This window comes from Protopterus annectens, chromosome 5.part1, assembly GCF_019279795.1.
Source record: "Protopterus annectens isolate FY-2018-M chromosome 5.part1, PAN1.0, whole genome shotgun sequence".
NCBI classification, from domain to species: domain Eukaryota; kingdom Metazoa; phylum Chordata; order Ceratodontiformes; family Protopteridae; genus Protopterus; species Protopterus annectens.
The window spans coordinates 190,881,440-190,953,528 of record NC_056736.1 but is presented as its reverse complement, the minus strand read 5'-3'; positions in this window follow the sequence as shown (position 1 = coordinate 190,953,528).

The window sequence follows — 72,089 nt, the reverse complement described above, 5'->3', positions numbered from 1 at the left end:
GTCCAACAGCAGCAAGGGAAATGTACGGTATCTGTGGACTGCTGTGGTGTCTATGTCTGTGGAAGCTGTACAGGTGACTACTGTCATGCTGCGACACAGTCATGATGTTCAACACATCTTATATGGTCGAATTAAGCAACACCTCCAGAAGCTGTGCACAGGCTTTTAGGATGTCCAGTGTTCCACATCAACTATATAACCATTCAACAAAGGCTATAGTTGGACCATGTGTGGACAATGTGCAACAGGGTTTATACACATCACATCTACTGTGTGTTGCTACATGTCTCTGGACATCCTCCACGGCCATGTGTGAACATGTGTTGGCCAAATGTTTGTGATGGCCATCTATCTCACATGTCTGTGTTGTCCCATATGACATACACCCATAGATGTCAGATATGTCACTGTCCACAGGGTTATGCAGACAAAGGGTTGTATGTTTGGTCTGTGGGGTATGTTTTATGGGATAGTGAGACAATGTTGCAGCCAGAACACTACATGTCTGGAACATGTCAGATGACACATCACAATGCGTGCACCCATTGCAGGGGCATATTCCACAATGGTGAATCCTGTGGGCTGCTCATATCCCAGCTCACTGTGTGGTACTGTTTGCATACCACACATGTGTTGTTCCAAAGTATAACACATATTCCTACATTGAACAACACCTCCTCCATTGTATGCACAGCTGTCCACACATCTAGAAATGACAGATACTGTGGTTCATGTCGGTGTTTCAGTTAGTTTGTATATATTGCACATGGGTAGCCAGTGTGATTGATGACAGATGCGACCTGTATATCGTGACTGGACCATACTTTATGCATACATGTGTTAACTGGCTACATGGCAAATAAATCTATGCATTAACATGCCTGATACTGATAACTGTCTCACCTGCAATGGACTGCTGTCTGTGCGGCACGCCAGAGGTACCTGTATAGGGGTGACACAGCAGTTTGATCATTATCCATGACTGTATGACAGCTACAAGATGCACTGTGCATGTTAACACATTTGCCTGTACAATAGCATATAGTATGTACATGTGTGCATACACAGGGTAGCATACTATACTATGCGGCATGTGTGTAAACATACTTTGCATATGATGTTACATTACATATTGTACAGTGACACATGCAACTAAATGGGATATAATAGTTATATGTGCAGTAGTGACTTACCAGAAAACTCCAGGCTCGATGGTTGGTAAACACCCACCTCCTTGATGGCAGCTAGTGTTTGTGGATGCTGTTCTGAGGGTGTCCCCAGGCTAGCCAGTAGCTCCTCGGTAGGTGTGAGTGGGGGCTGGGTTGGTGGCCCACCACCTGTTCTACTTTGTTCCCTGGTGATTGCGTTGGCAAACTGTTTTGCATGTCGTATCAAGTCTGTGCAGTGTCTGCGCACCTGCTGGTAGGTGCGGATATGGCCACCCACATCATTAACCCTCCTGTGAAGTTTCTGTCACAGGTCGTCATGCTGCTGGGCATGCTGTGGCACATGGCTGAACAATAACTCATAGTTATCATGGAGGTATGGTATGAGGGCATCATCCTCCAGGCGGCTATACGCTGGCAGGTGTGAATAAGGCATTATCTGGAAGACATAATGATGGAGACAGGTCACAGTATCACAGAGATGTACAGAGATACAGCTGCACATACATTTGTATTAAATCTAGTACATATGAACAGTTATCTGTGCAAATTGTAATGACACTGACACGACTGACATGTTTGTGTCACACACATGTAACACCCGTTGTGCATTGGATATCATCACCATATATGTCTGTCACCTCATTACATTGCTCATACTCCATGTGAATGCTGTCTTGATGTGGGCATGCCTGTTTGCCTGTACTGGTGTTCTTACCTATCAGCACATGCCTGGATGTGTCCACAGTAATGCTGTTGACCTTGATGCTGTGTATATGTCACATATCAACACATACACTGTCTTAATGGACATGAGCAGTGACAATGCAGACATGCGCACGGAAACCTTTACATGCATGTGTTTTGCCATATACATCTACACGGCACTGTACAGCCATTCAACATCCTGCCACGTATCGGCTGTGTTGCACATGTGATACACATGGGACAATGGCTAGCTGGACGTTATTCGCAGGGATGGTTATTAACTATAGCATGTATGGACAAGGTCATGCAGTAGTGTGTATGCCCTGGGCCATGTATGGGCATAGGATGTAAGGCTTTCTAGCTGTATCCAACAGCCATTCTGCCTCCGGCAGGTGCATCAGTGCCACATTACTGATCCAGACAGTTAATGATAGATCTACCATGTGGTCATCGCATCATGTATGACAGAGATGACATGTGCAGCTTTGATGGACAGGGTTGCATGGTATGGCAGGAGGATGTAACATTTATGGCACAGGGATCTATCCAGCATGTTGCGATCCTTGTAGTTGAAAGGTGGCTGTCCATGACGTATGTCTTTCAGATCAGGATATATACGTGTACCATGTCCAACATCACAGTCTTGCACATGTCTTTATGCAAGGTAGCCAGCATGCTGCATAGTGGAGGTGAGGATTGTGAAGGCTGGTGTCACCCATCCATGCATGGCCAATACCACTTAAAGGTGATATGTGATCCGATATTGGTCACACAAGTGCTGAGTATGCCTGTCCTATGATCTCCATGCTCATGGATGGCACCCTGTCATGACTTGGGTGCCTCGTATGACTACCTAATAGGCCTGGAGACGTCACCAGTTCAGGGAGGTAAACTTCACAGCACTATCCCTTACACACAGTGTCCATAATGTTGACCACTGCCTAGGTGGTAGTTAATGGGTACAGGGTTATTAACCTAGTGGTGACAATGTTGTAAGCAGCTGTCAGATTGTGCACATATGTCATGCACCTCACCCATAAAGCACATTCTGTATGTTGTTCACAACACTGAGACAGCTATTACTCCTAGGTCATGGCCATTCACATCCTTACATATTGCAGATGCCTCCCATTTGTCTGTGTGGTATGGGCTACATTGAGGGGGGAGTACAAAACATTAACCCTGTTTCACTGTAGCTGCCAATGGTGTGATATGCACATGTCACTCAAACACCTTTTGTACTGTTGCTTCTGTTAACAGGCCACTGGTAGAACACTCCTGTGACATACGGAGGTACATCTAGTATACTCAGTGTAGCTGGTACACAGTATGGGTGATGATGTCCTATAGCCTGTCACAGGTATGCTTTGCAGTGTGAAATCAACCGTACTGTCATCTACATCTGTACTGCTAACATCTACGTTGATAAAGGTCCATGGACTTGCAGACAATACTCAGCAGGGTAATAGTGCAGTGCCGGCCATTATGACTGACGTCTCCACTTGTGGGTTGCAGTGGGTTCATATTATCCAACATCCTATCTGTATTGCATAGACCTGCTCAGCACTTGTTCAGAACATGTAAGCACCTCATGAGCTACTAATTACTATAGCACTCATTCCAACTCATTTCCTACAAGTACACTGTCTGTCCTTACATTTCCAGCTTGCTTACAGTACAACAGCTGTTGTACAAATGTACCTCACATATCTTGTGAGACATGGTTGAATATACAGGCATGTCCAAGTGTCAATTACCAGTGTTATTGTCTGTCTATATGATGAATATGGCAAACATGAGGCAATATAGCAATTGTCTCATGTACACAGTCAATGCTCACCTCCCAACATACAACACTACAGCCTGTGGGAGATGCACATATGTAGCCATGCTGGGGGTAATGCTCTCTCCAACCCAGACTGAACCTAACATTCATGTGGGGATGTTAAACATTTGCAACACACCCCACTCATCACATAGTCTCACTAGATCTCCACCACCACAGGCCACACATAGTATGACTACGACATTTGCAGAACCTCTCCATACTCTCTGTGTAGGCAACAGAGGCAGCCCCCATCACCAAACACAACACCAATTACTTATAGCCCACAGACTCATGTGTGCCCATCAACTACAGCCAATAGGGTGTTATAACATACCCAACACACCAGTCATAGGTGACTCTGTAGGCGGTCACACTGATGTCCCACTCAGCAGGCTACACAAGGTGATAGTCACTTACATCTGGATGTCAGGTAACAGGATACACAACATAACCTATGCACTCATGCCACAACTCACCAGGTACAATTTGACTGTCATTCTCCATGTTAGTGTGACTGCTCTGAGATGTAACTTCTGGGACTACATGTACAGGGACATGCAATAGCTCTCCGGTCTTGTAGCCCAGGAAGGTATCACCAAAGCCCTGAGAAGCATTCTGCATTCATCCAGACTGATATCACTGTACAACAACTGAATGTTTCACTTCAACAGTTGCCTATGCTTCTGCTGTCATTACACAGGCATCCAGTATCTGTCTGCTTTGAATGACATGGTCAACAAAACACGATGCTTTGGCACAGATGACCTGCACCTGGGATTACGGATAACATGTAAGGCTCTTTCTGCTCCTATACTGCCTGTCTTGGACAGTTTCCAATAACATATTCACCACCAGAACAGGAACAGGCAAGCAAAACCTGGGGTAATGTTACTGAATGCTTGACATCTTCATCTCTAAAGCACTCAGGCGAGTCACTCCTTATAATGGACTACTTCGATATCTCTGCAGTGACTGGGACCTGCCTCTAGGCTCCGGAGAGCACACCTGCACTGACAGGTTATACGCAGCCCACACCTTTCAGTCATGTAACCAGGACCAGAACACCCACGGTGAAGGTGTGTCCATATTTCACAAGGATGTACACACCTCCAGGCTGGTTACTTAGCACAATGCATCAGAGGTAATCCACGTGCAACTAACTGTGGCCAGAACTGCTATACACATTGTAACTTGCTACAGATTCCACACCATACCCCACGGTTACCGGCCCTCATTTCTTGGTGTACTGGACAGTAGGGTTCAGACAGGAACTACTGATGTGAGACTGACACTACCCTACACTTAACTGGGATACCTACTCATGTACCGACACATTAAGCCAATGCTTTCTTGGATTCATAACCTCCAATTGGCTGGATCAACCCATACACACCACCACCAAGGCCAACAATTTCCTAGACATGGACATTACAAACATGTGACTGGTGTTCCACACCTGGGGTTATCCCCTCGTTGGTAGTTTCCGAATGTATGCTCATCACCCTTGTTATCCATATCCCGGCACCACACCCTTCACGGAATACACAGTACCAGATTTCTACAAGGCCTACTTCAGACGTCTTATGACAGCGGTAGTAAACGTCTTGATACCCATGCAGATGGACAATGTAGTTACAAGCACTGAAACATACACCACTGCACTTCATTAGCACTTACACGACTGCATGGATCATGCTATCCCAAACAGAGCCATGATGGTACCCACCAGATAAGGAACGCCACTCGGGGGGGGGGGGTCCAGGTCCATGGACATAATGTACAACAAAAGGTGGAGGCTGTTGCAAAGTGGAGTACAATCCCATGGGTGGGGTAGCTCCCTGGTCAGCCTCAGTAGGAATCTGGGATCCCTTATCACAACCTCCAAAGCTAGCTACGTAAACATTACTACGACACATTCCAAGGACTACCACAAAGCATTATGGAGGTATGTCAGTACTCGATGGCAATACCCACATCTGCTCTGACATACGACAGTTAGGCAGGAACATTACAGAACTGACTGATATTGGCAACATCCTGGCAGATAGGTTCAATGCTAACTTTACACAGTTCCAACCTGCACTCTCTAAGGCCTGGAACACAGACTCCATGTGACCGTCCAACATCCCAGGCTGCGATTTACACAAACCTCAGAACAACATGGCTCCTCACTTGGCCACCAGATTCATTAATAGCCTTGTATCAGGCATTGTGGCCCCTGAATGGTGCACAGCAACAGTTATCACACTCCACACAGGTAGCGCCACAATGGACCAGAGAGACTATTGCCCTATACGCCTGACTGGACTGTTCTGAAAGGCTATGGGGCACATCATCATGGAACTGATTCACAGAGACATTGGTGGGCTCCAGACCTTTGATACCACCCAGGTTGGATTTGTTAGGGCCACACCATGGCTCCTACACCTGGTGAACTCCTTTGTTACAGTTGCCAGGGTATTTGATGATGGTAAGGGGGTTCACACAGCCTGCCTTGTCCTCTCATTGGCTTTCAGCACCGTTCTCCATTCTGGTATTGACAACATACACATCCACCTGCACATCGACCCCTACGTCTTGAGATGTTATACAAAGTGACTCACGGACAGGACCCACACAGTGAGGGTAGCATACCATAGTATCTACTGTAATTCAGTTACACTTGGCGTACCCCAGTCCTCGGTCATAGGGCCCCTCATATTCGGTATATGCTTCCCTGAGGTACAGGCTAGCACAGAGGGACCTTCCCTGAATAGGTTTCCAGACGACTGCAAACAAGGAGCCATGATTGATCCACTAGCTGATACAGACACCCTCCATAAGGGTGTCACTGTGACTGATACCTGGTGTCGATAATATGGCCTCAAGTTGCATGACACAAGGTGCATAGACATCCCCTTTGGATTACACCAATCACCCACTGACTATCACATAGGTGGTAGTCCCCTACATACATGTGACATTATACGGGAGCTTAATACACATGTATATAGCACCCACTCCTTTGATAACCATATTGCCAATGTGGAGTGGATATCCTTTTACGTGGCCACCCTAATCTGTAATGGATTTGTAGCTGGAATAAAGGCACCCATTGTACCTCTATACTCCTGACATATGAAACACATTCAAGGGTATAACACCCCTTTTGGGGTGTACCTTACAGAACAGCAACGACTTTACATACCACAACATTAACACACCATGGGGATGATATGACCTCCAAAGGATGACGTATGCAGCACAACTACAGACACCACAACTGTACACATTTGCATACTGCATACTCAGGGGTGACATCTGCTGAACATACAGGGCCCATATCCACAACAATATTGATGGATATACTCCACATAAGCAACATAAGCAAAAGCCACTGAGAGCAACATGCTCAGGGATATGTACACAAACGCAACGATAAGTGGGACGTGCTTGAGGAATACATTCCTGAACCGGACACTCACCATGCTTTGGAATATGATTCCTATGTACATCAAGCAGGGACCTTCACTAGCACTCTTCATGAGATACCTCGATGGGTGGATGGGTGACAGACATATACGCCAGGGATCACTGCAGTGGCTGTACTGTACACAGGTGCAAGTAACAAATGGCTCTGCTGTTCACAGACACAGGACACTACCCTAGGGAGGTGCCGGCGGTGAAAGCACTGTAGTTGGGCTTACAAATGTACTTGGCCAGACAACATAGTACCTAACTATGAACCTGTGAAGCTATTACATCTCCTTTGTGCATGGATAATTGAGTAGCTCTTCCATTTCAATTAGCTATCATGCTGTTACACTGTCCCGTGACTACAAGCCATATGTATCCTGTTATTGTGTATTGTACATGCCAATAGACATACCTTTTGTTTGCATGATATAACAGTTATGCTGTGTAAAATATCTGACATATCTACCTACAATATTGTACATTACAAATATGTTAAACATTATCCCATAATGCGAAGCATACTTGCACAGCAGGACCACCTTAGGCATGTTATTCTCGTTATATGCCCATACACATGCCTACTGTGACAGTATATCAACATATACTATCCCCTGTTATGGCACGTACTGGTTGGACAAACCCTACCACTGATGGTGGTTGGTGTGGAATTGTGTTTAAAGCCCTCATGTAGCATCCCTTGTGGTGTATGAGATGTTTACCTTGTGGCCCACAGCAGGACACACAATTTCTACAAGCGTTACTATGCTCAACAAGACATCACTACATAATACCTTTTCCCACTTTATGCATTGCGTACACTTTCATTAATACATAACAGGCTCTACATACACTAACATACTGAGTGTTCTACATACCTTGTTAGCGTTCCAAATCTTCGTAAATATCTCTCTTACACCTTTCTTGTTTAAACGGTTCTATGGTATGAGCATACGGTTTGAATGTCTGGCAAGGCATCCTTATATACGTAGATACCTGTAACATGTGGTATCCTGCCGCCAATTGGTGTTCCTGAGTAAATTATTACATGAACATCAGCTGTGCAGCTACTCCAATCGCCAATTATGTGGCAACAGTGGGGTATAATTGAATACTTCACTTAGGCGTTGCCCTTTTGCCCTACTTTCGAGGGAGATGGCCTGTATGTGTTTTGTTGTGAGGAATTGCAACTGCTATTTGGAGAGACACGGATATTTTGAATTCATGTCCCCTGTGGATTGTGTGTGATGGCTAGAGTATGTGGTTCTACATGTGAGTGTACCTGTCATCTCAACCATCTGATAAGGGACTATTGCAAACAAAACCTGTAACATCGCCATCTGTTCCATTATACAACAGCTATGATTTCACATAGTGCCATTACAAGTGTGTCTCTCACAAGGTATGTTAATGCTTCTGCAGATGTAATTGAGTGAGTGGATGTTTGTGATGTTATTACAGACTGTATTGCAATTGTTTTGGGTGTGGGGGAGATGTAGGTGGGTGTACATTGCATATACAGGTTTGTGGGGACTGCATTTCTACATATTCCATATGTGTGTGTGTGGGCTCCTTCCCTAATTGAAGACCTATCATTTAGTAGACTAAAACTATGGTTGTTGCAGGCTTATACATTGTGCCACTGTTAATTGGTTCCTATATAGCATGCAGGTGAGGTTGATACTTCAATCCCTCTGGAAATACAGCGATATGTGAGGGAATGTTACTAAATGACAGCTGTCTCGTGTATTTTTTCACAGATATTTGCACTCATTGCCGTTGTGTTGGTGACTGAACCTCTTTGGCTTGGGTTGCCAGTGCATCTTTTCAAATGGCCATAGTGGGACATTTGCAGGACACACATCGGTGTTTACAGGCCAACACATACCCACGGTCAGTACACAGGACAGAACATACTTTTATCCTAAATACATACTTATTCTTGTAGCACTTTAGCTACTTATCATGTTTCTTGTAACATTTACGTATTTTAGATACAGGAATAACTATTTAATGCAACTATTACATAATATATGGGACATAATTATGTCCTATAATCTAGGACATTTGCCCTTTTTAACATTTGTTGTCAGGACACAACTGCCCAAGGAGGGGCTGTCCCTCTTAAAGTGGGACAGGTGGTAACCGCATGCCTACGGCCAGCTATGACCACACCTACCGTAATGATCTACCTCCGAGTTAGCACTAACAGACACATGATGCAAACACACACACACACATTACAGTCCCATGGTAATGCACACGACACCGTCAACACACACTTACACAAACTACAGCAATCACAAACACACTTTAACACAGTACCTACCTGGACCGCAGCACCGGCAGCGATAACTAAATGTCCCTTAACATTGTGATAATATTACTCGCGGTTCTAGTGTTCCGGTACTGTGGTCTTTCGGTCTTTAAGCCTCATGATTACACGTGTCAGTATGTAAGACATTTGGGTAGTTGGCAGTATCCTATTTATTTGTACCTCCATGGTTGTGTACATGTCGTTGACCTATCTATATATTTGCAGATATAGGTGAATCCTTATATATCGACATATAGGTTCATAGGTTCATATATCTCTCTATCACCCTTTCTAACTCTATTTTATTTTTTTTATATATATATATATATATATATATATATATATATATATATATATATATATATATTTATCTATAGGGAGAGTGAACACACCTTTCGTTGTGTACATGGTGGTGTATACTGTTTCCTGAACTCTGCACGTTTGTGTTTTAACCTGTCACAATACACATCTGCTGTTGGTACATCTCGGGTAGCTTAGTGTTAGGTGATTGTGTACATGATTGCATGTTCTACTCCTGGCAGTGGTTGTTTTACCTTTCAGAGCAGGCACTATTAGTACAGGGGAGAATAATGCTAGTTTCACCTGTTCTGGACATTGTTGACTGTGATCTGCGTGATATTCAGCAAAGCTTAGCCCTGTTTCTTGCATATCTGTATAGTCATGTTTAAACGACGCTTACCAGCACTTGCCAAAGCATAAACCCGCTAACATGTGCTAAACCTGATCTGATGACCTGCATCCAACATCCATTATTCGTGTCTTCGCGATTACGTAATGGCCTGGCCCTTGCAGGACATGGAACCGGGAACATGCATGACAGTCAGTGCCTTTACCACTTGGGCATCTGTGATTTGTACACGTGTTATGGTGATTTGTATGTAGACTGTACTACGGCTGTTACTCCATACTGCAATCAAATGTGTAACTCAGTTAATTTACATATGGATGAGACTTATTAATGGTATGTCCAAGTGATGTTTAATGGATGTGCTCCAGCATTGGGAATGTATGTCACAGTGAGCCACACACTATAATGTGCTACACCTTCACACAACCATAGGTGGACATGCTGGGGTGACAGATACCTGTCATGGGTACTCCCCATGCTTTGCCACTACATCCCTGATTACATTATATGGAGCCCCTCATTAACACACCAGGGAATCCATGCAGAGTGTGTGGGGAACAGTGATTACACGCATGGATCCCGCAATTTGCTGTGCTCCACTGAGGGACAGTTGGTTAATCAATGTGGTGGTGACAGCAGACACTGTTTGCCTCAGCTGATGACTGGCCTCTGACAATCGGGCATGTACCTACCGATGTACCTAGGAACCTATACATACAGTATCAACATATGCTGTTAGGTGTGTGTACTGTTCAGGTGTTGACTTTCCTTGTTCCACTAGCTGTTGTGTGTGCAATGGTTGAGGGCTGCCTACGTAGGAGTCACACAGTAGGCCACCTATACATTACAATTTACAGGTGGTCATGTGTGTGTGTCATCCAGTTTACTATGTGTGCAGGTGGAGAGGTGTGTCAGTCCGTAGGGGCCTACACTGTCAGTGTATGTGCTATATGTTCCCTCTTTGCCAAGGCATCGGCATATTGGGCATGCCTCCGTCTGCCTACTGGGGCTGGCACAGGGTGTTCATGGTCTGAATCCCTCTGTGCCTGTGATGGCCTTGGCAATTGCGGTGGGCTGTGAGGGCCTTCACCATTTTGTCCCTGCTGCAGCTGTTTCCGCAGGATCATATTATGTAGCATGGCACATACTATGAAGATGTGGGCACATGTGCCTGGAGAGTACTGCAAGGCTCCACCAGATATGTCCAAGCAATGGAACCATGATTTCAGCATCCCAAACACACGCTCTATGATGATTCTGGTTTGTGCGTGTGCCTCATTATGGCGTTCCTGCATGGGTGCGTGTGCATTTCTGATGGGAGTCATCATCTATGGCTCCAGTGCATAGCCAGCATCCCCCACAAGGTGGCCATATGGGATGCCCCCCCTGACAAATACCTGATACGGCTGTGAGGCATGCCAGATGTGGGAGTCATGGTAGCTTCCAGGGCTGCCAGCACACACATCCATGATAATGCCCTGGGCATTGCACATGACCTGGCAGTTGATGGAGTGGTATCCCTTGCAGTTTATATAGCACCTTCCATGCTCACTGGGTGGTGACTTGATATGTATGTGCATGCAGTCTATCCCACCCAGTACCTCTGGGTAGTGTGCCACATGGTGGAAGAGACGCATATTGCTAGCCAACTCCTCCTGAGTTCGGGGGAAGTATATATGCTCATTGGCATGTGGTAACATGGCATCCAGGAACTGGTGTAGTACCCTGGATGCTGATGTCTGTGAGATCCCCATTATATCTCCAGTTGGCCTTTGAAAGGTACCTGTGGCTAGTATTCTCAAGCTTATACATACTTTCATGTCCACTGGGATGGGTTCCCCTCTGTTGTTTCTGGATCTCAGGCGTGGCTGGAACAGCTCAACTATTTGCTGTAAGATGTCCCTGTCCACCCTGTAACGCTCTACTATCTCCAGATCATGTAGCCCCTAGTAGGTTACCCTTGGTCTGAACACTCTTCTCCTCCTCCGGGGCCTGCGGTGGTTGTCAACATCATCTTCCACAACACCTTCAGTCTCCAAAACATGGTGATGAATCACATCTATGGCAGCTCCCAACATGTACATTGTAAAAGTTCCCCATCTGTTTACACTGATGGTGCAGTGTTTGGGAATACACAGGTGTGTGTGAGGTGCCTTCACACTTTATACTATTGTGGTTTGAACACGGATGATGTCATAGGGTGTGTATTTACAATTGGAGCTACAGGGTATCTTATGTGTTTTACCACAGGTACTGCTATTGTGGTGCCTTTGGTGTTGAATTACATTTAGCTGCCGTGGATTACCTCTCGCCCTTCCCTTAACATTTCTTAACATTTCCCCTCCCATTTTCTGGCATGCATCCAGCAGCCTGCTTTCTTTTGTACTTTCCAAAACCTGGCTTATCTTGCTTAATGTGTTTTATGGCCAATCTACTGCAGGTTTGCTTTGCTCTGCTGTGACAGTTCTCTTTTCTTTGCAATCCAAAACCTCCCCTATCCTGTTCTGCAGGTTGCTGCAAGCAGACTTGCTAGCTGCCGTCAATTGCCCACTGTGAGTTAATAGGTGTTAATTGCTCAGTTGTACTCCAATTACCCTACTGTGACATTTCCTTATTTTCTTCCCCTAACCTTCCTGTTTGAGCTGTGGTGCGCGGCGCGTGCGCATCCGCTTACCGGGTTTCGGGCACGTTTTCATCCATGTACACATGCGCTTTCGGGCACCATGTGTGCTCTCAGCTAAATGATGCTATACCTATATCCCCACCCCTATCTTGCGGCTTTGCTTAGCAATGGGCATCCCGGATGTGCATTGCTCCAATGTGCTTACAGCTACAGTGGCACACCCCACTGCTGATGTCATGTATACCTCCAAACGACTCCTCGGTGTTGTAGCGCTGTGCCGTATGGTGCATCCTTAGTCCGGCGGGACGTTTGCGATTCACTATTACTTGCCTCATTTGCATAGCATTGACTACTAATACATAGTTACCGTGCCGAACACTGTCACAGACCCTTAGCAACCCTTGCAGCTTGGTTGTGGTGTACCATGCATAGCATTGAGTATTATGGTGAAATCATGATTTGTATTACATTGCGATTTTATGACATTTGTATATATTTTCCTTGTGTTCCCATTTGCGCACACATGCCCTGCGGTTGTACTTTGCGTTACTGTAGACATGACATTAAATGTTGTTTTTTAGGTGTTGTGCATCTTTTCTTATGCCATTGCCTGTATATTTAGCCACTGGCATATGTTAACTTTGTAATACATGAGTCTGGTCTGCCTTCATAGCTCCGATGTTCTGTTTGGCAAAATGTAAACCGTTTTTTTTTTTTTTTTTTTTGGTTTACATTTCTGTAGGCTTATGCTATGCCTGCACCACTTAATGAATTGCTATGTACCTTCATTGCATGGTGCAGTACTGCGCATGGGGTGATTAGCATACCTGATCCGAGGGTTGCGCAGATCTGGCATACGCTGGCAGTGCTCGTGGAATTGGACCGTACCTGAATTGCTCCGCAGCCATATTTGGCATTATACAGCCTACGCTACGCCTGCGCCTGGCGCAAGCTTCATGAATTCCAGGGACACGCGCACACACACACACACACACACACACACACACATATATGCATATATGTAGTATCTCTCTCTCTCTCTCTCTCTCTATATATATATATATATATATATATATATTCGTGAACTCACTTATGTGAAAGTGCATTTTTTCAAAAATCCACTTTCGTGAAAAACCTAAAACAAAAAAAAAAACAAAAAACAACACACCAAATACAATTATGCAGTGGGGCAAGCCCCCCTGTGCCCCCACAACCCCCTACTTTAAATTTCTCACTCCGAGATCGCACTACAGTGGGAAAAAGGGAGTATTCCCTTATCCTTACTGTAGCATGATCCCGGCAATAGTTTGTTTAGTTGTACATCAACACTAAACTTTGATGTACAACTAAACTAACATGCAAACTGCATGCTTTTATTTCATTCCTGTTTTTTTTTCTGACTATGCGAATTTACATTTCGATGAAACGTAAATTTGCTGGATCAAATGGGATATATATATATATATATATATATATATATATATATATATATATATATATATGTCAAAGGAAAAAACTTCAAAGACCAATACACGTAAGGTTCAGTTAAGGCACATTTAATAACTTGCTGCAAGGAGACAAAAACATGCAAATACAGGATTTTGCCTAACTACTAACAGGAAACATGCTATTCTTATACTGTTTTACAAGACATGGCCTTCTATGGCTGACGTAATCAAACACAACTTTCAGTATTGTTCTACAGCACATGTTACTCAGATTTTCTGCTGACATGACTAGATTTCTGAGAAACTTTTGAGAAAAACAACCTGGCCTTGGTGGGCACTAACCCGTTACAGGCTTCTGTTGTACAGTGTTACATTTCAAGGTACTTTTCTAACTCAGATACAAGCAGATACTGATTGCAGTTCATATTTTCAAGCAGGCTTTGTTCTAATTATCTATAGCTTCTACAGCTGTGTATTTTCTCACAGCACAAACGGAACTTCTTGTCTAAGTTTCATAACATTTATACAAGTAGTATTGTTCTATTCTTTATTTTCCTAACACAGGCAGAAATCATCTGCTTCTCAGTAAATTTCCACACATAAGAAAAGATTTTAGCTGACAATACAAGATCAGAAAGCATCTGCAGTTTTTACAGATTTATGCAGTATGAAATAGAATAAATGTGTTAACCCTTTTCAAGCTCTAAATACACTAAGCATATTACTAATTCAAACATTAATACATATTTTTCTGACATTTCCCCCTATTAATACTTTTATTCTACTTTCAAAATAAACATAAACAGTTTGTTTTCTTCTCCTAACCTCTTCCCACTCAGGATTTGCAGTTAAGAGAGTCATTCAGTTTAAACTTATGAAAGCATTTTCAATCTTTTAACAGTTCTTCAAACTCAGTACTTTGATATAAGGTTTCAGAAACTGACATGTCTATAAAGTCTTTAATCAGTCTTTTCATGCAGGGGATACCACAACAAACACATACTCCCAATAGGAGCATTCCTACACAAATGGCAATCAGGATGCTCATTAGGATTGTACCCCACCCCCCAAACCATTTCTGGAAAAAGTCCATCAGTGGGTTTGGGCCTGGTTTGGTCATGGGTGACACTTGCTGAATTACCTCAAGATGATTGTCTATCTTGTGTTTATGGTCAGGAATATACGAACTGCATTCTTCTTGGATTAAAGCACAAGTACCACCTCTCGCCGCTAGAGTGAAGTCGAGAGCCATGCGGTTTTGATGCACTACATTTCTCATGGCATTCAGTTCATCAGTCACCAATTCGAATGCGGAAAAAGTTGCGTTCCTCATTACTTTGAGAAGTTTCGACAGTTTTCTCAGCTCCCAGATTGATTTCACTGCACCGTATGCTGGTAATATGCCTGCCCACAATATAACCCTATCACTCAAGTCCATGTGTGTCAGTCCTTTGCCTATAGAATGATGGTCTTTCCAATGCGCATCAATTTGTCCCACTGGATTTACAGGTTTCTTGATGACCTCTCAGACATTTCAAAATTTTTCTTGGGGCAAAACTGCAGTGTGTCGTATGGCCAGAACCAGGTAACCCAAAAAACAACTGCCGGACCAATTCTCAAGTAGCCATTTGTATGCCTTTCTGCCACACTCAAAATAACAGTCCTCTACTTTAGTAGTAACCTTGCTATGAATATACACTCACCCTGCATGAAACATATTTCTATCAATTATAGACAGTTGCTTATAAAGAACAGAATTATGTTTTACTTCATCAATTGTTTTGTGCATCAATCCAAGAAATTAATCATAATTTGTATTACAATAAAAATCTACATTGTTACCTTTAGTGTAACATTTATAATGAACAGTCACATTGCAATTGCTCCAACCCACCTGAACAGTATAATTTTTATAAAAACACACAGTTCCCTTTTGTGGAACAGACAAGTGCAATGCTATTTTATCTTGTGATGTAATGGTTGAGGTATCATAAATCAAGTTTTCCCATGTCTCATTGACCCCTAAGGGGACTGTAGTCATTAATAACTCCCTGTATGCTGTCGGCAAAGCTGTGCAAATCCAGCAATTTGAAACATTGAAAGTCTCAGCATACAACATATTTAATTGCCTGGTAAGTGTTAAAGTTTGAATGCCAGTCTATGAGTAAGGCTTCAGTTCAGTCTGTGTGGCTGGGAAAAGGAAAGGCCACAACAAAAAGATTATTGTCACTAGTACAGTTAACAGGATGATTATGCAATACTTCTGAGGAAATGGTTGTTCTGCATTCCTGTTTCTTCTGGACTCTATCATTTTTACTCTTGGCATGTGACAAGATTTTTGTCCAGTTCAAAGTTTTTCACTAGTTTGCAGTGCGTCAGGTGGATCCAGGAGGCACGCTCCACTATCTTGACTGCAGTGGGTGTCGACAGAAGCACTTGATATGGACCTTCCCACTTTGGTGATGCCCAGTTCTTTTTCTTTACTGTCTTCTCCCAGATCCAGGTACGCGGGGGCACTGCCACTTCTGACGGTCTTGTTCATTCTTTATCTGAAACAGAATTTGACTGCAACAAATGTTTATAATTTAACAGGTTTCTCATATACTCAGCTAGTGTACTGTCAGCTTCCTGGTCTGCGGGCATGAGAGATTTCCACTGAGGTATATAATAAGCCCTTCCAAATAGTTTTTCAAAAGGAGTCAATCCTTTTGCATTCGGAACAGTTCTCATGCTCAACAGTGCCAGGGGCAAACAGTACACCCAATTTCTCTGTGTTTCTACTATTAACTTCCTTAGCTTATTCTTTAAAATCCCATTATGCCTCTCTACTAGCTCTGCAGATTGTGGGTGATACGCACAATTATTTTTTAAAGAAATACCAAAATGTTTACTTAACTGTTGTATGGTCTAGTTTGCGAAGTGTGCGCCATTGTCATTGTAGATCCTTTCCGGAATGCCGAATCTAGGGATGATTTCTTTAACAAGAACTTTTGCCCAGGTTGCAGCATCTGGATTTTTAGTCGGAAAGGCTTTCATCCATCTGGAAAACATATCTACAATGACAAGACAATACTTCTTATTTTCACATTTGTTCAATTCTATAAAATCCATACAGATAGTATGAAATGGATACGGTGGTGTAGGGAAACTCCCTTGCCTGGGCTTTAACCCCACCCTTGTGCGTGATGTTTATTACAAACATGGCACATCGAGCAGAATTTTTTAGAGTAATTTAAGAATCCATATGTCGTGAACACTTGGTTCACCAGCTGTAACATCGCCCCTGTTGAGACATGGCACTGCCCATGGCTCAACAAAGCTGCATATCTAAACAAAATAGATGGCAATATCGGTTTTCCTTCTTTAGAGATGTACAGCCCTTTTTTGAGAATTGCTCCTCGTTTTACCAATCTTTGTTTTTCAACTTGCGTAGTAAGTGTCTGCATTGTTTTTAACATTTCTAAGTCTAAAATCTCAGAGGGTTGTAATTCCTCATTCAAAATAAATACTTCTGAAGCTGCATGCTTTGCAGCTGTATCAGCTCTCGCATTACCTTTTGAAATCCTGTCCTGTTGCTTGGTATGAGCTGTGCATTTACAAATAGCTACTTTCTGAGGTAACTGAATAGATTCGAAAAGATCTAAAATAAACTGTGTATGATTGATCGGTTTGCCAGTAGATGTTATCATTCCTCGATTTTTCCACTGTTGCGCAAAAACATGTACAGTAGAAAAAGCATACTGGCTGTCAGTAAAAATGTTCACACATTTACCCTTTGCTAAGGTACATGCCCGTGTCAAGGCAATCAATTCTGCTGCCTGTGCAGATAAATTGTGTGGTAAAGATTTCGCTTCTATAATGTCAGTATCAGAAACTACTGCATATCCTACTAGGTTCTGTCCTGCAGGACCCCTTTTGCACGAGCCATCCACGTAGTACGTCACCTCGGCATCATCCAAGGGGACATCCGTGAGATTTTTTCTAGGCAGTGTCTTTTGCTCAATCACCTGCAGACAGCTGTGTGGTGTGCCATCTGCAGGGGTTGGGAGCAAGGTAGAAGGGTTCAAAGTCGTACATCGCTCAATTGTCATATGAGGTTGGCTCAACAATATAGTCATACAGGAAAGATGCCTAGCAGGGGAAAGGTATGCTACCTTCTCTTGCAGTAAAATAATCGCAACTGCATGAGGCACTCTCAATGTGAGAGGGTGGAACAAAACTACTGAGGCCGAAGCCTGTACTGCCATTGCAGCTGCAACTACTGCTTGTACACATTGAGGTAAAGACCATGCCACTGGGTCCAATTGTGATGAATAATAAGTGATAGGGGGTTGCTTGTCCCCATGCTGCTGTGTTAAAACTGATGTCATATAACCTTGCTTACAATCTACAGTTTGGAAAAAACATTTATGATAGTTTGGTAAACCTAAAACTAATGAGGACGCTATTAACTGTTTCAGTTTGCAGAAAGCAGATTCTGCTTCTGGTGTCCATTGTAACAAATCCTGTGCTGCCATAGGCTTTTTATAAATCAGGTTAGTCAGCGGTGTAGATTCCAAGGCATAGTTTGGAATCCAGCTCTGACAAAAATTAGTCGTACCCAAGAAGGACATCATTTCCTTCTTGGTAGTGGGTTTTGGTGTTTGCAAAATCGCTACTTTTCTGTCCGCATCTAATGTCCTACCCTCCTTGGATATTAAATATCCTAGGTATTTAACTTGTTTTTTCCAAAGCTGCAGTTTATTTTTGTTTACTTTATGTCCTTCAGTGGCTAAAAATTGTAATAGCGCTATGGTATCTTCTTTACAATCTTGCTGGGTGGGGGCCGCCAGCAGGATATTATCAACATAAAGCAAAATCTGGCTACCTCTTGGTGGGGTAAATCCCACCAAGTTGCTTGCCATTTCTTGTGAGAATATTGCTGGACTTTCACAATACCCCATGTGGTAGTTGTGTATATGTATACCTTTTCCCCTGAAATGTGACTGCAAACCAATACTGGCTGTCAGGGTGTATCAGTATCAAAAAGAATGCATTGCTGATATCTACCACAGAAAAATATTTCTGTTGAGGTTTTAAATCATTAAACAGGGTGTGTGTGTCTGGCAATGTAGGTGCCCTTGGTATTACTGCATCATTTACAGCTTGTAAATCTTGGACCATACGCTACTTTCCATTCGCTTTCTTAACAGGAAATAAGGGTGTGTTACATGGTGAATCAGGAGATTCCACCAGCACCCCTTCCTTAAGTAAAGCTGCTATAATAGGTTTGATTCCCACTGTATGAATAAGTCCTACATCTGACTTTCCCGTTGACCAGAGAGTTTCTGGTATATTCTGTAAGGCATTTTCTTCCTCCTTCAATAGGAGTGCTAATCAGCTGTCCTTGCTAGACTGCAAGTGTACAGCTGGGTGGGTTTGAGTTATCCAATTCAACTTCTTCATTTGTATTCCATGTTCTGACAGTTCTAACTCTGTCTGTTTTTCCCATCTTGTGACTTTTTCTCCCAAGTCTACCCATTTTACATTTTTGTCCTTAGTTAAGCTAACATGTGGTAACCAATTAGATTTATAAAGTGCAAAGAACTCCTGGGGCAATGAACAGCTGACTACACTGTTCCCTTCTGTGTCCCAGTACAGATTACGTAATATCAATCTGTTTGCATGATTTCTAAACAATTCTTGCTCATATTCCTTATCAGGTCTGGGTGTGTTACAATAATACAGAGTACAGTGCAACGAATGTTGTTTATCGATGTCAAGGGAGGGGAACTTGCTGATGGCTATGTTCATCAATTCTTTGGTCACTGCCCCTGGACCAGTCGTAACCAAGTCCTGGCTGTACCAATAAAACATTTTACCCTCTGTTTGCACTGCAACGGTATCAATTTGTTGCTGTGCTTCCATACCCTGCATAGTCGGAACTACTGCTATACCAAATAGCTGCATAAGGTCTCTGCCCAAGAGATTTACTGGGCATTTTGCAGAAACAACAATTTTGCTTTTCTGGATCAATCCTGAAACAGGATCAGTTATTGCAATATTATGGGAGAGGGGCTCCCGATACAGCTGTCCATTAGCTGCTTTTATTAGTATGTAATCAGGTGAATCTGAGTTCTCTGGCAGTTTGGAGGGATGTATCAGGGTCTGTGATGCCCCTGAGTCACACAAGAATCTGACTTCCCTCCCTTCTACCAGGAGTGTAACTTCTGGTTTCGTGTCTGTTAAATAGAGCTCTAAGCTCAATAAAGCCAAATCCAATATCTCATTTTCTTCACTATCCGTGACTTCCTGCACTTCCTCTGTCACATCCTCTACTCCCTCTATCACATTCTCATTTGTCCTTTCTCTGCTATCCCCTTCTAGTGATTCCTGACTATCATATAGTCAGTCCTCACCCTCCTTGTCTTCCGTGGTTGCCTTCTTGTTTTTCTTGCAACCCCTTGGCAAGTGTCCCTTTTTACCGCATTTAAAACATTCACCCCTTTTCTTTCGCCCTTCAAAGTCCTCTGATCACTGATCAGATTGTTTGTTTCCCTGGGCATTTCTCTTGCCCTTTTTCCCAGACTGTACTACATAAATTTCTGCTCCATCTTCTACAGAAAATACTTGGGCTTTCTTTTTCTTTTTGCTATTAAAAAGCCTTTGGCATGCCTAGCATATTCAAGTAATGATTGTAACCTACTTGTATGATGATCTACCATGTGCTTTGCGATAATGCTGCTTATGGGTGCAATACTGCCTTTCAAAAATGCATTCTTTAACTGCTGCTCATATGGGGAATCGTGTGTCTGATCTTCAGGAACTTGCATTCCACAGTGGTTATTAAAACATTCTAACAGTCTGGCATAATATCTGTCAAAAATCTTGCCTTCTTGTCGGATGCATTGATTAATGCAAGTCCAGTCTGCCCTAGGCTTCCATTTCTCAGAGATTCGGTCTGTAAGACCTTTCACTCTGTTGTATAATTCTGTGCTGCTATATGGGAGGGGCCTGAGTGCAGTGTCACGGGGATTCCAGTCGCCACTAATCATGTGCCAATCTGGTCCCACAATTTGTCTGACTACTTTTTCTACCTCTTCTCCGTTTAAATTATAACTTAGCCTCATTCCTTGCAAATCTTCTAAAAACTTTCTAAAATTAACTTTTGGATGGGGAATTCCCTCAGTGGCTTTCCGGATGTCTTCCGGAGTCCAGGGTCTATACACTAGGATAGTTGGGTCCTGACCTTCTTGCCCTGCCTGAGGATTAGGCACTTCTATAAGAGGGCATATTTCTTCTTCACTCATAGATCATGAATTCCTACCCATTTGATATAACTCAATGTCCTCTTATGAGTTACCTGCCCGTGTTCGAGACCTGGTGTCGACGGGATCTCTAATAAACGGTTTTGCTTTTGTAGTGTCTCTACTTACGGTAACAGCAGGATATCGTGGGGGTGGACTAACTTGTTCACTTGCCTCATATTCTGGTAAGGGAGGCGGAGGGGCCGATGCTATTAGTAAGTCATTTGTCCTCCTTATCTAAAAACATTGCTTTTGAATTATTATTCTTTTGTTCCCTACGGTTTACTTCCTCAATCCACCTGTGTGCCTGAGGAATTCCTAATTGACATTGCTTTTTTACCCGACCTTTGGAATCGGTTTTAAGCTGTTTGACAAGTTTGACAAGCGAGGATTTTTCTAATTTACCGTCAAATTCATACTTATTAACACATTTTGAGTAGTATTTAATATTATCAGCACACTGTGACTGCATGTATTTCGCGTCTTCGGTTAACGGTGGATTTTGGGGTCTTTTTGTGCAATTATTACCCATTCTATTCTACCCTTTTAATCATTATGTAACTCCTTATTTTTAACGTGGTACCACGGATTTTGTTATAGTCTCTTCAGAATGACTGCCTACCTGTTCTGTTTCCCTGATCTATGACAAGACAGTAATCTTTTTGTCCCTGACTTGTATAAACAAAGTCTTAACAAAACAATACAAATCTAGCCCCTGATCTAAAACAGAAAAAAAGGTAGATTCACTTTACCTGAGCCTTCGTGATTGATCACCTGGTTCGAGTAAACCCGTCCTTCAGTCGCAGATCAGAAAGTGGCTGGCCTTTTTTGTACGACAATTCAGTCGGAGGGTTTTTCAAATAAGAAGAACCGATGTGGTTTCTTCCCCATATGGTTTCAAGCCACCTGGCCTGTCTGATCCGAGGCAAAGTGAGGGTTTCCAGTCTGAAGGACCAATCTGTCAAAGGAAAAACCTTCAAAGACCAATACACGTAAGGTTCAGTTAAGGCACATTTAATAACTTGCTGCAAGGAGACAAAAACATGCAAATACAGGATTTTGCCTAACTACTAACAGGAAACATGCTATTCTTATACTGTTTTATAAGACATGGCCTTCTATGGCTGACGTAATTAAACACAACTTTCAGTATTGTTCTACAGCAGATGTTACTCAGATTTTCTGCTGACATGACTAGATTTATGAGAAACATTTGAGAAAAACAACCTGGCCTTGGTGGGCACTAACCCGTTACAGGCTTCTATTGTACAGTGTTACATTTCAAGGTACTTTTCTAACTCAGATACAAGCAGATACTGATTGCAGTTCATATTTTCAAGCAGACTTTGTTCTAATTATCTATAGCTTCTACAGCTGTGTATTTTCACACAGCACAAACTGAACTTTTTGTCTAAGTTTCCTAACATTTATGCAAGTAGTATTGTTCTGTTCATTATTTTCCTAACACAGGCAGAAATCATCTGCTTCTCAGTAAATTTCCACACATAAGCAAAGATTTTAGCTGACAATACAAGGTCAGAAAGCATCTGCAGTTTTTACAGATTTATGCAGTATGAAATAGAATAAATGTGTTAACCCTTTTCAAGCTCTAAATGCACTAAGCATATTACTAATACACACATTAATACATATTTTTCTGACAATATATATATATAAATATATGTATATATATATATATATATATATATATATATATCTATATATATATATATATATACACTCACACACACACACAGACACACACAGACACACACACACAGACACACACACACACACACACACACACACACACACACACACACACACACACACACGAATATCACTTTCCCTATTTTCCTTAATTAGCAGTTGGCTCTAAAAAGGAATAGATGACTACAAAATTGTATGACTTGCTGTTGGTAATTTTGATGTATTTGTTAACATTTCAGATATTTTAAGTATGTTTTCTCTTACCTTTGCATGGGGCAACATCATAGTAGGTGTTGCAGTACGCCTTGCAATGCAATTATTAACAATTGTTGTTTTACTGTACTGAGAGCAGGATCACATTCTTAAAGCTGTTACTAGGCAAAAACATGCAAAGGAAGGTGTAATTGTGTGGCATGTTACATTGGGCAACCGCTGAAATCATTCAGTTGGAGATCATGTTTAAGGAAAAATAGGTTTCTCATGCAAACCCTTGCAATAAAATATTGTGCTAGCCTGTAAAAAGTGAAGATCTGATGTGGCGTCTTTATCTCTAGATTTACTGATGGCAGCTACCTTAGGTGAATGAGCAGTCAGAATTTAAACCAGTTAAGTCCTACATCTAGCATGTGAGCACTATCAGTAGCAGTAATAAGGCAGGATTTTATGCCATGTTACTTTGCTGGTTTCATAAGCTAGTTTATGACTGTAGATATTTATGACAGTTGCATGGTTCAGCATTGAAGCTTGAAAGAACAGGAGTATTATTTAGTTTGTTTAAAAGTTTTCATGATAAAGAGTTCTTGTCTCACGTTGGAGAGTAACATAAAATATTTGTTTTAATATATTTGAAAGAGTCTAAATTATTGTCAGGGTACATGAATCTGGTAAAAATGCATTTATAAACTACTGTGGGAACTGGAGCTGTAATTAACAACACAGAATTTGTTGCACAATGCAATACTATACAATGCAGTGCTCTCCCTGTCTACCTTGTGTTGCCCTTCTTGAGACTGGAGGGGTGATTGGAATATGTTTTATTGATTAGGCTCGTAATGGCCTGTAAACTGATTGCCTTGTACTTATATATTAACCAGTGCATGTATGCCACTAATGCACATAAGCTCTGCTGTTTCGTTGTAGATGTTTATTTTTTTATTAAACAAAACTTTTAGAAGCTCAAGAAAAGAAAAAAAAAACTAAGAGTTGCATGTTGAGTATGCAGATAGCACATTTTTTGGTCTTAGACTCATCACATCCTTGCTCCCACCCACCCTGAGTGTGTCAATGTTTATAGGTGCACCTGTAGACTAATTATATAATTAGCTATTATTTTCTGTAATCCTAAAGCTGTAACCCATCTAAATGCCGAAAGTGTCTCTTACAGAAAGAGGCCGATGGTAAACTTTTCCTAACTAACATTGGATGGGTATTCATAAATTCATCCTCGGGCTGGCCCCTGTGTCGCTTATAGACATAGGCCGACAGTAAACATTCCCCAAACTAACATACTCTACCAAATAACTTTTTAGCAACCTCTTAATAAATATACCCCTCCTAATAAACATACCGACCCTCAATTAAGGTGCACATGTTACAAGGGGAAGCAATTGGGCTATGTTGCATGGCTAGGCATGTAAAGGCCAGGATGGTCATTAACCTAATATATACCTATGAGCCTATGAACTTATGAAATTATAAATCACATATTTGCATTGCCTATTAAAAAGTGCCAGGATCCACCAAGAATACCAAATTTGATCAAACATTGAATACTTTAAACAAGGTTCATATTTAGCACCTATAGTAGAGAGGCATTGCCTCCACAAAATAAAGTTGAATTTATCTGTTATGGTTCTGGTTTGTACTCTGTAGCAAAAATGACTACTTGATCTAGTTTACCAACTAATAATAGTTTTGCTGTTTTTTCACATTTCTACTGATAGACGACATTGGAGATGCAATTAGCAATGCTACACCTACCATTTCTGTGCCACTGGATGGCAATGGGTATACAATTATTTGTGAAATAAGTTACAGTGGAGCTGAATGAAGAACACCAGCTCTGAGAATTCATGAATGAGCCAAAAGGAACATTTAATCTCAAGAAGATGAAGTGGCATGAATGACTTACAAACCAGGAACTTAAATCAATATGTTCTTTTAAATATCATTTAAAGTGTTCATATTGAAAAAGCAGTCTATTTTTTTATGATGGGGAGGAAGATACATGGTTGTCATATCAAATGTCAAACCTGAAAAAGACAGAGTGAAACATAACCATTGTAGGAATGCTATGGATATTAACTAGAAACAGTGAACTGCTTTATATGTTAGCATATTTTCCAGTTATTGAAACTATACTCTCTGAAAATGGATTAATCAAAGATTCTAGGCATTAATAATCAAATAAACTACTACAGATGCCTATTAATAATGACACTGATTTCCTGCCTTTTCTCTTTAGTTTTCAGCAAATTAATTATACATATCAAGGTAAGCGCACCAAGGGCACCAGAAGCAGTTATTATGGTTCTCATGTTTGGTTGATGTGTCATGGCAATATCATGAAATGTTTTATTAAATAGTGTCATTACTGAAGATATATCCAACATATAATGAAAGAAAATTAGGGTAAGAACACATTATTGGGTATTGGCTGGGCTACAACATGCCCCTCCCCCCGACATATGCACTGTGCACATTTTAAGAATGATTTTGTCTTTTCCATTACTGCTTATTTAGTCTTTTTAAATGTTGAGAAAGGGGTTATAGGTTAAATGCGGTAGGAATACTATGCAATCTCTAACTGTTTATGTAAATGTAATACAGTGGCACTCCCAACCTTTGTTTAATTATTATTTGCTAGTATCTTAATCTGCAACAACAACAACAACAAAAATATTTGCCATCCTTTTTTTTTAACATGTACTCTTAATAATGCTCCTCATGGCCATTTTTGCACCACTAGACATTGCCAGAGACACATTTTATACACAAGAAGTCACAGTATAGTTAACTGCAGCATATCAGCAATGAGGAAAATGCCAAACTAAAGCATTTTCTCAGAGAAGACAACAGGAATATCAAATACAGCAAGGTAAGACTTTCAGAAGTAAATGATTGCTGGTCAGTCTGCTGGCACAGTTACTGCAAGCAGATCTTTATAACAATGTATATTGTGCTATCATGTTGTGTGTGTGTGTGTGTGTGTGTGTGTGTGTGTGTGTGTGTGTGTGTGTGTGTGTGTGTGTGTCTGTGTGTGTGCGTGCATATGTGCATATTTACTTGTGTAGGTGTGTGTGGGCTTGTATGCATTTTTCCATATTATATGTGTGTGTGTGCATGTGTGTGTGTGTGTGTGTGTGTGTGTGTGTGTGTGTGTGTGTGTGTGTGTGTGTGTATGTGTGTGTGTATGCCCATACATGTTTGTGTGCATGCATATTTATGTCCATGTGTGTGCATTTGTGCATATTTACTTGTGTGTGTGTGTGTGTGTGTGTGTGTGTGTGTGTGTGTGTGTGTGTGTGTGTGTGTGTGTGTGTGTGTGAGCATGCATGTACTTCTGCTTGTGGTTAGTAGGGCTGACGTTGCATATGTGAACTAGTGCAGACACGTCACTATATAAGTGTCAATAAAAGCACTAGGCATGACTTCAAATACAAATTTTAAATTATTCCGTGGAAAAAGGACAAAAAATGGAACCAGTTTTATAATGGTGTACTCAAAAAGAGAGTGATGAAATATACAACAGTAAATGTGTTGAATGCATTAAGAAACCTACCTATGAAACTGATAGATAAATAGATAGGTAGGTTGATCGGTAGTAAGTAGAATTCAGTGTACAACCTGGTAAATCCTGAATCTATTTCTACAGCCACTTTCAGTAACAGATTAAATAATTTAACCTGACAAAAAATAGCATTATACGGAATAGAGGAGAAAGTCACTGGATTGCTTAATGGAATATTATTTTAGAAAGTATTACTGAGTGTCTGCTTTCGGTCACAACTCATTGAGATAGTTATTTATGAAATGATGAATACATAAGCAAAAATGAAATAACTGAGATACTTATTTTCCACAATTCTACCTGAGTGTCAGTTTGTGACAAGTGAATCCTTTGAATTTGTGACCATGTGATGTGGGATGTGTTCCAATTATAAGAAGGCATTCTGTATAGGGCTAAGTCAGTAAATGAGTGAAGCAAAATGGCTGAGACAGCAAATGTCAATTGTGTCATTTCTCATTGTTTCACCTTACTTTCTTTTGGAAAACTAATATAATGGTATGATCCTTTTTTGAGCATATTCTTCTGCAAAGTATAATAAAAATTGTGAAAAGAGAGAGCACGAAAAAAGTGAATCGCAAATTAACATTATTCTCAGTTGAGTCTGGTGAGACTGAGATAAAAAAAACATGTTATTCTATTAGAGTGAGCATGGGAGTTAGCCTGTTGTATTCATTTACAGATGTTCAATGAATTTATAGGCTACAGCATTTATTAACTTTCTACTTTACCGAGATTGAATAACAATAAGAAAAATATATTTGACTTGTATATTCATTTACTAACATGTTAAGTAACTAGATATGCAGACTACTTGTAACATATTTTAGGTATCACATGGACAGGATGATGACACAAAGAATGGGTGATGCTTTAAACATAGCAGCATTACATTACTAGAAGCATAGATTCAGGACTCCAAAATCTGAAGTGCTGTTCTACACAATTTCTCCTGTCTCATTTTTCCCCCATGTCTGTTCACCACCAAGCCACCTAGGAATTGGCCATGGCCTATTCCTTCCCCATACACTGGGAAATTCTCCCTTAAGCCTGGGCTAGAGTTGTTCAATTAGCACCTTATTCAGGTAGCTCTACTTCAATGGAATCATGGTAATTCTGGGTTTCCATAATGTCACCATTGAGTTGACATGCGATATGCATCACCACAAAGGTCCAAATTTCCTTTGACAAGAAACTGCATGATCCTGAGCATCCACATTGAAGAAATCAACCTATTTGGGGACTCGCAAGCCTATCACTCACTTCCAGGAAATGTATTTGCATCACAGCCCCTCATCGACGTGATATGTCCAATATATAACTGGTTGTGCCCTGTACTTCCCCTAGCTTGGGCATGGCCATCCTCTGCCGCCATATACATAAGTTGCCTGAGCTGCTAATGAATCATGGATTGCCTGGGAAAAAGCCAGGGCTTTAACACTAGATCTGGTATGTGTTCTGCACATGTTTTCAGTAATCAAGTTTAATTGTGTGTTACACACATATACACAAATCAAAGTTAAATGTGAACATGCTAATTTTAAAGAAAGGTGCTTTGCAATATTATAAAGTGCATAACTGTGTTGTTCATCTCTGATGGATATCAGTTCAGTCATTTGTTTGAAAAGCATACAATCTGTGAAAAGGCCTCTTGTTTAATAATTTGTAATATATTGGAGTGTTCATTGCCTGACAGAGATCACTCCCGGGGGCAATCTCCCTTCCCGTGAGATACAACAATCTCAGAGGTAATTATGTTAAACAAAAAGTAATCCTCACTGCTTGAAGGCTGACACCTCTCATTAAAACTTGCATTTGTGAAGTGGCCAGATGCTATTTTAGATATTTTGCTTTAGACAGAAAGGTATTTGAAAAGTGCTCTTCATATGGCTTACTTAGGCTCCAGTGCTGCCATTTTTAACACTAGGTTTTACATTGCATATTCTCTTGTTCCTTCATATACACACACACACACACACACACACACACACACACACACACACACACACACACACACACACACACACACACACACACACACACACACTAAAATTCAGACACACATGGTTCAGTGTCATATAGTTTTTTTAACGTATATCCAAAGATTATGAAAATAAATAACTTGATACATTCATAATACACCAATTAACCTGTGAAAGACCAGCCTTCAAATTACCTTATCCAGGTCCGAGGTTCAGAATTCCTTTCCCCTTATTTGGAATTTGGCCTGCTTTTCAGCAGAATTCCATGTAAAATGATGACTACATATCAGTTCGGCACACACAGTAGAATAACTCATAAAATGTGTAAGAGTATTTGTAGCTGAAACCTGTCAATTCTCTCCATTTCCACTGAAACCTGTCAATTCTCTCCATTTCCACAAGTAAGAACATTCTGCAAATCAAAAAATAATGCAGATCTGACTGTACGTTTTTAAGCAAGTACTGTTAGGTTGTATAGTTGTCTGACCTTCAGTAAACTCTAATGGAAAAAGCTGGAAAAACAAATACGCATTTGGGAGTGGGATCAATACTTTTCATGACTCATCAAGAAGGGCCCTGTCAGACAATAACATACAGTAAGGATGTATCCATTATATATAATGCCAATGACTCAATCTGATGGGCCATATGCTAGTTTAAAACAAGGAAACAAAGAGAGGGAAACTCACTTGACTGATTTCTGAAAGACAAACCTCCCAAATATGGTGTGATTCATGCAGTTATGGTCAAGAAAATAATGTTCTGTGAAGTTGTGCAACAAGGAATAAGTGACCCTCATGCAAATGCCTGCAGTGGTCATATTCGTAAAGCAAAACCTGCTATTTTGTTTTGCTGGCTGATGGAAACAGATGATGTATTTATTAATCAAGGTGGAAGGTTTCTTGTTTCAATTGCAAACCATTCCCTCACTTGACCAAAGGAGATGAACAACTGGTCCATCTCACTAAACATGATGACCCTCACCAGATAAAACTTGGCCAATTGATAGATTTCAAGGCAATGCAAGGCTGTTTATCCCTTGGTTTCTGTCATTGCCAGGAAAACTAAAGATTGATGAGTGGTTCAGAAAAACATCCAGAGCCATTGCCAGAATGAAGTGATGGTTCAGGAGAACTGCACCAACAGACTCAAAAAAACATGTTTATTTCATCATGGTTTGGTGTTTCCTACATTTTAACACCACTCTGGGACTATTTACAGGTTATTAAATATTTTCATACATAATTTCTGAGTCTGACCACATGGGGTCTGGCATCTTGAAGTAATTCTGATTGTTTAGTCTGCCTAGAGGTATCCCATAAAGCACTGCTTGTCTGTAAAAAAATTACATCATGCAGGCCTCTTTCTTTCTAAAGCTCCTGTCACTGCACTGATTTTACATGTATATACTTCTGTCTTTCAGTCATTTAGTTTTAAGTAACATTTCATGCCGTTCAATGAGTACTTAAAATGCAAACAGTGCAAATGCCAGAGAACAGACTTTCAAAGTGCTTTTTACTGCTGCTTCTTTTTAGAATGGCTAAACTGCAGTCTTTTGTGAAGCCTGAATTTGACTCATCTCCCATCCCCCTTTACAACTAACTTCCCTAGCTGTCAAAGTTCTGAGGGTAATTTGAGCTATTACCTACTGTAATTGACAGCTCACAGCTGCAGACTTGACTCATGTACAGTTTCCTTGTTCTAGCCTTTACTTTCTGTATGGGTAGGGGAAGGACCAGGGAGTTGTGACATCACAGCATTGGTGGGTTTTTAGGACAGTAGTGATGATGTCATTTTGGGGTAGGAAATGACCAGAAATCTACCTGTATCCAGTGGCCTTGATGACATCAGTGAATTGGAGACTTTTCCAGGGTGGGACAAAACTTTTTTGAAAGTTAAACTAACACAGTACAGTAAGGTACTGTTAGTGGAAAGAAACAATCAATTTAAAATATTGTAAATGCTGTATTGTTGTTTATTCATAACAGGGACAGTAAATAGGGAGAAAAAAGTAAGAAAAGTTGAGCATTTAATAATAGAATCTCATTGTTGCCCTTTTGTCCTTGGGTACATACCTCCCAACTTCTTAGAGCAAGAAATTTGGACAAAGCCATAAATAAAAGTGGGACAAAGGCCCCAAAATAGGGAAAATTTTTAAATATTGTACTTACAAACAGAGAAAATTGAGAGATTAACATGTTTTGTATTAATAAAATCAAAGTGTAGGCAAAAGTACACAAAATGAATCCAATAAAACCATGAAAGGTGCACTGAAAGTGACCCAATAAAGCAAGGCAACCAGTATATGTAACATTTTATTAAAGAATAAATCACACTAAAATCACTCCATCTCCATTAACATTGTTTGAAAATCCATTTTCGTTTCATCACACTTCACCAGATGTAGGTTAGAATGAAAGACTGCCCTTTTATACACGATCAAACTTATAACAACAAAAAACTCTGAGCCAATCAAAATGAATTTCTAATATAAAATAAGTTAATTAAACCTTTCAAAATTGTAATAAAACCTTAAAAAGTATTTATATTAGTATTTATTACCAATAATAACTGTAGAATGAATTAAAACACACTTAGATTAACACGGGATGTTCAAGAGTGTAAGTAAATAAATAAAAGTTAATAAAGATACGTTCCTTGATTCATTTGTACATCAATATCCATGCACCATCTGCTGTTTAATATGAGCGTATTATATAAATAGATATAAAAACCATGGACTGTAAATGAGAATCTTTTCATATTTAAATAATAGATAAAATAGTAAAACACTTGTTCCAGAACTTTCATTGTACATAAAAATACACATCAGTATAAAAAGTTATACAAAGTTATAAAACAAATGTGAACATAAAAATGTATGTCAGTGTAAAAAAAGTTGTAAAATATATATGAAGGCTATAATTTAGCTGCTTTCAATTTTAAAAGTGGGGCAAGTGATAAATGTTCATTTAATCCTTGTCTTTTATTGGCCTGCAAAGTCACTTGCCACCACAATTCTCTATATTCCATGTTTTTTTTCCCACATGCCACCACGTCCACCTATATTTACTTTTTCTAATACAAAGAAAAGAAAGAAGGCATTTGGACATTCCAAAAAATGCTTAAATAAAGCATTATTATCTTTTTTAGTTTGAATGTCATAGGAATGCTCATAAATTATTTTCTTTAACCTTCTTTCACTTTTCCCTGTATAGAAAGATTGGCATTGGCGGCATGTGGCTAAATAAACTAAACCTGCTGTTTCACAATTACTAAATTCTTTGCATTTTAACTCAACTTTCCTACTTTCCAAAATACAAAATTCTTTATTCAAAATCTGTTCACATTGTAAACAACGCCCACATTTAAAAGTTCCATGTCTCGTTCTACCATATCCTATCTGAGCGTTGTTAGTATTATTTTGTAATAAGTTTTTCAAATTCCTTGCATTCTTGTAAACTACTTTAAAATTATCTTTGTTAAGCATTTCAAGATCAGTGAAGGAAAGAAATGTATTCCATTCAGTAGTTATCACATTCCTAACCATAGAAGATGTAGCATTATATTCCAAAATTAATGCCATATCAAAAGTTTCACCAATATTTGCATTCTCTGAATAGATGTCATCAAAACTTAACCCTAAAATAGGTTTATATCTACCAGTCCTCTCTCTAATTACTTCTTTCTCCATTTTCAAAATGAGTTCATCTGGATATTTCCTTTCTTTAAACATTCGATTTAACACAATTAATTCTTTAGTAAAATCTACTTCGTTGGAAGTCATTGTACTAGCTCTAATAAACTGTCCTTTCACTATATTACGTTTATAGTGAAAGGGATGTGCACTAAAAAAATGCAAGTATGAATTACAATATGAAATCTTTCTGTATATTTTGGAGTTAAAAACACCTTTATACTTATATACTTCAACATCTAAATATTCTAACTTATCCATCGAAAATGTATAAGTAAATTTCAAAAAATTAGTACTATTGTTTAAATATTCAATAAAATGTATTTCTTCATTAGAAACAATCCATAAAACACAAATGTCATCCAGGAATCGTTTGCAAAGAATCCAACAGGTTTTATATGTAGAATCAAGTACATATTTTTCTTCCCACCTTGCCAAAACTAAGTTAGCATAACTGGGTGCACATATTGCACCCATTGCTACACCTTAAGATTGATGGAAAAATTCCCCTTTAAAACAGATATAATTATATTTTAATACTAATTCTGTAAGCTGTAAAAGTACCAAACATTCATCATTTGTCAAAGTGCCATCTTCGTATATTATTTCCTCTAAAAATGCAAGTTCCTCTTGATGAGGGATACTTGAAAAGAGGTCAATTACATCTATAGTTAAAAATCCAATATTTTCCCTATATAAATCTTGTTTCAAATTCATAAGCAAATCCCAAGAATCTCTTAAAATATTTAGTTTTTTCATCCATAATCTTTTAAGTTTGGTGTCCACATATTTAACCAAGGGTAGTGTCTTTGACCCATCAGCAGACACTATAAGTCTTAGGAGTGGATCCATTTCATTTTTATGGGTTTGCAGAATCACAAATATGATGGGTATCCTAGGTTTCTCAACTGTCAAAAAGCTTTTTTCAACTTTTGATCTATTAATCCTTCCGTCAACAGATCATCCAGATCCATATCAATCCTACTATATGACCGGTTTATCTCATTCTTAGAGACACATGTATATTTATCTGTGTCTCTTAACAATTCATTCATTTTTGCTTCATAGGTCAATGTATCCATAAAAACAACCCCCCCCTTTATCGGGTTTCATTACCCTTAAATTAATATAATTCCTGAGTTCATATAAAACTTTAATTTCATCTTTATCTAAGTTGTCTTTGTACCTAACTTTGTTAAAGTTATTCCTAATCTCATTTTCCGCTATGTTTTCTAAATTCCTAAGTCAAGGGTGTAATGGTGGGTTAAAAGTGCTTTTCCTGGTCAAACCTGTGGATGTATGAATAGTATTTTGTTTAAAAAGTACTTGAAAACTAAGTTTTCTCATGAACATCCTTACATCTAATAAAGTCCTAGCTAAATCCCTTCTTTTGTCCGGGCTATATTTGATACCGTTCGATAAAAACTTAAAATGCTCCTTCTTTAAAACCACTTCACTAAAATTATAAATAAAAAATGAATCATATGTGAATTTGAAAAGGGTAAAACCAGTATTCATAATGGTTAAGGTGTCATTATCCACTTCAATGTTAATTCCTACTTTGGATAATTCACTAGCACTAAAATCACAAACATTGAAATCCAAATCAGGGTGAGTGGTTTTTAATACCCCCCTCCCCTTCTTCCTGCTCCCCGCAAATTTGTATAATGTTCCTGATATTGTTCTTTATTTTTAATCCTTTCTGATCTCCGCAAGGGAAGGTATTCAGAGACATCATCTAAGTCAGAAACTTGTTCCCCTATATGTGCATATTCTCTAGGAGGATCTTTGGAACTGTTATTATTATTAATGTAGTCCCTATTCCCCCTTGGGTTGTTGTTTTTCCAACCACCATCATTAACCTTTGGTTCTCGGTAACGTACACCATTTTTATACTCGTTGATATCTCTCTCTAATTTTTTAATTTTCCTTTTGATCAATTCTTTTCATTGTCCATCAATGTCAGACAAAACATTATCATATTTTTCTCTTTCTGAGGGAATAGTATATATCAAATCATCCTTTAAACATTCATTCACTCTTTCAATTTCTTTTAACAAGTAATTTTTCGCTTTTACATTTTCATCAATTATACATTTCAATACTTCTAACCCACATCTGTTAAAAATATTAATCAATTTTTTATGAAAAGTACTTCCTGGAATCATGTTGTTTGGATATTTCCAAATTCTTAGACCCTTGGGTGCAATTTTTTTACCTAAACATTCTTTCAGATAACTGTTTTCAATATCTATTCTTTTAGCCTTATATAACATCTTCTGAAAATTAATTAATTTATTATTATAACTCTCCATAATTGGTCCAGGTTTAAACAATTTATTTTTAAAGTCATTAGTAAAACTAACCTGTAACCAATCTTTCTGTTCCATTTTTTTGTTGTTATTATTTGTTTGGCTAGTCCCACTAGCATGAGCATTCTGCCCAGCCTGTATAGCGTTTCCAGTGTTATTGGCAGTCTTGTGAACATTCTCCCCTTGTTTTCCCTTTAAAATCATTGGTGTTAAGCCAAAGCCCGTAATGGTGACATTGGATAAGCAATTGGCATCATCATTTACTTTGTGAATGCCATTTCTGGTGACGTTAGAAATACCAAGCCATTCTCCTGCTGCCATTTTCCTGGTTCCGCCCTTTTTGTGCTATAGTGACCTATTTTAGGGTTAGGTTATGTTGACATCTATTCAGGGAATGCAAATATTGGTGAAACTTTTGATATGGCATTAATTTTGGAATATAATGCTACCTCTTCTATAGTTAGGAATGTGATAACTACTGAATGGAATAAATTTCTTTCCTTCACTGATTTTGAAATGCTTAACAAAGATAATTTTAAAGTAGTTTTCAGGAATGCAAGGAATTTGAAAAACGTATTACAAAGTAATACTAACAATGCTCAGATAGGATATGGTAGAACGAGACATCGAACTTTTAAATGTGGGCGTTGTTTACAATGTGAACATATTTCGAATAAATAATCCTGTATTTTGGAAAGTAGGAAAGTTGAGTTAAAAAGCAAATAATTTAGTAATTGTGAAACAGCAGGTTTAGTTTATTTAGCCACATGCCGCCAATGCCAATCTTTCTATATAGGGAAAACTGAAAGAAGGTTAAAGAAAATAATTTACGAGCATTTCTATGACATTCAAACTAAAAAAGATAATAATGCTTTATTTAAGCATTCTTTGGAATGTCCAAATGCCTTCTTTCTTTTCTTTGTATTAGAAAAAGTAAATATAGGTGGACGTGGTGGCATGTGAGAAGAAACCACTGAATATAGAGAATTGTGGTGGCAAGTGACTTTGCAGGCCAATAAAAGACCAGGATTAAATGAACATTTATCACTTGCCCCACTTTTGAAATTGAGAGCAGTTAAATTATAGCCTTCATATGTATTTCACAACTTTTTTACACTGCTATACATTTTTATGTTCAAATATGTTTTATAACTTTTTATACTGATATACATGAAAGTTCTGGAACAAGTGTTTTACTATTTTATCTATTATTTAAATATGAAAATATTGTCATTTACATGCCATGGTTTTTATAGCTATTTATATAATATGCTCTTATTAACCAGCAGATGGCACATGGATATTGATGTACAAATGAATCAAGGAACGTATAATCTTTATTAACTTTTATTTATTTACTTACACTCATGAATATCCTGTGCTAATCTAAATGTGTTTTAATTCATTCTACACTTATTATATTTTTGGTAATAAATACAAATATAAACACTTTTTAAGGTTTTATTACAATTTCGAAAAGTTTAATTAACTTATTTTATATTAGAACTTCATTTTGATTGGCTCAAAGTTTTTTGTTGTTATAGTTTTGAGTGTATATAAAAGGGGAGTCTTTCACTCTAACCTACATCTGATGAAGTGTGATGAAATGAAAATGAATTTTCAAACAGCATTAATGGAGATGGAGTGTTTTTAGTGTGATTTATTCTTTAATAAAACGTTATATATACTGGTTGCCTTCCTCCGTGGCTTTATTGGGTCGCTTTCAGTGCACCTTTCGTGCTTTTATTGGATATGTTTTGTATTAGCATGAATTTTCTGAAGGGTATGAAGCTTGAAACTGAAATGCCCGTTGTTATTTTCTACATTCAATATTAAATGATTTGCTACTAGTTTGCCAGAAAACCACAATTCTATGAAAAATGGACCAAAAATATGAGGTAAAAATCTGGACATTCTGCGAAAATCTGTACAGTTGAGAGGTATGATTGGGTAATAAAAATACGGTTTACTGCATATGAGATTTTTAATCTTTCAGTTGCATGACACAAAGGTTATGGCCAGCAAATAGAGTGTTTTGCAAGAAATGAGCATCAATGCTGTTTTGGTAGTACAATGAAACAGTCAGAGGGTAAGCCTTTCTACCATGCAGATTCATTCAAAATTGGAGTTAAGAGTCCTTTGTGAGGCATAAAGATGCAGCACACCTTTACAGAATGGCTTCATCAGTTATTATTGGGCCACATTCCTATCACTGAAAATATTATAATAAACAAAAATAACCCATAGATTCACCCTGAGCATACAATAACTCAGTCCCATACTTAGGTTCCCAGTGAAAACTTAAGTATAATTAGGAGAAAGTGCATATCAGGATTGAATTGTTTCTTAAAGAATTTCCAATTTCTCTAATGTGCAGTGATTTTTGTGTTAGTACATATGAATATCATGCATGTGAGAGTGCAGGTGGGATTGCCTCGTTGAAAAAAATATATATTTTATAAAAGAGGATTTGTAGTTTTTTTTTTTTTTTTCAAAATTGCATTTACATTTTTGTAGTTTTGGGACTTGGGTTCATAGGTGTTTACTAGGCTAACACCCATCAGGGTCATTTTAAGCCTAGCCATGAATCCAAAATCTCTGACAAGTTCCAGTGCTCTTGATAAGTGGAAGCAGGGGCTTGGGAGGTGAAACATTTACAAGCAGGGACCTGGGAGATTAACCATTTACAGGCTGCCTGTTTCCTTTAGAAGATATAGGTGCCAAACCTGGGATGAATTTCCTGTTCCCCATCCAGTTGTCCATGTTACACTAGAATTGGGTTGGGGGGAACTCTACTTCACATGGATGAGGAGCCTGTTCCAGATAAGAGGTAGTCTTTGGCTTACATACTTGTCTCTCCAGCAGGTCCTATTTATGTCACAGGCAAGGCTTAAGTCTTTAGAGCTCTGATGCTGTTTGTTTTGCAGATATGCAGGAGGTCCATCATTGTGGGGTTTGACAATGCCTTGTATTCCAGGTATAAATCTCTCCTCAACAGGTTGTAGGAAACAAATTACAAGGACAGGGCCCTGAGGCAGTCTGGAAGGACATGTTACTTATGTCCTGTATTCTTTTACTGAGAAACCTCTGTGGATGTTCCAATTGTTGGATATGACTGGTTAGTTACATACCAAAGTGGCAGTGAACTGAACAATAGGTCTGATGAATGCCAAATATAGTGACACATTGACTTCCTTGGACCTAAATGCCACAGTGTATTGTTAATATAATAGTTACCAGTGGTGGATGGATTCTAAAATGATACTAGTATGTATTTCTTGGCAATTAGTTTTAGTCCATGGCTCTGACACCAGTTGTTTGTCTGTGTCTGACCTTTCTGGAGAACATTTGTGTCACTGACTATTCACTGGGTGAGAAAATGGTTTGTACGTAACTTCTTAAGTTTGTCAAAAATGCCCAAGTGGACTATTGTGTCAAATGCATTAGACAGGTCTAGGTAGGCAGTGTGAACCAATTTGCCTTCATCTGTTGCTTTGGTGATCTTCTCAAAGATGTCCACCAGGTTGTGCAGGCATGACCTGCTCTTGATGAAACTAAATTGGGTTGGGTCTTGTGTCTGGAGGTTTCCTGTGTCACTACTGATCAATTCCATTATAATTTATTCCATGGCCATGCATAAAAGACTAGTGAGACTAAAGGGTCTGTAGTTTCTAGGGTCTGCAGATGGCTCAGTTTGTGCAGAGGGATCACTGTTACTGTTCTATATTCATGATGCTCAATGACTGTTTGGAGGCTACAGCAAAATAGCAATTCCAGATGACCTGATAGTTCATGTTTCATGTTATTTAGAAGGCATCCTGGGATACTGTCTGGGCCCATTGATGAAGTATTCTTGGCCATAGAAAGAGTATTAAGGATGTGTTCCCTAGTTTTAGCAGGGGGAGTTATATTTGATGGTATTTCCTGAGGGAAGGTTGAGGGGAGAGAGGGGTAAAGTTGTAGCTAAATTTGTCAGCCAGTAGGTTTGTTATAACCTCTGACTCAGTATAGGTGGTTCCATTTACAATGAGCTCTGCACACAATTGTCTTTTGCCTTTGATGTTGCAAACATAGCTGAAGAATGCTTTGTGGTTGTCCTTGGCCTGGGAGGCCAAATTACCTCAAATTTGACTTTGGTAGACTTTATTTGTCCTCCAAATTGTCTGTTCAGTTTGATGAAAGTGCTTTTATTCTGCTAGTTGTTGCACTTCCTAATTTTTGCCTTGATTTTCTTCCTTGTGTTATACAGCCTGTTGATGTTGTGATTCCACCATGGTGCTTTGTTTTTTGAGTTAGTTCTGTACATCTTCCTGTTGATTACAGCTGCCTCTATGCAGCTATTAACATGTTTGTATAGGGTTTCTGTGAACAGTTCTACAAAGGCTACATTGTTCTCAGGGTTTGTGGAGTCTTGAAATTTTGCTAGGTTACTTTATTGGCATTAGGAGTGCTTTCCTGTGAGAGCTTTGCCTCCAGTAACATAAGGTAACTATATCTTTCACATACCATATCAGATTGTTTGAGACTCAACTTGTCAGTAAACAAGAGGCAATTTCTACATTGCCTAAGGGTGTCCATATGCACCAAGCTTTTCCAGATAGCAGAAAAGTTCATATCCATGGAAAAGATCATTTTTTTGTTGATTAGAGAGTTGCAGTGAGAATATAAAGTAATGAATGTCAGGACTAACTGTTTTGCAACTCTGGGGCAGCACTTGTCCTGTGTGCAACTAGGTATTGATGAAATTTCAATGGTGCTTTTACAGGAACAATGTCAACTCAAGGTATCTGCGTCTATAGAGGGCATTGCCAAGCACTTGAGGGGAAAATAATAAGTAGACCCTGATTATTTATGTAAGAAGTATTTAGGCAGATATTTTGAAGTCAGAAGCAAATCAAGCAGTAATTACTGAAAAAAAAAGAATTAGCATTTCAAGAATGATAAAAATAGGGGAATCACCTGAATGGCTACAGACTGGCTAATACTAATGCTGGTCTCACCACAACTTCACTCTGCTGGGACACAATGCTCTTTAGTGTCTTCTCTCACCAGAAGCAGAAAATTAGCACCAGTTCCAAGAAGAAAAGCAGGACACAGCCTGTTTGTGATCCAAAGTCATGTCTCAGGTGATACAAGAGTATTCAAGCTTGTTGTAGCCTTTCCCTGGTGGATGCCTTGAATAGCAACCAGAACTCTGTGGAAGATCAAGCACAGGCACTCTCTGCACAATCAGAACCAGTCAGGAATCAATGCATTCTGCTCCTTCTCTCACCAGGAACAAAATATTAGCACAGATTCCAGGCTGGCAGATATGAATTAGTTATTAGGCTTACCACTGATCAGGAGTCTCCAGGAAATAATGTCCCTATACTTCATCTCTCACCAGGAACAAAAGCAAAGCACTAATCCCAAGATACCTTCTGAGAGACTGAATGTGGGCTCTCCAATAATTGATGGTCTTGGAGAAGATGTTGCAGATTTTAAAGGAAAAATGGGTTAATATTATAAGCACTGTTTTTTAATTTCTCCCAGTCTTTTGGGTTTCTAATACCATGACAGGAATGGACTCCATTCCTAAGTCAAAGTATGATTACAATTCATGAAATTAGTATTGCTTCAATCTTTGATGTTAGCCAGAAGTGCTATTTCCAGCACCCAAAATGTCCCCAGTAATGACTCCTTCTGCAATTCATACAGAGTTGCATGTATTGGTAACATATCTAAGTATGATTGTAAATTCTTTTTTTATAAGACCCATTGCTCCTACTACTACTGGAGCTGTCTGGGTATCCTTCTTTCACATTGCCCTTATTTCTGCCTGCAAATCCTACTTTTTATGATTTATGTCTCTCTGTATGTAAGACACTGTAGTCACTGGGTGTAGCAATTTCAACAATCGATGCTACTTTTGTCTTCCTTTCATTGACTACTGTATCTGTTTTTTTAGCATCTGTTTTTTTTTGAACTGCTGGAAATAGGGGGTCCCATGTGATATAAACTTCATCATTGTCTATAATGCTTTGTGGCTCAAGTTTCCAGTGTTTTAAAGCTAATTCAAAATTATAATGTTTGAGTAATCCTCAGTGCAACATAGTCTTGCCATGCTATTATGCCTTTCAGTATACAGTCCTTCTGCCATTGGTGTATGATAACCAGCAAAAAGATGTGCATCTGTTTCCAGTTCAGCTTTGCAACACCTACATTTGTCTGTTCTTCCCACATGTTCAATGGACTTTGTAAACCAGTCTGTACATAGTCCACTATCATGGGCCGCCAATATGAATCTTTTGTCTTTTGGTTTAAATTCACCTCTCCTTAACCATTCCTGTGTTTGATCCTGATCAACATGAAGTTGTTCCAAGAGGTTTTTGTACATGCAGCTATATTTATGCATTTTCCACATTCTTGCCTTCTCATCTTATCCTTCACCTTATATTCTTTTGTTTTTTGGCACATTCAGTTACTGCCAGATCTTTATCTACTTCTGGTTTGATTTCCATTCCTGCTTGACACTGATATGCTTCTGCTAAACTTAGCAAGGAAATCATCTTAGACACACTCTCCTCATGTTTTAAAGCTTTCATTATGTTTGGGTCAGCAGATATGTATGCAGTCCTACGATTGCAGATGTTTACATGTAATCGATTTTGAGGAGGTTCATACCTCCTTCAGAATGGGGAATATGTAATCTTGGTATATAATGATTTTTATAAATTATTTGATAATCATGAAGCATCCTTCTTGTTTTCTTGTCCAACCAATTCAACACCTTTTGGGGCCAGTCAGTCACTCCAAAACTGTAAGTTAGGACAGGAAGAGCAAACTGGTTTACAGCTTAGACTTTGTTTGTAGATGTCATGTCAATGCTGTTTTCAGTATTAATTTTAGTCTTCCAACATATTCCTTACTAAGTTTTATTCGCATTTGTTCATGATTTATTAGATGAACCACCTCTCGAAACACAAAAATATAATAGACCACAAACTTCAAGCCAGTCACGGTGTAATTCAGTAGTGTTTAAACAAGTCCACAAAACGTATTTCCCTAGCACCTCGGCTGAATTCGCCTTTATCAGAGTATACAATCATGAACTTACATCCCCCATTTTATACTAATTTTACTACCCAACTACAAAATTAAACAATTAAAAAATTAATCAGTTAATCACTAAAACATTCATTGCTGCTTCACAGCACACATTTCCACATACATTTCTGATTTAAACCCAATGGGCTCATTGTTTTAAACTTTAAAATCATTGCAGTTTCCTTTTTTCTTAATAAACTTTTAACTTGCTGTTCATTCATATATAAATTCATCTCTACCCTATCTAGCACTGTGGCTTGCAACCCCAGCTGGTTAAAATGCACTGCTATAGGGCTTGTTTGTTATTTTTTATATCTCTAATGTGTTCTTTTAACCTGCAGGAGAATTGTCTTTTAGTTTCTCCTACATAAAATTTATCACATGGGCATTTTAACCCATATATAACCCTTTCTGTACTGCAGTTAAATGTTCCATTGGTTTGAAAAACTATTCTATTTATACTTCCAAATTCCTTAACTATATATTTACACACACTACATTTTCTTTATGTTCATGATTTATTGTTGATCCTTCAGCAATTCCCAAATATTTATACACTCCATCTTGCTGAAGTTCTTTTATATCACCTTCCTGTCCCAAGCTGATGTTTTTTTGGTGCTGCAGCTTTCCTGCTTTAAAGGTTGCTTTTGCACATTTATCAAGACCAAATTGCATTCTTATATCATCTGAAAAAAGTTATGACCACTAACATGTGTGCTTTCAGTTCCTCATCTGATGAAATATACAGTTTCAAATCATCCACAAAAAGAAGATGAACAGTGCTTACCCTCTGTTATTTTATGGGAGCCAAATAGTAGCCATGAACTAATCTGTTACATAGACAGCTTAATGGGTTAAGGGCAAGACAAAACAGTAGTAGTAACTAAGAGTCAACCTGGAATATCCCCCTTTGAATTTTTATACCTGGAATAATCATTTGTTTTTTATCATGCCTTAACTGCAACGTGGTTTGCCACTATTTTATGGTCACTGTAATGTAATCAATCGGTGTAGGGTGTATCCTATAAATATTTAAGCATTCTTTTATCCATGAATTTTCTGATACTGTCAAATGCTTTTTTGTAGTTTATCTGTAACAAACTTAGATTATTCTCCTTTATACAGTTTTCTGTTATGACTTTATTTAACAACAAATCATCCATTGTTCCATTTGACTTCCTTTAGTTAGCCTTTTGTTCTATTCCCATGATTGAGTTTTCGTCTAAATGACTATAAACTCTGTCAGCATCAATTCCAGTGTATAATTTTTACATCATCAGAAGATAAGTTATTAGTCTATAGTTTTTATGATAGCTTGCAGGTTTGCTCTTAAGTAGAAGTATTATTTTTCCTGTTGTTTACCAGATTGGTGGTAGGAATTCAATAAAGCCTACATGTTTTTTTTTTTTTTTTTTGTGTGTAGGCATTGCGCAGCAGTGCCTACACGTCCATGAACATTTTTAGATTCTGTAAGCACTGCTGAGTGGCTTGCATGCACGCACAAACATGGAAAATTCCATGGCATGCAAATCACCTCATAAGCAGGTGACTGTCATCCAAATGAGGCAGGCTGAGCAATCCAACAAGCAGAAAGGCTTCATTTTAGACTCTGTGTCAGTGTCTGTAGTGTACATGGAGAAATTCCATGTACAGGAGTCTAGACAGACAACAGGGAGATGTAAAACTGCAGACTTGTGGACATAAATCCCATGAAAATGTTATACTACATACACATGATCAAAACTATTACTGTGGAGGTCAAAAAGAGAAAGGGAATAAATTAAATTAATATTTTTTTAATAATCTTGAAATGTTTGCGCTACATGCCGCAGTGTGCAAACATGCTTACTAGAAAAAAAAAATGGGTAAAAAAGGATTTTATAATATTTGACAGAATTATATTATAGGACCTTGCAAAGCACCATACAATGGTGCATTACTGCTGTTGCTTAGATCACAGGGCTATGAAGCATATAGTTTCCAGGCTATCAGCATGGATATGTATGCAAATGAGCTGGATTTATTGACTAGCAAAAAGGAGTAATTGTGTCTGCAGATCTGCTTTGTCTAGGCTCTTAGACCATGTTGATGTTTACAAACAATGTAGCTGACATTCGGCAGTGTGTCCTATAATTTCAAGGTTCTTTTAATCTCAGGTGTGTGTGTTTGCATGGAGTGCTGCATTGCACACTAAAATAGGGCCACTAAATGATCTTAATTATATTGTAGGCAGGTGGAATGCATCATAGTTAACCAATCTCACATTCTGGATCTACAGCAGACCTGTATAAAGTATGTATACACTTTACATTCTGATTTTGCCCCAATACTGGACCATTGGAGCACAGACTTGGGAATTTTAACTGAGATAATGCTAGGGGCTGCTGCAGGTCTGCTACATCTGTATGTGTTAGATGTTGAAGTCAGTGCAGCTGGTGCTGCTGACAATACTCTTAGGCAGAGAAGGAGAAGAGTGTTCAGGCCCAAGGTTACCTTCCAGTAGCTACATTAGCTGGGGATTGTAGAGTGCTACAGGGTGGACAGGGACATACTACTAAAACTCACTGAGCTCTGCTGCCCTCAACTCAGAATCATAGCCAACAGAGGGGAACCCATCCCAGTGGAAACAAAGGTATGTGTAGCCCTTAGTATAATAGCTACAGGTACTTTCCAAAGATGAACTGGGGACATGATGGGGTTCTCACAGGCATCTGCATCTAGGATACTCCACCATTTCCTGCATGCTATGCTACCACATGCCAGTGAGCACATATATATTTTCCCTCTCCCCTGAGGAGAGGGCAAGCAATATGGAACACTTCCACTGTGTATCACACTACCCTGAAGTACTGGGTGCTATAGACTGCACTCATGTACACATCAAGCCACCACCTGGTGAGCAAGGTATAGTCTATGTTAATTGCAAGGGGTACCACTCTGTCAATTGCCAGGTCATGTGAAATACCCAGGGGATTATCCTGAATTTGTTTGCTGGCAGTGCAGGCAGTTATCATGACTTCCATATCTGGTGCACATCACAGCACAAAATGTTTGCTAGGGGGATATTCCACATGGCCACTTACTGGGGGATGCTGGCTATGCCCTGGAATTGTGGATGATGACACCCATCAGAAATGTACCCACCCACAGAAAGATGTCATAATGAGACAGATGCACAAACTCAGAACATCACTAAGTGTGTGTTTGGGCTTCTGAAGTCACAGGTCTGGTGCCTAGATATATCTGATAGAGCCCTGCAGTACTCTAATGCCACATGTGCACATATATGCACAATATATGCTATGCTACACAAGCTGATCCTGCGGAAACAGCTGCAGCAGGATCAGCAAAGGGAAGGGATACACAGCCCCCCACCAGTGCCTAGGTCACCATATCCACAGTCAGAGGAGGACTTGGAAGTGGAAACCTCTGCTGATATCCATGTAGGCAGACATAGGCATGCTTAGTATGCCCTGGCTTTGGCTAAGAGAAAATGCATAGCACATTCACTGACAACCTTGGGCCCTAAGGGCTGACACCTTACTCCTACTCACATACATATATTAAAATTGTTGATGCCAGGCAACCCATACAACCTTTCCTTATCCATGTATTAGCTGTGTATTGCTTGCATCACACAAAATCAGCTCTGAACTACAGTTCTGTCAACTGGTGCATTTGCAAGCTAAGTCTCTAACCTGGACAGTACTTGTAAGTATTATTATGATATGGCATTGTATTTATGGATATATTACATTTATGTAAGAAAATATACTGGGCTATTTGGACAGAAGTAACATCCACATGGGACTAGTATGTCAACAGTGCAGGCAACCTCAGGGTACTAAAACAGAAACTGATAATACATGGTATGTCTCACTTAACACAGGAATAACAACATACATATCTATGCTGTTGAGTGCGTGATGAATGACCCCTTTTTGTCAGGCAGTTTGCGTGGCTCAGTGGACTAGTGAAGTTAGCATGTGTGATGGCATTTGTGGTTCTAGTCTAAAAGTATGCACATCTTTTGCATGTGAGTTATTATTATTTTTTTTTAAAGACTGTCATTCTGTGTGTGATATAACATTATTAACCTCTGTCACATATTAATTACATCAGACATCTGAAGAATCCCATGGACAATTTCAGTGAAGTGCAGTACTGCAGAAAAAGGGACAGATGTCACAAAATCCCAGACTGGAGTACAGGTAGGTGTGGATGGAGTCAGTTTATAGGTAGTGAGAGTCCCACCGAGCATGCTCATAAACTTAGTTAAAATGAGCTCAATTCGCAATTCTGTTGCTTCTTGCTCAAAATGACCTGTTATGTATAGATATGTCTGTACAAACATACATATATGTATATTTATCTATCTGTCACTGTCTCTCTGTCCCATAGATAGTATATCTATCTCTATGTATATACAAATAGACATATACCTATGTATACATATATATGTATATATATATATATATATATATATATATATATATATATATATATATATATACATACATCTTAATCTTTCCCAATATAGCTATATAACAGACATATATAGCATATACACACACAGCTACATTTATATATACATCCCTGTTATATGCATAGATACGTCTGTGGATGTCTGTATTGCTCTACATACCCTGATAATAGTGAGTAAAGCTGCACAATGACACATCTATAATGTTGCTCAAAGGATCCAAAGTAAGGACTCAGCAGTACATAATGCACTTATCTACAGACACCTGGGCCTGTTGGATGCCGTCATACATGCAACAACAGGTGAACAGGTGGTGTAATGTATAATGTCATCTACACAGGCATGGGCAAGGCACATTGTTCCTGTACACAGGCTTGCCCATCCAAATGCAAACAGTCACATATGGCCAGACTGGTAACTGTAGCCACATAGCTAGGATAAATAACAGTTATCTGACTGCTAGGCTACTAGATGCAAATAACAGTATGAAGCAATATCACCCTGCAGGCCACAGACACTGTTCAACACAATCATAGTTTATGTAATCCACAAGTAGTTTACCAACCATGAGTTATAAAGCAGACATGAGCTGTGGCATGTGCGAGAAGTACTGTGATCTGTAGTATTTAAAATTATACAGGTAGGGGTTCTAATCTCACTCCAGGTAACTGTGTGTGTGTGTGTGTGTGTGTGTGTGTGTGTGTGTGTGTGTGTGTGTGTGTGTGTGTGTGTGTGTGTATGTGTGTGCTTCCCCTGCAAAACAAACTGCAATGCTTCTGCACTTTTTGTCCCTGTATGATAATGCCTGCCTCCAAACTACCCTCTTCTACAAGGCCTGCTGATGTCATCTACCTTAAAATTACCAGCTGACATTCTAATATCAGACCAAAGCTGTGGCACTTGTGATAAGTACTATGATCCATATTGTGTAAGACTAGATTGGTTGGGGTTTTAATCTTATCCCAGCCCACTCCATGTGTGTATCTCCATAGGATATAAATATGATCACCATAGAAAGAGTTAGGGTCTTGTATTATTTTGGTTGTAGCAGGTGATGTGGGCCTCCAAATGTCTGACCACAATGACGCCTGCTGATTTCAACAAGCATAAGATGTCCTAACTGGATAGTAATAGCAGACTTGAGGTGTTGTGCATACATTACATCCTGTGCTGTGTAGTGTGTACCATTTGATACGAAGGTTTGCAGGCATCAGCCAATGTTGCCAGGCACAGATAGTCAGGTTTTGCTTGTAGCGTGGTTAAATGAATTCCAAACAGTACAGGACCCAAGACAGAGCTCTGTTGAAGACTCCTCATTACAGGTCAGCTATTGGAGGTGGATTCCCCTACTTTGAGTATGTGTTCCATCAGGGATCCACATAGTGACCCCTATAATGTTATTACTGTTGATGGCTCATTGGGTGATTTTGTCAATGATGCCTGAGTAGGGAATACAGTCACATGGCTTGGCTAAGACCAGGAGGTTGTATGCCCTGATGTCCCTTCATCCATGTCCTTGGTGATTGCCTCAGTAACATGTCGACTGGGTTTAACAGCCAAGATCTTACTTTCAGAAATTCAAACTGTGAAAAGATCACCAGTAGACTTCTCTCAGAAATCATTCATGGAGTACCCCTGCTAGCCATTCTCTTCTCTGCAGTCATGGCCATTGTCACTGACCTCTTATTGATTACTTTTGCAGATGCTTGTAAATTAGATGACACTGAATCCCAAACATAACCAACAGTTATCCAGGAAGGGCTGAGAGACACATTCAGTTGTTGTCAGAGCCACTGATTAATAGTAAATGCCAAGGAATGCACAATACTATCCTTTTGTAAGTCATCCACCCCTGGAAAATATAGCATTGTCTGCACACTGCACAAAGCTGATCCATTACTCATGGACTTATGGACACAGAGAGTTATCTAGCTTTTTACTGACACTGGCTATTAAGATGTGGGGATTAATTCAGTTTTGTACAACTTATAGAGTAAAGAATGGTGTGTAAATCCAAGACTATCATTATTATACTGTATTTGGCAATCATCACACCTATCATTTTGTGCAATGGCACATTTGTTACATCATTACACAGGTATATCTGACAACTGTAAGACCCACAGAGTTTCCATGGAAAACCAATACATATTGTAGATAACATATCCTATGCAGACCGTGTCAAGGTCGTGAATGTGTAGTCGGTCTCTTACATGCTTTGGTGTGCAGGTGTATGGCTACCATACAGGGAGGTGTGAAATCCCACTGTGTATTTCATGCATATCCAAGACAAGACTAACACATGTATTACCTGTTCTACACACCTACAGCTTCATTGCGGTATAAATACTAAATGCTGAAGAGACAGGTATATAGCCCCCCCACACACACACACACACTACACCCTATATGTAACAGGCTTCCCATGCATGTGCAGCAAGTTACACAATGGGACGTGGAACAAGACAATCATAACTGGTGTTGGACAAATGTGCATAATGGACACAGGAAAATTTTAGAGGGTTCATCTCCATCACTACAGGTTGTAAATGTATTAGATCCCAAAACCATACTCGCACTTATCAAAAGCATCAGATCTTGACAGAGATTAGGAATGCATGTGTAGGCTGAATGAAACCATGGTCTTTGTTAGCCTGTTATACAAATATGAACCTATGGAGCCATGCACCTGTAGTCCTGTACCTTTCTGAAGATGTATTTCTGCCATGCTGATATTCAATCCTGTGCTGTGACATTTACAATTTTATTGTTGCTGTGTATCCATAGGTGTCTCACACAGAATCCTGAGACTGAAACATATACAGGTCCATGAGACACTTTTCATTATGTTAGCATACAGCCATTACAACATCATAAAACATAAGGTACACAACATGATGTGGTTTACTTATTACATATGTCAGCAGACAGTATATGTCAGTGAGCAGAACAAGTGGCATGTCAAAGGCAACAATGGATTACACAAATGCATTGTATTTTATATAGTCACCCTGTACATCACACACATAGCTCCATTTCCCTGCATCGAAAATAAAGATGACAGGGGTGTGATACAGATATAATCACTTGCACAGGGTGTTGTGTGTGGGGTGCAGGAGGCCTATGCTGACCCAATAAGCTGAAAGCATGTGCATGAAACAGGAAGGGAAGTAGGCAAGAAGTGCCATGGATATGCGCTTTGTGTGTCTGTAGGTGACCTGATTGTGAAAGTGATGTGTGAGCATGTGCTTGAACACAATCAAGCACAGTGCTAGCCTTATGTGTTTGTATGTTGGACAGCTTTGAACCATGCATGCTGGAGATGACAATTCACCACCTCCACCCTCTAACACTGGAATTAGCTCTGCCAGGATTTGCACTGGCACCTCCATGCCCAAGGTGAGAAGCCATCCTTGTACCTGACATGGCCTGCCACATCTTGTTGTGGACACCACACTACCCTCTGGAGTGCTGGATGTAATGCCAGTATGGTAGCGTGATTGTGCATAGCAACATGGGCTCCCAGCTGATGCAGCTGCTGCATCCAGGGGTCCGATGCACAACTCCAAACAGATTTTACAACACAGATAATGTGCATCCCAAGGTAATAGTGTGCCACCTGTCTGAGACCACCATCTTTCCACTACATCAGTCAACCGATCTAGGGTATCAGCAACATAATAGAGGCAATCACGATGTCAGACTGTGCTGCATCCATAACCCTGCGCATTCATCTGGAGTTCCTTTTGGAACATGCCTGTGTCTCCATGCTGGCCCGAATCATATGCTGAATAACCTGCAATAAGACACCTGCAACAGGTGGTGGAAGGACAGAAGGCCTCCTACAAGCAACCCTATCAATCTGCCTGTGTCGAGCCTCACCAGCTCTTTGGCTATGGATAGTACTGACACTCACTGCAGCCATAGTCACCACACTTTCCTGTTCAATGTCCTCACCCTCTGACTGTCAAAGAGCTGTGGCCTCTAGACAATTGGCATGTGGAGACATATTGACTGTGTACAGTGATAATGAGGGCAGAAAAGGGATGTAAGCCTTTGGAACAGACTCAGCCCCTGCACCCCCACCTGTGTCTCACTTTAGCCACCATCATCATCAGAGTCGGAGAAAACACTGACATCAGGTTGTGAAGTTGAGAGAGATCAACCTCCCTTGGTCACCTGTGATAAAAAAATGGAAAAGCAGTACATTAATCCCTGCACTATTACACTCTGCAGTACTATGTTGCAATATAGGTTAAGCTGTATACACTGTTGTCACTATTACAGTCATGTTTAACCCCCAACCTCATCTAGTAGGACACAAGGACATTATTTTCCAACAAACTTCTGCATTTATTTTTAAATGATAGCTCTTTAAACAGCAATTTTATCAGCAACAATGAGGTACACTGTTGACATTTGTCAGCACTCTGCATAGTTGACACATATGGAAATCTGTAATGTCCTGACAATACTGTTACATCTACCAGTATGGTTACACCTACAATGTATAAGTATGACTCTAAAGTATGTAAAGTCAGAAAATATCTGTGCAGTTATCAGTCATGCTGCTAGTACATCAATCTAGCCAGCAGGCCTGGGATGACACTTTAGGGAATGCATTGCAATAAATCTACATCTGTAACAAAACAGTGTTGTGCTTACCAGGAGCAGTACCATGGCCTTGTCTGATTCCTGACTGATATGTGAAAAGCTGAGGGAGAGGTAATGTGAACACCACTGTATGTTGCACTATAACAGGGTAATATGTTCATATATTTCACATTTACAGTAGCTAATATGTTAATCATTATATTGGTCAAAATCTGAGAATAAGATTCAAACTGCAGTTAAACCCCCAAAAAACAAACACCTGACACCCACATAAAACTATGTACACCCTGATGTACTAAATGCTACAGTATTCCAATGTTGATCAAACTATACCTACCTGGACTCATCTCTGACATGGAAACTGTAGCATCTACACCCATGATGGATGCCTGGGAGCTGTTGTGTGTTCCTAGGTTCACCAGGAATTCCTCAGTAGCTGAGAGTGGTTGTTCCACTGCAGGCCCTCCACCAGTGACACCATGATCCCTGGCCACATCTGTTGCTCTTCTGCATGCTGCATTTATCATGTCAGTTGCACAGTGTTGAATCTGGTCATATGTCCTGCTCTAGTGACGGACGGAATTAACATCATGTACCAGGTCAGCCCACAATGCTGCCTGCTGTTCCCTGTTTTGCCTCTCCCTGGACAGTAGGAGTTCATGGTGTTGACGGAGGCCTTCCAGGATTATATCATTCTCGGCATCCATGAAAGGGACCCAGCATCCTGCATACATTTTTCCTGAAAGACAACAAAGTGGGAACACACATCAGGATAACATACATTGGAGTACACTATGTCACAATATAGCAATAACAGAATGGCTGGCAGTATCCACTTCTTGATCACACATCTCATATTTCACAGTGTGCAAACATACTAAGGGTGTGGATGCAACTAAGATACTAGCAATAGTGAGCTATTCCTGTTTGTGCCATGATAACACACTCATCACAGGAGTTCATTGTAGTGTGGCCTGTAAGGGTAACCTCCCTGATAATATGTCAAAACAACAGTGCCAAACAAATAGCAGTGCTATTACAACTGGCATAAAGGCACATTAACAGGAGACCAGTGTGCCTCCCCCCTAAGTATATTCACACATATGCATCATGTTGTAAACAAAAAGGGTTACATATGTGATGGAGTACAATACTCCTTTGTTGATACATGCAGATATATAAAGGTCGTGACAATGCATTTACTGTGTGAAGAAACATTCATACAGAATGGTTCCTCTAGCTAGCAGTTTGCCTTTTTAACATGTTTGTCATTACCAGGTGATTGGCTCTTAACCAATCTGTGCTTCTAAATTGCAGCCAGCACAGCTAATTTGCAGTATAATCAGCGAATGGCATGCAACCACTGAACAAGATATAAGGCCACTATATAGATTAGAGCCCCTTTTTCATATGTTGTGCTAGAAACTATTGGGGAAACGATACATCATTGCATAGAGTATGTCTGTACGCAGCTACATTTTACATACAGATGTGTGTGCTACTGGCTGAAGCTGAAGCTGGAGCTGATGCTGAAGGCAATAGGCATAGGCAGTGAACACTTTGGAAGACAATAAGCTTTAAGAGTAAGTGTGGGAGCTGTGGCAGCCTTGTTGTAGAGGCAGTGTCAGATTAAGGGTACACATTCCACTGCAAATTAAGGCCTGTGTTTAAGGGAAGTATGTGACTCAACAGTAGCAGTACTACAATCAAAGGCAAAATTGTTGCTGTATCCTAGAGAATGGTAAGAGGATGGATTAACCATTACATCACACAGTTGGGCAGGTGCCAAGTCATGTGGGCTGCAGTGTCATATTACTGGGCCATAATTTCAGTACACACTTCAAAATCTTGTGTGAATTCAGGCTAATGCATGACCTGACATTTTCTGCACTTTGTAATGTTGCACTAGGAGTAGTTAACTCATTCACTCCAACAGACCACAGGAAATTTGCACTGTAACTTCCAAAGGGTGGAGCCTAAGGGTTTTCCTGGAATCAAATTGTATCCTCACTAGGGTTACCACCTGTCCCACTTTGTGAGGGACAGTCCCTCTTTGGGCAGTTGTGTCCTGAAAAAAAATTGAAAAAATGGCAAATGTCCTGATATCTTAGGACAAAATGATTTCCTATATTTTATGTAATAATTGCATAAAACAGTTATTCTGTATCTGAAACAACTAAATGTTATAAGAAACAGAATAAACAACTAAAATGCTACAAGAATAAGCTTTTATTTAGGCATAAAAGTGAAGTTATGTCCTTTGTACTGACCATGGGTATGTTTTGTCTTGCAAAATCTGATGTTTGTACCAAAAATGTCCCACTTTGGGCATTTGAAACGGTGGCAACCCTAATCCTCACATTTCAAACAAATGTTTATATATCTGGAACTATAAGGAATATGAAAGTAGTATGAATTGCAAAAGTCTTCAGCACAAACTATTTTTATAGCAGTAGTATTCTTTAGGTTCTAGGTCTTAAACCAAATGTTATAAGTCACAGTAAACACAGTAACTATTACATTTGTAATATTTTGTAAACAATTTACAATATCCCAGCAGCAACTCAAGTTACATACATAGTTAGCAGCGATTTATTATTCGAGCAGAGAGCTTTCATGCGAGAATAAAGACATCAGTCTGTTACTTGGTTGTTGAGATAGAAAAAATGTGAAAATTATATCTATATAGTAAATTAATATCATAAAACAACAGTTAATATCTATTTACTTGCACTGGACAGAGGTCAAATATTAATACAGTTGAGCTTCCTATTGTGTAAGCTTTAAGATGAAATAATTGAAAAACCTTGTACATAAAATGGTTTTGGAATTATTGATGCAAATATGAACAAGCAATATCGATGCCTAGAGGCATCAGTAGGAGTTAACTGCAGAAGGACCTGGAGGCATCACTTGGATGTAATGAGTTAAGAGTATTCCTAACTGTAGGCCTTTCTGTTGTATTACTTTGATGCAGAAATTCCATCTGTACTGCTTTGGGTGGATATATAGCAGATAAGACAAAAATACACATGGCAATATATAATGTTGATGTCCACATACATGTATTTTCATTAGTAGAGGCAGCTGTAGATGAACCCAGGACCATGTATAACAAAAAGTATTGTTTGCAATGCACTTTGCAGAGTGAGCTCCCATGTCAAGAAATAGCAACTGTATTTTTACATGTTGTAGAGATATCATTCCAGAGTTATCTGATGTTAAGAACTCCACGTGCATGCATATCTCTCATCTGTACAGATTTTTACAGAATGTCAGTTTTTTGCCCTCATATTTTATAACTGTTTTTCATTACATTTGACAAATAGTGTTAAACATTAAAGATTGATGGCAGAAAATAATGACAGACATTTGAGTTTCAGACTTCCATGTACTTCAGAACATTCATGTTAAATCAGTATCTGTAAGTCTATCATCCATCTAAGTTTGTAAGAGCAATATTGAAAAATTGTCCCTATTTTTGGGCCTTGGTCCCAGTTCTATTTATGGATTTGTCCAGATTGTATGGCTTTAGAATGCTGTATTTCTCTATTAGAATCCCATTTAAAATCCTATTTTTACATCAATGTTTTAGCAAGTGCATTGTTACATGTTGTTCACATACTTGCATGGTTACCTGCTATTACCTGCTATTACATACCTTACTTATGTTCATTGTTGTGTGTATGGCTTTACAGTGATGTATTTCCCTAGTAGAGTACTAATTACAGTAGTATTTATCTATATTTCTTTCAGCTAGTTTGTGTGGTGCGACGCAATGTGCAGCATCACTTAAACATGCTTAATGATGAAAACTTGAGCATTACTTATCTTTTCTTTTAAACAGCTTTGTTAATTAGTAGCTGTTTGGCTTGGCAGGTTGAGCCATTGGTGTGCAAGTGCAATGGTCCTGGTATTAAATAAGGCACAAGAGTACATTCCGAATGTGATTAATATTTTTTGGAAAAGCATATATCAATGTAGCACTATTTAGCATAGCTAAGCGTGGTGGCACTCAGCACCGCTTTATGCAAAAAATCTTTAAAGAAAAAAAATGGAGAGATAGGAGAGCATTGAAAAGGGGTGCAAGCAGTGGGAAAACATAGTGATAGAAAGATAGGGATGTGCAGGATTGGTGCAGGAAAAACCCACAGCTATGCATTTCTTCATCAGCAGCAATTGTGCACTGTAACAGAATTTTTAGCTGAATTTGGAATCTCACACCCAGGGATGGGAGAGGACAACCTAACTGTGTTGTCAAGCCAATTGTACAAAATTAAATGTGTCCAATGGACATATGTGCGAAATGGAATGCTACGTATGCAGCAATTTTTTTTGTGGGACAGGTGCTCATTTTTTTAGGAGAGTGGAATCTGGGGGTCATAGGTACATGTGGGGGAGATAAGCTGGAAAGATGTGGAATCATTTGCATACAGGCAACACATACAAGACAGCAGACAGGGTTGGTGTGTGGCACAAGAGGTGGGTGAACACATTGGACATAGAGATTGCTGTGAAATCGCAGTCCCAGGAGCATCCACTTGGTAGCAGTGTGACTCAAGTCCTCACCCTTAGGTCTGTCAGCATTGCTCCTACACTGTCCCTGGGGAGGCAGTGGTAGAGACTGGCATGCGAGTTGAGGCTGTCCCAACAAGATAGAGAGCATGTCCTCCACCTGGTGCAGGTATGCATGAAAAGATCGTACAACCACCTTGTGCACCAAACCTGTCAGTTCTTGATGGACAACAAAATCACTTCTTCCACCTCCACCCCCAGAAGGGGGATGCAGCCATAGCCTATGAGGCAATACTACCCAACACCACAGGTAGGGCAGGTGCAGCAGAGGAGGCACCACAAGGCTGCAACCTGAACGTGCTTGACCCCGGTGTCACAGCCGGTGGAGTCAAGGTAGGTGGATCATGTGCAATTGGTCTACCTTGTCGCACTGTGGTAAATTAGATATAATCATAAGGTAAGAAAAGTAATAACTAAACCAATGTTAGTATTAGCATAATGCAAGATAATATTGATTAAGCCAAATACATATTAAGGAATATTGTGAAAAACACAACAATAAACATAATGGTCAGTATGTTAACAGCAAACCAGTACTACATAACCCATAAGGGCAATGTAACAGTTTAACAGAACATATTAATATCAAGCCATAATAACAAATAGCAGTAATAAATTAATAAACTTCATAATACTAAATTAGAGACGATAAGGGATGGGTGAGAGAGAAAAACATACCATTAGTAACTTCACTATTGATATTACTACACAGACTACTAATACATACTTCTCCAAGTGTGCAGTGTCACTTGTGTGTACAGACTGCAATTTTTGTATAGATGATGTTACATGTACATAGTTTTCAACGTGTTAGCATAAGACAGTATCGGCCAAGCACTACCATATGTGGGTGTACAACTACAGAGAACTGTTTTACATAGTGTGGTCATACATTACTACCAAGGTGTTCTGTAAATGAATTTGGCAATAAATTGCATTGCAAGCAATGCCATTTATCTGCTAATCAGTAACCAAACATATGTGGCATTAGTCATTACTTTCAAACAATTGTGACAGTTGAGTGGTATGTTCACGTACACTAATTGAAGTAGACAGCCAGTGATTTCTTAGTTGGCTGCCATGGGATTAGAACCCACAAGCTGCGACCCAAGGAAACATGTGCACTAAATTTAACAGTTGTTGATTGTCAGATTATGAAAGACTTGGCAGTGCATACAGGAATACTTCATACTAACTGGAAAAGAGTATTTATCAAGGCACAATCCTGCTTTATACTTTATTGATACTGCTCCTGAAAATCAGGCATTTATACACATGAATATCTACCTAGAATTTGAGGTACTTTACACATATACCTTTTTCCTGGAGAGGGAGGAATAAACAGCATTATTTGACTAGAAATGGTCATAACAGAGGCATGAAGCTTACTGTGGGTATTGCATTACATTTATCAGACACTATTTTCTGCAGTCTTTATTCCTTTCCATTTTATAGTTCACTGGTGTCAGACTGGAAACAGACATGCAGTGAATACAGCCATACTGCACAGTTATTTGAACAGCTTACTTCTCAATGCACAATCCTGCTTTACAGTTTTATTGGTAATGTACCTTAGAATCTGACATTTATACACATGCATATCTGGCCATAACGTCAGCTACCTTACCCATATACCTGCATCTTCAAGTGGGTGGACTGTACAGCATTATATGACACAAACTGGGCAGAACACAAACTTGAACCTTACAGTAGGTATGACACTACATTTATCAAACATTTTATTTCAGCGGTCTTTATTCATTTCCATTTTACACTTTAAACTTTTATTGTTAATGTATCTTAAAATATGGCATTTATACACATGCATATCTGACCATAATGTCAGCTACCTTACCCACACACCTTGTTCTTCGAGTAATTGGAATGTACAGCATTATATGCCACAAACTGACCAGAATATAGACTTGCAACTTACTGTAGGTATTAAACTACATTTATCATGCAGTTTTTTTAGCAGTCATTATTCATTTCCTTTGTGTAGTTGACTGATGTTAGATTAGAACACACATGCAGTGACTACAAGACTAGTGAGCACTTCTTATTTTGAAGCAGTACATGTCACACAACACCATCACCCTTTATAATCTATTTATTACTGTTACTTCAAGTCTGGCATATACAGCATGGAGAGCTGTGTCAGACCTGTAAGTAATAACCCATTTACCCTGAATGCCATCTACAGCATATTTCACAAAATGAGCACAGCAGAACAGTGACTGTTAATCTCAGTAGACCACAACCTCTACTGATGTTTGTAGGCTATACTACACAATAATGCATGGTTACTTGACTTAATTTGGCTTACCATTTCAGGTAGGCACTGACACATTACTAACATATTACAGTTCCCAGGTATGTTGTAACTGACTGTTAGGAATACAAAATCTGCAAATACTTTTTAAATCTTGACAGTACATTATACATTAGGTTATTGCTTTGGTTTATTCCTACTTACCACATTCATGCCTCATCCTGGCCAGATGCCCTGCATGAGACTGCACATTGTGAGTTTGCTGATCTGCAGCTGTTGTAAGAGAAAGAAAGCATTATGCATACCAGTTTTGCACATATTCAGTTTGTATACTTATAAATCATTGTGAAAGATTCTTAAATATCTGCGGGGTGTGCCCAGCCTATGATTCTTGGACCCAGGTGTCCAAAGTTCCCCTTATATTCTGAGTCCTGGTTGTCTCCCTGTAACAGCTGGGATTCATAGTTGTGAACCAGGGGTCCAACAAAGACTCTGGACTCCTGCACACCCCATCTCTTCCCCTCACCAATACCACCAGGCATATCAGCAACCAAGTGATAACTCCAATTAATGGTGTGAAATTCACACCTACTGGCTTTTATATGGGAGGCATTGCCACCTTTAAATGGGATACAGTGACTTTCAAAAAGCTGTGTGTCACTTAGCTTTACCCAAACTCACATAAACCCTTTTAAGTGGATGAAAGAAAGCTGCTCAGTGTGGAAATGGGGTGGACCGTTAACTATTGGCAGGATTCACGATGGCTTGCATGGAGTCTAAGAGCCGTGTAAGACTCCATACAGCCATCGCGATCCAGGAACAGCCCAAAATCCCGTGTAAGAGACAGCTAAAACGACTCTTACATGGGCAGGGTGTGGATATGCTAATCACCCCACTTGCAGCTGAAAGGCATGCAAATGAGGTAGATTAAGTGATCTACGAAGCTGAAACCAGCCCGTGTAAGAGTCGTGTTAGTTGCAGAAATGTACTCAGTTGACAACTGAGTACGTTACTGCAAATAACACAATGGAGCCATGACAGCTCCAAATAAAGTGTGAAAATGTTGCAGTCAGCATGCCAATGGCCAAATATGTGGCCATTGGCATGGCAACCCGATGCAAACATGAAAAAAAATTAAAAAACATTTCGGAGATCGGCGATGTTTAAACGCAGCGCAGCCCCGAGCAAATGGGCTGCACTATATAAAACTGAAAAATGAAGGTTTGAAACCCACAAATGTGGGTTTTATGTAATGCATGGATTTGCAATGCAGGGACTAGCAGAACAAAAACAACATGGCCACCATCTACTGGTTGCTAAGGGGGTAGCTGAGTGTAAGACATGTAACTAAGCATTAGTAGGCAATCCTATGTAAATGAATGGTAGGATAGTGAATCACACTGTCACATAGCAAATGAGCACAGTCCGTGTAGTGTAAGAGTTAGATAAGGGGGAGTAACAGAGTAGGAGATAGGTGACATCACAGGGGGGAATGTCAGGAAGAAATCAAGCTCATTGGAGCAAAGTGGTATGTGAAACATATCAATCACACAGCAGAAAAAGAGGAGTGTCAACAGATAAGCATGGGAAAGTCAAGAAATGGAAGGTATACACTGTGGCCAACACCAAAGTTTCATGCTGTACGTGCATGCGTGCGTGTGCGCGCTGGGAGCCGCGAGTAAGACAGAGTGTGCGCGTGTAAGACAGAGTAAGCATGTAGGAGCCTGTTTAAAGATCTGTAAACCTGTTTGCATTGGTGTGCGTGCGTTTTAACCCGAATAAGCAGATTCTAGTCCGTGTAAGCATGTGTGCGCACGTGGTAGCCACTGTGAGAGTGTTTTCGCTGGTATGCGCGCTGCTCCCCCCTGAGGAAACAGAGAGGAAAAGGAAGCAGAAGAAATAGTAGGAAACTAGCAGGGAATACCTGTAGAGGTAGCAGGTGAAAACAATTAGAAGCAGGCAATTACACAGGCAGAATACAAGCCCAGCCCAGCACTTAAAACACTGCAAACAGCATTGCAGTATGTTTCTCTCAAGAGACAGTGCAAGACAGGAGTAAGCTAGTAGAAGTAAAAACTGAAAAAGCTGCACTCAGACCAAACATGCTAGGGGCTGCCATAGCTGTCATAAGGAGACATACGAGACTTGCTGAGGGTGGTGACAATGCAAATGCTGCCAGACAACCCACAGTGAGGAGACGGAGAAGAGTGCACAAGCCCAAGGTCACCTACCAGAGGGGCATGAGCTGGAGATAGTGGAGCGCTATAGAGTGGACAGAGACCTCCTGCAGCAAATTGTTGAGCTGTGCAGGCCACGCCTCACACACAGAACCAACAGAGGGGAACCCATCCCAGTGGAAACCAAGGTATGTGTTGGCCTAAGAATACTAGCAACAAGTACCTTCCAGAGACCAACTGGTGATATGATGGGGATATCACAGGCATCAGCCTCCAGGGTACTGCACCAGTTCCTGGATGCCATGTCAGCACATGTCGGTAATCATGTATATTTCCCCAATGCCCGTGAGGTATTGGCCAGCAATATGCGTCTCTTCCAGCAAATAGCGGAATACCCTGAGGTAGTGGGTGCAATAGACTGCACGCACATACGCATCAAAGCACCAGCCGGTGAGTGGGGTAGGGCCTACATTAACCGCAAGGGCTTCCCCTCCATCAACTGCCAGGTCATGTGTGATGCCCAGGGCAAAATAATGAATGTGTGTGCTGGTTGCCCTGGGAGCTACCATGATTCCCATATCTGGCATTTGACGCAGCTGTACCAGACATTTGCCAATGGGGACATCCCACATGGTCATCTAGTGGGGGATGCAGGTTATGCACTGGAGCCGTGGCTGATGACACCCATCAGAAACGCACACACACCTGAACAGGAATGCCATAATGAGGCACACGCACAAACACGTAATGTAATAGAGCGTGTGTTTGGGCTGCTCAAGTCACGGTTCCGGTGCCTGGACACATCTGGTGGAGACTTGCAGTACTCACCAACTACATGTACCCAAATTGTCATGGTATGTGCTATGCTACATAATATGATCCTGCGAAAACAGCTGCAGCAGGACCAGCATAGGGCCGGGACAAACAGCCCCCCACCATTGCCAAGGCCATCACAGGCAGAGCGTGACTCAGAGGAGGAACAACCTGAGCCTGCCCCAGTAGGCAGAAGGAGGCATTCCCAGTATGCCCTGGCCTTGGCAAAAAGGCAACGCATAGCACATACACTGGCTCAGTAGGAACACTGGGAATGATACCCCTCTCTGACTCACTCATATAGTAACAGGGATGCCTAACATGACATAACCTGCTCTCAAACATGTACAGGGAGTGTAGTATGTGTGTCTGACAGAGGCAGCCCTGCAGCACCACCTGAGGCATGATTGCAATGTGTTAAGCAATGTAACACCATCTAGTATATGCAAACATGAAGACCCAACCTAACATTTCACCCTCACCAAGCATGATGCCACACTATGAAGACAACAAGATCAAGTACAATAATTGGCTGAGGTATTGCTGTTAGCAAGGGGGAACACATGGCTGACAGCCTGGGCTGACATGCCGAGCAAGACATGATGCCCCACATGCCAGGGATGGCACGCACCCAGCACACCTGGCTGTGTAGATACTGGCAAAGGCTGCTGTTACCCCCACTGTGCCTGGAATAGGTAAGTCTGGAAACACAAACCCACCACCATATGTAGCACAAGGGATAATAACCTGGACGTAATGCTACCCAATGCCAGAAGTCTAACCTGCAAGGTGCATGCAGACCAAACCCACCACAGCATGGATAATGGTAATATGTGTTCTGTAACAGAAACCTGGACAAGGCCCAGAAGAGCATCCTAATACTACCAGGTTATGCCTCATACCATGCTCTACAGCTCCAAAACATGGAACACATGACAACAGGAGTGTGGCTACCAGTAATCATCAAGAATAACCACACCCCTAGGTTGGTACCACAGCAAGAAGCAGCATGGACTATCCACGGGCAAGTAACACTGTCTCAAACTGTGTACCTGTTTGAAGCCTGCTACAGACCCCACACACAAACCCAGGTACCCCAGCCAGCCTTTCTGAAGACACTTCAGAGTATGAATGTCCCAACAAATACCAAACAAGGCACACACAAAGTATGACATAGGTGGCAATCCATTATGTATGGAAGACGTAATCATGGACCTATGGACACAAGTGGACGGTAACCTGTCATGTGATACACACATTACCAAGGTGGCCAGGAAGACCTGCTATATTGCCACCCTTAATATGAAAGTATGCACATGTAGAGCTACAAAGGTCACTGCGCCCCCATACCCTTCTCTTATCAGGCCCATACGTGACAACTATGCCCCAGTTCGGATGTACCTTACCTTACACATGCAGCAGTCAGAAAGACCCCAAATGTACCCCACCAACAGGATAAAGGGTCCAAACATTGGACATCTGCAGCCTGGCTGAAAAAACCACAGCCCAATTCAGAAGCATACTTCACAGTCAGAGGTGATGTATGCCTGATGTACAAGGCCATGTCCAATCCAGAATTAATGGACATGCTCCACTGCAGAAACCCCAAATCCAGCAGACACACCACAGTGAGATATCTGAACCTCCACACATAGATTAATAGGATGTGCTGAAGGGACAGATCCATAACCCAGAGGCTACTGACACTCTGGAACAGAATCCAAGTCCGTGATAGGCTGAGCTCCACACACAAACTCAACAAGAGAAATCTGGTGAAGTGCATGGGAGATAATAGGTGTACACTGGGGACCATCCCTGTGTCACATCTAGGAAAGTAAACCCTACATGGGCATAATATGCACATTGCAAGGGGTGTTGAGACCCACACACAGTCTGTCCATGCTCAAACAAGGCCAGGGCAGATAATCTAGTATGAACCTATGAACCTATGATGATACAAATTGTGCAGGACACAAAGGATTATCACACAGCTGTCCTACCTGATGGTAGGAACCATGGTGATAATCCACAGATATGCTCTACAGCACTCTAATATCACAAACAATAAACCAAACCCACACACATTGCCAACAGCCTACAGAAGAGATTCCTTCCAACCTCCCCACCAGCACCTAATTGCTAAATATCTATCCCAGGAGAGTGCAGGCCCCCTGACATTGCAGATGCTGAGGTAACAGCCAGCATCCACAAAGCACAGCACACAGCATCAATGGTACCAGATGGCGTCCTGGGTTGTATCCAATAAGTACTGTAAGAAGAATAGTACAGCAAATAGCATTACTACGCACTATCAGTCCTACCACAGGATATGTACCCAAAGAGCAGTGTACAGCAACAGTGGTCCCACACCACAAAGGGGGTGCCTGAATGGATACTGCAAACAATCACCCCTCAACCCCAACTATCTAGGTTGGCAAAGTAATGAAGAGGATGATCATGGATCCCATGAATAATGAGATTGGGTACCTACTGACATTGGACCCTACCCAGTGTGGCTGTCATAGGGCAGATCCTGCCCCTTACACATGTCTGACTCATGTGAAACGTGCACCAAGCCCATTGATGTGGGGAATGTTGATCACACAGCCTATCTGGACCTTGCTAAACCCTTCCATACAATACCCTAGTTGGCGGTACAGATAAGCACAGCAGCCTAACTATAAACCCCTATGCAAGTAGATGGGTTGCAAACCAGCTAAAGGACAGAACTGACCTGGCAGACATGCTGTAGCCATGGCAGACTGCAAACCAGGTACAACTGGCATCCCACAAGGCATGGTCCTGGGACCTCTCTTGTATGCTATATATGTCACATAGGTACAGGCCAACATGGACAGACTCTGTGTGAACAGGTTTGCAGAGGACTACAAACTGGCCACCATATCGGACCCTCCAGCTGACACAAGCAACCTACAAAAGGCACACATAGAAACACACAAGTGGTGCCACAGCCATGTCAACAAGCTAAATGCAGAATAGTGTATAGTCAACCCCTGTGGAAATACAGTACATGGCCAGAAATTACCACATAAGTGTTAACCCAGTAAGTACATCAGGAGCAATAAGAGACCTGGGGACACAAGGTGATAGATATCCTGCATGTGACAACCATGTGTCTGTAGTGGTTACAGAAACATACCATATACCCACCTAATCATGAAGGTAAGCACAGCTTGGTTAGGGTAGGTCAATGTGCCTCTCCAGTCATCCATCAGCAGCCTCAAAATTGTGTACAATGGCGCTTCAGGGATGTACCGTAGCAGACACCTGCAGCAACTGGAAAGACCACACAAATACCCCACCAGGAGGATCGCAGAGCTGTAACAGATGCAATGTGTCACCTGAGTAAAGAAACTGCAGCTCCACACATTGCCATACTGCCTGGCTGGAGGTGAACTGTGCCTGATGTATAGAGCCATGACCAACCTGGTATCAATGGACATTTGGCACCATGTAAACACTGAATGCTGGTGACCTATGCAGCTGACAGGCCTGAACCCCAGCACAGACATAAACAGGACATGCTGTACCAATTGGTCCATGACCCAGAAGCTCACTCCACCCATGACTAAACTCCCAATACAGGATATCCAGGGAGTCCCTCAGTGACTGTCATCCAGAGGAATCATGATGACTGGATGGGAGATGGTAGGTGTACCCTGGATAACACCTGTATGTCACGGGTAGACAGAGGCACAGCACACAAACCATGACATATGTCATGGCAAACACCAGTAAATGTGTGTTGAAGGACAAACACTCTCTGACTAGCATTATAAATGGACTAGGGCACATGTCAATTGTTTGTCACTGTCCACACAAGTTGTGGAATACATTAACAATGTCGGACAATCATGTACTATGCTGTCCATATCTGAACAAAATGCAACATGGTCATATCTGCACAACTGGCCCTCAACCAGTCTGGTGTGCTCACTATAAATATTACAAGCAGTGATAGGACTGAAACCGATTATACTGTCCACCACTGTGAAAGTTCTGCACCAGTACACGATACGACAATACAACTGTTTGGTCAGCAGGAAAGGATGATGACAACTGTATGCAAACTATCCCATGGCGACCCTACAGGCACAGCATAATGCCTGTTAGGTTCAGACACAAAGCAGTTGGGCAGTAAGTACACAACCTGATGTCCAACACTCAACTTTACATGTGATATATAGATGGCGTCCACACACAAACAGAAATGTGGTGGTCCACAGATCCCAACATAAGGAAAGGTCACACTGTGTATGCTCGCACACTTAGATAAATGAGACGTGGCAGTCAAGAAGCCATACAAACTGTGAACTGGGCATGCTCACACACTTGGCCATGTCACAGTTCAGCAGTTGCACACACATATCTGGCATGTCTATGTGTTAACGCAGGAACCTCCCACAATACAGACATCTGCTCAGTGCACACAGTGAAGTTACAACAGAGACATAAGTAAAGTACTGGATCCCACTCATATGCAAACATCTTCCACAGTACACACATTGTTTATAGAGATAGGAAAGGCTATGGCAATAAAGACCCACAAACAGTATATGAGCAACAGATACTTGCATCTGACAGGCAAACATATGGCCGCAGAGTGCAATACTTGACTGTTGTCCCTAGGGAATACAGAAGGCTATCCACAGTGTATTTGGCGTCTGCCTTCACAGTACAGTAGGCCACTGTGCCTGTGAAAAGTTAATGCATAGATATGCTCTCCCCTGTACTGATGGATAGTCACAGATGTACATACCTCTTCATCCATAATGATGTCAGCAAACTATACATATGTCAGGAGCAAATATTATGCCCAGTACTGTGAATAGTGTGCTCTGCTACTGCATCTCTGACAAGTGTCATAACATAGCTAGGTAGGGGTTTGAATCCTGCAAGTGCCCAGTGTGTGTGGAGGAGTAGTGTGTGCAATTCCATGTGTATGAGAAATGTCCGTTTTGGCAGCTATTACTGCACAACACATGCTGCATATTCCACTGTCTAAACACTGATGATGTCAGCACCCTATAAGTACAGCAAGAGAAAACAATCCCCCCAGTAATGCAAATAGCGCACTCTGCTAATGCATCTTTCACAAGTGTCATAACATAGTTAGGTAGGGGTTTGAATCCTGCAAGTGCCCAGTGTGTGTGTGGGGGGGGGGGAGTAGTGTGTGCAATTTCATGTGTATGAGAAATGTCCCTTTTGGCAGCTATTACTGCACAACACATGCTGCATATTCCACTGTCTAAACACTGATGATGTCAGCACCCTATAAGTACAGCAGGAGAAAGCAACCCTCCCCCCCAGTAATGCAAATAGTGTGCTCTGCTAATGCGTCTCTCACAAGTGTCATAACATAGTTAGGTAGGGATTTGAATCCTGCAAGTGCCCAGTGTGTGGATGTGTGTGAGGGAGTAGTGTGTGCATTTCTATGTGTATGAGAAATGTCCCTTTTGTCAACTATTACTGCACAACACATGCTGCATATTCCACTGTCTAAACACTGATGATGTCAGCACCCTATAAGTACAGCAGGAGAAAACAACCCCCCCAGTAATGCAAATAGCACACTGTGCTAGTGTGACCCTCACAAGTGATCTAACATAGTTAGGTAGGGATTTGTATCCTACAAATGCCATGTGTATTTTTGTCACACAGTTTGTCCATGTGTGTGGGGTGTTGTTCCCAATATTGCACGACATACATTATATCAGTAATGTCAATGCACACATGATGCATGTGTGTGCCACCTACACATATGTACCTGTGAACTGCAAGAGATCCCATATCCAAAGCCTGCCTCATGTGAATACATGGAATATGCATCAGACAACTGTATGACTGTGGTGCTCTGTGCAGGGGCTGCATGTGGTATGTGACTATACAGTGTGGGTTGTAGATGGTGTCATCCCACCAGCGAAGGATACATGATTGTTCTGGAGCATATAGTCCACATGTTGGTGATGAACAGGTGCAGCATGTTGTCACCACTTGTGGGAGTGGTAACAAGTTGTTCCATAGCAATGCAGGGAATGAATGATAAGAACCCTTCAGATAGGGTCTTGCAGCTAGAATAATGCTCACACTGTATGTTTGGTAGTCGCAGTACAACCATATAATGGTGTGTGTAGAGACCGTCATATTCCCAGTGTTGTCAGGAAGGCCAAGTGGGTTTCCTGAGTATGGGAGTGTGGTGTGTGCCAGGCTATGAACCTGAAGGCAGTCTAACCCACTGTGTGTTGCACATGGAGAGGCTCTGATGCTTTGTGCAGTGCCACCAACCTGGGGGTGGGTGTATATCAGGTGCTTTTGGATACATCCCCCCTGTTCTGGTTTGGTGCATGTGTAGGGGATGACAAGGATGGTATCAGGAATGACCTGGCACTGATGGTGTGCACCTGGGAGCCTTGTACCAGGAGTCTGTTACTGCATGGATATTGCTGTACCCCATGCTAAGGACAGTTTCCACTGCATGCATCTTGAGGTTTACACTGCTGCTTTTGAGTAGCATTGCTATTAGTGTCCTATCCCGTGTGATACCTGTGTAGGTGGCTATGTAATGTCAGCCTTGCATACAAAGGCACTATGTGTGTAGCAACAGCCTCTGCCAATATACAATGGCCCATGGGTGACAGGTGCAAGCTGTCCCAAGCAAAGCAATGTGGCTTGTCCAGCATGTAATCCCACACTGACAGGCATTGGATCTCCTTTGAATGTCACTGAAAGATATGTTAATTGCAGAAACGGATGATCCTGTCTACATATTGTGGCAGCATTCTTGGTGAGGGTGAGATGCTACTCAAGGCCAGGGTCATACCAGCCTGTGCCACAAGCTCAGAGAACTCCTCTATGTCCCCTAACATGTAGTCCAGGGAGGTGCGTCATAGGTCATACACACTGGCACAGACAATGACTGAGTCATACTTCTACATGCCTTGGAGTGACTGGTATGCTTGTGTTATGTGGTGGATCATAGTGCCCGACGGGCAGCACAGCGTGACCGTCACCTTGCTCAGCCTGTGAACAGGACCTCAGTGTACGTGACGATAGAGGTACCTCATACAACTGTAGCAGGTGTGTTGTCAAGCCGTATGGCCTGCGACTGTTTGGTACACTGGCTTTGTGAGCTATGTGTTGCATGTGCTCCACTCTGGCTTAACGTTTGCTTGTGTGTCTGCTTTGCAGGTGTCAGCTGCTCAGGCAGGATGCTATTCTGAGAGCCCAATAATAGTGTCTGTGTTTGGATTGCGGGCGTGGCAGGTCTATGGGAGACTGGTACTGTGTTCACTGTAGTATCCCACTCCACCTGACAGGGAATGCCAGTGCTGTGTTAACAGAGCTTAGCCCCCAGTTTGACTATGTGGTTGCATCTCTCACATGTGTTGTACGTGCATGGGAAGGGGAGAGGGTTGTCTGTGTACATGAGGCCACTGTAACAGTGCCACATGACTCACAGATTCACCAACTGGACCTGAGAGTACATCGACAGGTGACCTATGCACATGCTACCATAGCATTGTGACTTCCATACTAAGTAACGACACATAGGGCCAGTGGGGAACAAGGTACTCAAGGTGACTATGTGAGGGTGTAGTGCTCCTGATTTGTTAGTGCTGGCATATATGAATGCTGTCTTGAGCAAATGTGAGGTAAGTCATATGCAATGTGTTACAGGCAAGCTACATGCAAACAGGACAAACAGTGACGTTTTGTCAAGTGACACATGGACATCAGTACAGTAAGCAATACAGATGTCACTAGGGATCCACAGAGGCACTGTATATCTGCACTGCAGGTGGAAGCAGTGTTCCAGGAATATAACAGGCAAACATGCATACAAACAAAGCTACAGTCAGCAGGCCTGTATGTAGACTATGCTACAACAAACAAGGTGTATGACTTCCAGTATGTAACAATGCATATATGCAGGCAATCTAAGCCAGTACCCAGACATTCCCAGGACAGATGGGCTGGGTCCAGCCGCACCCCCCACAAGTGTATAGGCCACGTACCTTCGTAATGTTGAATAACTGGCCTGATACACAAGTGCTCATACCTGTAATGATACACATGTCAAATAACAGACACTGAGCCCTCACTCAGCAGTTCCAGACTTAGTATGATGTATGCTACCTGTCCTGGCACCACAGTATCCTTGACATGTATGGACACTCTCCCTCCTGTCATAGTTAGTTCTGTGTTTTGGTGCTGTTATGCATGGTATGAGGTGTGAACTTGTAGTGCTAGTGTGCTCTTGTGAGCCTTGAACCTGTTGTGTAGTACTGCACAGATATCAACATCCTGAAACATTTGCATTGCAGAGTCATGTGTGGACAGCATGCAACTCGCAGTTGGCATGGCCATCATTGAGTATCAATATGTACATTTTTGTATCTCCTGTGCAGCCTATGTAGGTGGCCATCCCTTCACAGCCTCACCACCAGTATGCAAAGATGTGCAGACAGAACACTGTGGCAATTACTATGGGTGTACAAAACAATACAATGACATTCATACTGTAACTGCATCGGACATGCTTGTATATACCCACACTGCTATCATTACACTGTACTGTTGTCAACATCATACTATTACAATATGTCTATGTAGACACCCTGTGCATCAGCACCATGTTAACCTGTTTCTGCACCGATTTTACAGATTGCAGGAGGTGGCACAGTTTCATCATATGCACAGGGTGTGTAACTGGTATGCCTGAGTCTGCCACTGATACAACCAATTGACATGTGTGTGTGTGTGTGTGTGTGTTGGTGAGGGACAGCAGTACAAGATGGAGCAATGTTGATGCAGTGTGTGCATGTATGCGGTAGCCCTAGGTGTTATCACTTTGCATGTGTGTATGAATGCACACAGTCCCACCTCATGGCTGCCATATACAGGTGTTTGTGGACAGCCACAGACTGTACCTGCCAGGTCCTACAGGTCACTGTCTGTGGCCATGGACATGGTACCTGTGCCTTGCAGGGGTGCTACGGACCATATCAAGTACCAAGCCAGACTGGGTACTGTCATCAGAAGCAGGTTTTTGTTGACAGGAGACAGGTCCCTGTTGGGACTATTCAGCGCCATGTGCACGTGGTCTCCTGGGGTGGTCCAATGACAGCACAGACCCAGCATTGCTGGGGCTGCTGCTGACACTATGTGAGCGGCTGCGGCCCTGTTGTCATCCGCGACGGCTGCCAGCTGCTGCTGTTGCTGGCATACGGCCACATCGACACCTCAACCGTCCACCACTGCCCTGGCTCATGGACATATAGTTGTGGAACAGATCTAATGTGTCCCCCCAATGTCTGTCAATGACCTTGGTGAAGTTGCGGATGGCAGCTGCAACATCACGCATATTGTCACTCATGGCTGTGCGACATGCTCTCAGCTCCCTCAGACCCTGTCTGGTGTACCATTCCATACGTGTCTGTGCCCGCATTACAGCCTGAAACATAGCTGGGGTTGAAAGACCTCTGTGGGCATGTCTGACAGGGGTGGTACGCCCACGGATGCTCCCATGAGAACCCATGGACGTCTGCCTGTGTGGTACCGTGTCAAGGCCCTGGCCATGGCTGCAGTGTGGGGATGCATGTGTCACTGGTACCACATTACCCTGGTCAATGCCCACTGTATCCTGTCTATCACCTAGGGACATTGGTGACAAAGGATGTATTGGCAGGATGACTGTGCGCATTGATGGGGTCAACAGCTGTGTAGTGTCAATTGGCTGACCAATGATGGACCCTGGCACACCTACCTGTGCCATTACACAGGTATCATCATTATCACTATCCACAGCAGCTGATTCAGGTTCCCTGCCGCACGACACCAGAGCAGCAACAGAACCTGTGGGAGTAAGACAGGAAACACAGTTTACAATGTGTACACAATGCCACCACTGATGCACACATGCACACATGCACACATGGGCACATGCACACATGCACACATGCGCACATGGGCACATGGGCATATGCACACATGGGCACATGCACACATGCACACATGGGCACATGCACACATGCACCCATGCATGTATGCACACATGGGCACATGCACACATGCACACATGGGCACATGCACACATGCACACATGCACAGATGCACACACATCAGTATATGAGATATCAACCCACAGACACAAACACACCTGCAATCATACACATAGCACTACTGCTTCAGCCTATTATTACTATTAGTATACAGAGTATTGAAGGTAATGGTATTACACACTCACCAGCATGGATAGGCTGCCTTGCTGTTACACCAGAGGTACCTGCAGAAAAGAGACATTTATCGTCAGTGGGCACAACTGTGCCATTGATACTGTGGGCATGATACAGTTCAGTAGTGCAACAGTTAGCTTCCACAGGTGTACTGCAGATAATGAGGTTATCACTAATGCACAATAATTACCAAGATTACAGCTACAAATGGAGGACACACCTCACACATGCATAACCTAACAGTGTACAGAATGGTCAACTATACATATGACATGTTACCTGCATGCTCTATGTCCTGCTGCTGTGTGGCTCCAGCCTCCATCATTACACATGTATGCTGTTGTTGTTGCTGCTGTCCTGGAGCCACAACACTCAGGATTAGTCCCTCCAGTCTGGTGAGGGGGCATGTTTAGCCACCCTACCACCTGTGGCAAGCTGCTGCCTGTGGATATCCGACGCATGCTGATGGACATTTCTAATTAAATCACTGCAGTGATGGCGTACCTGCTCATATGTCCGGTTATGTGTGCCTATGTCATTTACCCGACGGACCAGGTCTTGCCACAGTGCAGCCCTCTCCTGCTGGTTCTGGCTGATGCGGGAAAAGAGTACAGCGAAATCCCGCACCAGACTCTGGTGTATCTCCTCCTCCTCTGCAGCGGAGTAGACTGGGTTCCGCTGGTGAACCATGGCCCTGAAAAGGAGAAGGGAAATATGTCAGCAATATTTGTCAGCAAACTATAGCACACATAATACACATAATACTTGACTGCAGTGATATAACTTAGGCACCATATATAGCATCTGTCTGTCTATTGGGAGTTACACATGTACATGACCAGATATC